Here is a 67,187-nt window from a genome sequence, read left to right on the forward strand (position 1 = left end):
GCCCGCCTAAAGCAGTGCTGACACAGACTGGTTTGGGTGACATAAAACTGCACACACCAAGGAGAAATGAATGCTTCCCTCCCTAGGGAGCAGCAGGGAAGGGTCCTCACACCGACGCAGGTCTCAGGTACGGGTGACAATCCTGCCACCATCACCCCTAATTTCACGTCCACACCTCTGGCAGTGGGTACAGCTGGGGTAGTGCCTGGCCAGGCACACCTGGCTCCGGCTGGGGAACACTTGCCACCTCAAGCGGATTTTTTTTTTAATGTTTTCACCTCAGGGGTGCCCTCACTTGAGGCTCGGCCTCTGTGGGCGCCCTGCAGCTTCCTTCTTCTCCGAGGTGCTGACCCTGGCCTCAGCAGCGGGAAGCAGCCACCTGCCGGGGCCCGCAGGGAAAACGGGACAGTGCCTGGGCCCGGCAGCAGCCACCCCCTCCGGCAAAACCTTCTCCGCACACCCGCCTTTGCAACGGGGCCCGTGTGGGTGGCGCCGCCATTTTGGGCCTCTGGGGGCCAAGGACCGTGCCCTCCCTCAGGCAGCAGCCGCGCCCCGCTCTCCCTCCTCGCCGGTGAGGCAGGAGAGGACAGGAACCGGCCCCGGGCGCGCGGCAGCACCCTCCGCCGCCGTGCGAGGCCTCCCGGCGGCGGCAGGCGGGGCAGGGGGCCGGCGCGGCGCGGCGCAGGCCCGGCGGCTGCAGGAAGGGGAGGGAAGCGGCCGCCGCCATCATGCGCGCGCCGGCGGGGCTGGTGCGGCTGCTGGCGGCGGGGGGGTGGGGGCGGCCGCCGCGCCGCTGCCTCGGCGCCATGGCCCGCTACGGCACGGAGCAGCGGGGGCGGCCCAGCTCTCCCGATTACCGCCTCTACTTTAGTAAGTAGCAGCCCCCCCCCCCGGGCTCGATGAACCTCTTCCTTCCCCGCCTGGCGGGGTGCAGGGTGGGCAGAGGCGGCGGCGCCCCGCTCCCGCCGAGGCCCCTCGGGGTGGCTGAGGTGTCGCCCCTGAGCCTCCCCCTCCAGTCGGGCAGCGTTTTGTGGAGAGTGAGAGGATTTCCGGCAGGCCCGCTGTTGGAGGGGACGCCGGGCCTGCTCAGTCCGCCGAAGGCCCCCGCAGGGTGGAGGGGTGCTGGGGGCGCCGGGGTGAAGCGCTGCTGTGGTGCGGTGTTGTGGCGGCCTGGGCGCCAAGGCCGCGGGGTGCTCAGCGACCCCAGGGAACGGCCTCGCCGTGGGAGCTTGGCCTCAGCTCTAGGGTGTAACGGCCCGGTGGGAGCAGGGCCTGTCCCCTGTGGCCAGGCCAGCCCTTCCTCCAGAAACGTAACGGGGCGGGGGCTGGCATCCGAAACGTGGGGCCGCAGCCCCGAGGGGCCTGGGGGGCCAGCAGCAGCGCGTGGCACCGGGAGGGCTCGGGCAGCGCTCCAGGGGGCTGCTCAGAACCCGGTGAGAGCTGGGGGTGTGCAGCCTCGGGATGACGCGTTTGAGTGACGGCGTCGCCTGTTCGTATGCCGCTTGTCTGGCAGCCCTTCTGTACGTTTTTGGTCTGTTGGCTTGCAGGCGCTTAATTCTGACGTCCGCTGGTGTGAGAGAAGTGGAGGCGGCCAGTACCCTGCCAGGGGTCCCTTGTGCTCTGTACCCAGGGGGCTGTCAGCCCAGGGGCTCCTCTAGAGAAGTCACTTTGGTTAGTGGGAATAAGCAGCCTAGCACTCAACTTTGTTTTATTTGGGAGGAGCATGTGGGAGGCTTCCAGGAGCTGGACAAACAACCGCCATGTACTCTTTGCAGAGGTGGTCAAAGTACAGTCCAAAGCTAAATGGAGTCCCTTGTCTGCTTTTCCCTTTACTGTGAATAGGGGTGCTAGCAGAGGAGAAGCTCCTTGAGATTTGTGTCAGCACCTTATATTGTTGTCGATGTTTCTGTTTTGATGCAGTACTTGACCTTTTAGTACGTTGAAAAGTTTCTGAGTATTTTGAGAAGCTTAAGCACCCACTCCGGTCAATTTTGTTTCTTTCTACAGTGGGAAAGGCTGAGGTGTAGATTGGGCCCCCATTAAGTTAATGTCAATTTCTACTGGTTTCAAGGCATGGTGTTTCATTGCTAGGGTCTAAGCAATTATCCGGTTATCTACTTATTCTCTTGGTCAGACTTTGGCTTATTGAGTTTGGGGGATTTTCTTTTTGTGGTCATTAGTTTATTAGAAATACAGCAAAATCACAAGGGCAGCATTGCTAGAAACCCAGATGGATTCACTGATCACTCATGGAAATGAGGTTCTGGGGTATTTTTTTCTCCATTAATGGTTATGTATTGCTGGGGAGGAGAAGAAAAGAGAATAAAAGGATCTTTTCATCTTTACATGGCTTGTATTGCCAGGTAGTCAGAAGAGAAGTGTGGTATTGAACACTAAAGCAGCAGTTTTGGTTCTAATGAATCCTTATCAAGCAATCAAATTCCTTGTGCTGTGCGTAGGTTATTTTTTAGTCCTTGAAATTAAACATAAGAAAAAGTTTAACTGGTGCATAATTGTGGCATATCATACATTTCTGTAATGCATAATAGTTAGCAGTACCATCATTTTATGGCATATCTTTAGATTTGTCATACCACATCTTTGTTTTATTTTTCAGAGAATGCAGATGGTAAATATATTTCCCCGTTTCATGACATTCCGCTGTTTGCTGGATCTAAAGAGGTATGTATTTATGCCTTGAAACACAATTGATTTCAAAATAACTGGGTTTTTTTGTATTCTTTAGGTAAAAATGCAGTTTTTAAAAGCATTTTTATTTTTAAGCAACTAACAGACAAATGCGTAGCACCAGAAAGGACCATTTTAACCCAGGCTGATTCCTTATGTAATACAGGCACAGTAACTTCACCAAATTTTCTTTGCTGAGTTCAGTAACTTGCAGTGAAACATAGTAACTACTGTGTAGACAAGCCTACCTGTCTCTCTTAAGTCTCCAAGTGATTGGAGGGAACTGTCACTGTGTCTTGTACTGCTCTATGTTTAAGGTTTGTGTTTATGTGCTCTTGAGTTCATTTTCTACTATTACTCTTTTTAAAGTGGCATTTTTCTACATCTGCAATTAAAAGTGTACGTTTCCTTGCAGTAGGAGATGTACAGCACGCGCCTTTGTAACTTGGGGTGTATTTCTTTAATTCCCAAAAGGAACATTATAATTGGAAGCCAACAATAATGCCCAAGAGGGAAGTGGTAATCACACCTTTGGAGAATTACAAGGCATGAGGTGCAGCTGAGCATTTTCACGTCTTGTTAGCCACACTCCCTGGAGTTTCATTATAGCAATAATGAAACGCCTGTTTTATGTGTTGCAGGTGGGAACTGCCAGTCTTTGGTTTAGACTTAGTTTTTCTTATTGTGGTATGGCTGTTACACAAACAGGTTGGGAGGGTTTCAGCCGTTTTCTTGATTTGTTGGTGGGTCTCTATGGATGATATGATTGGTGAGAAAGGTCGGCAGTTGTAACATGTTCGTACTGAGACTTCTGAACTAATGAACCAGTCTCTTGAATTATTTAAAAAGAGAGATAAAAATATGCATGAAACCTTTTTGATAGGCAGACCCTAAGCACGCTAGTCAATGGAAGAGGTAAGTCTCTTTCAGAAGGTCATTACTAAGATGCTCTGTTCAGTGGATGCTATTGCTGGAAAAGCAATGGGCATTTTCATCGCGTGTTCCCTGGGGGCCTTGCTGTCCCTGCATCTAGAGTTAAAGGTTTGGAGGGGTGGATTATAGTCTGTGATTTTTCTGTATATTAAATTATAGTACAGCGATGTCTGATCAGTGTGGAGAGGCTTTTGGTTTTGTGTGTGAGCAAGGAAGGAGCATTCCACAGGACATAGGGGCTTGAGGGGGTAGCGAGAAAGGGAGTCATTGTGAAGGTCTCTGTTAATTTTGCTTCCTTTGCAAGAGGATGACATAAGGACTTGTATGTTACGTTCTTTCCCTCACCTGATCAAAGCTTTATGGACTTTACTTTATGATGGATAACTTACTTTCCATGCTGTTTTGGTTTTTTTTTTTGGTTGGTTTGTATCTTATCTTCTTCAGCTGAACAGAAATATGACCGTGTTTTTAATCAGTTGAGAACAGACCTAAAAAGCTGCTTAAATTTTTTAGTAGCTGGGAGAAAGTGGATGTGTCCTTGTACGTATTTAACATCTGGAAGGTTATAATTTCACAATGAAACAGGACTGAGTACTTACTTTAAAATGTCATAGTTTAGGTCTTCAGTGCTCACAAAGGGATGTTTCAATTGCGTTGAAAACTACTGTCTGTATTTTTGTGAATACAGTGTTGCTTTCTAGTGTTCATTATACACTTTACTTCACTCTTTCCCTATAGGATAAAGAGATTCCTGCAAAAAGGTCAAAGACTACTGGAAGTGAGGTACTGCTAAACTTTTTTTAACTGTTTCCTCTATTCCAACAGTGCTTCGCTATTCTACAGAGTGAACTTGCTCTCACTGAGTACAGTTGACATATCTTCAAGTGCAAATTTTTTAGGAGGAGAAAGCTTAAAGGGACTTAATATTCTCCTCTTTGAATGGGCCAGAAATGTCAGCATTCTTTTTTTCATCAAGATGTTCTCAATGGCAAACACTTTTATACCACTCTTTGAAAGGTTCGTTATGGTTATTGCAGTGCAGATATGTTATCTTTTTTGCTATTGCATTCAGAAACGTGCAAAAACCCCTCAATTAATGAAATATTCATTATGATCTGACTGTGGGTAATCTTTGGTATATATACAAAACTTCAGAAATCCTAAGTATGTTATGGCAGAAATTAGACTTAGTATCTGCTTTTTAGAACTGAGGATATGTTGTTGTCTGTAGTCATTTGGGAAGTCTGAGGAGAGAAAAATCGCATCTGCTAATGGTTCAGCATTAACCAGCACTGAAGTTAAGCCTAACAGAAGCCAAAAAAAACCATGGAAGATCTGTTCAGGCTTTTTCTGTGAAATAAGATTTGTTTCTATAACTGTCTTTTCAAAAATGTAACATTTTTTGCAGTGCTTTCTCTGGTGTACGGGTACCTAAAAACTAGTGAAAGAAAAAAAATGAACCAAACTATGCTCTAAGGCCATGATGCATCTGCGTGAGTCCCAGTCTTTATCTTCTCAATAGCTGTTTGGCCAGTTGTATTGCAAAACTGTAACTACCCATCCGATGTGAAAGAAGTGTCCGGACTGTCTGGGTTCTCGTAGATTTGCAGCTAGTGCATGGTACACTGGTTCTTCTGCAGTACACCAGCCCCCGCACAGTCCTGTACTATGTATTTCCTCTCCCTTTGCGCTGTGATTCCTTCAAGCTGCAGTGCCTAAGCAACACTTTTTAGATTTCCCATTGCGTGGTGCCCATTTAAATACTTTTTAGTAGACGTAGAATCATGCCTGAAAGATGAATTGTTGAATCACAGAATAGTGGGGGTTGGAAGGAACCTCTGTGGGTCATCTAGTCCAACCCCCCTGCCGAAGCAGGGTCACCTACAGCAGGCTGCACAGGACCTTGTCCAGGTGGGTCTTGAATATCTCCAGAGAAGGAGACTCCACAACCTCACTGGGCAGCCTGTTCCAGTGCTCCGTCACCCTCAGAGGGAAGAAGTTCTTCCTCATGTTCAGATGGAACTTCCTGTGCTTCAGTTTGTGCCCATTGCCCCTTGTTCTGTCACTGGGCACCACTAAAAAGAGTTTGGCCCCATCCTCCTGACACCCACCCTTCAGATATTTATAAGCATTTATGAGGTCCCCTCTCAGCCTTCTCTTCTTCAGGCTGAACAAGCCCAGCTCCCTCAGCCTTTCCTCGTAGGAGAGATGCTCCAGTCCCCTTGCAGAGAGTAACAAATAACTGCCAGTAGCCTTTCTCAAAAGTAATTCTTGCAGCATGAATTCTTAATTACTGCTCTTGCTGGAAGTCAAGAACGTTTCTTGCCTGCTGCTGAATACTGTGATAGTACCTGCCAGTTGCAAAGATGCAAAACCTGGTTTATGTGGTGTCTAAAACTGTTCAAAACTGCATTTGTCTGTATAGTGGGAAGCATGATAGCTTGTAGAAAACCATGTTTCTAATACCCTTTTTCTGATCTCTGGATCAGGTTATGGAGCAGGGGGGAAAAAAATGCCAGTGAGACTGAGCAGATCTTGCTGCCTGGGTCAGTGGAGACTCCAGAGCTGCTTCATGCAACTCCTGTTATGAGAGAGCTCTGGGCCATGGTTTAATACAGCTACGGAAGATGAGCAAAGGCAAATGTACATTCCAGTCTTGTGGGCTTCTGATGCAAGTAAGCGAACAAACATGCAGGCTGTAGGCTTCCCAGACATGCTTGGTCTTTACTTAGATGTAAATCATTTAGAAAACCCTTTTTCATCATCATCATCTTTGGGAGTTGGGGAGAAGAGAGAAAACGGAGGGATCTTTGTGTTCAGGAAAGCAGTTTCTATTTACACTGGGTTGTTCAGCAGCTCTCCTCACCTTGGCCTGGTGAGAAATGCATCCCTGTGTGCTTGTATTTAGAGACAATGTAGCTTAATCAGGATATGAAGGGAAAATGAGGAATTTGATGCCATATACCAATTTCTGAAGACCTTTGAAGCAGTGTACTCCTTACTCGTGTCTTGGCGCACAAAGGCTAGTATTGATACCTGGTGTTCAGTTGATCCTTGTGCTGAATTTGGCCAGAATTCAAAGGTGGTAGTTCCTCTTGCCCTGGAAACACAGTGGCATCTTTAAAATGTGTGCTTTTAGGGTGGCAGTTATTTGTTACTCTCTGCAAGGGCAAGCCCTCTTGAGACTGTATGTTAAATTATGCTGAACTGTTGTTTATCAGATGGCAATTTGCCTACAGAAAATGATGATAATTCTACATGCGTCTCCTCAGTCTGTCTAATCTGCTTTAAATTGTTCTTGGCATTCCTGATGCCAGAAAAGAAGGTCTCAAAATTGAGGAGTTTCACTTTCAGTGTTCATGGGATAGGGGAATTCACGTTGTACAAGTTTCTCTTGGCTGTTTTGCAGTCTTGGCATGTAGTTCTAAAGGAAACTCTGGTGTTTCTGTATGAACTGTTCTCAGTAGTGCAGCCATTTCTTGCAATGCTTTAGACCTTCCCAAATCTCAAATAAATTTAGCTTTGCAGTCACTGTTGACAACTGATCTTTTTGCTTTTGCAGATGTTTTTTGACTGTTTGAAGACTAGAGAGAAGTTATTTTGAGGGAGAAACTATGCTGGAAGAAATCATATTACTCTTCAGTCTCAGAATTATTACCAGCTTGCAATCTGAACCTTTGCTTTGCCCTAAGCATTGCAAGCACTCAGAAACCACTCCTGCCCAAGTAAATCTCTGTGAAAGGTAGCGGAAGTTTCACATCTCTCTCCGGAAGAGTAGGTGTTCCCACTGTGGCTACAGTCAGAACTGTCGAAGGCTGATTGTTGAATATGGTCTTCCATGTCTAGCAGGAAGAAGGTTTGAAGAGGTCATAATTTTCTTTTGAAGACAAATGTGGCATGTTGCTTCCCTGCTGTACTGAAATGGTTTCTAGTCTACTAGTCATTGTATGTTTTTGGTAAAGTATTCACATGTCATCTGATTCAGAGGACCCAAGTGTTCCTGAATACACATTTTTATTTCAGATGTTGGCCTTGGTAAGGGATCTGTCCAACCATGTAGAGATTATAGTCCTCTAACTTGCAGACATCCACAACAGCATTTGAAAAAAACAAGACAGCTTTTGTTTTGTTGCATCCTGTGGGTTGCACAGTGCTGGAATGCCCTTGTGGACTTCAGTTAAATTCCTTCTGTCAAGTAAAAACTTCTGATAAATTAACTAGTCAGGTGAGATACAAGGGGTCATCAGAGCGGTCCTGCAGTCTGAACTGGTGATCTGATAGAGGGCCTCATACTTGGAGCAGTGTTCAAAACTGGTGTCAGAGTTGTCTTATGATAAAGAAGGTGTGCTTCATAAAAAAGGAAAAGCTGTCATCATTTCCCATGTAGTACAGCTACAAACTTCATACTGACTTTGTATTCTGTCTTAACTACAGCCTCTGTAACCTTCTTTGGTCATGTTAGATGTTTTTCCAGTATATGTAACCTGGGCTGTAGTATGTCCATTACGTGTGTTCAGGGATTTGTGTGTTCCAAATTTTAGATTACCAGCAGAGCTCTTGTCCTGATGATTGAACTTGCCCGGTCTTTTTCTGTGTGTCCAGTAGCTGTAAGCCTTGCTTTGGGTTCTTGTAGATTAACAAATACTGAGAACAGAAGTAATCTTCACTCAGTGGTCCAGTTAAAATCTACTGGAGTAGAGTTGGTTTACTGAGAAAGTTGCATCAGTGATTTGGTGAAGCTTAACTTCAAATAAATGGTTCCTTAAACTTGAGAAAGTCAGTGTTTCATTTTCATTTGTGTCATGGTTCTACACTGAGTAGTTTTGCAGGTGAATGTGTCCAGTAACTAGTGTATCGGAGAGTAAGTCTGACGCCACTTTTGGGATACCTGTGGGTAAAAACTTACATAGTGTTTATGATTCCCTTGTCACTATAACATGAGGGAAGTAGATTGTGAAGAGGCTGCAGGTACTCTGCATTTATGCTGGACACTGCATTCCTTTTTTGCTATGTGGCATGTTAATTTATATTGGAAAAGTTCCATTGACTTCTCATTTAGATGCAGTATATTTGGTCTCCAGATGTTGCTGGCATCTAGTTTGTTGTTTTCATTAGCAAATACCTTGTAGGAAGTGTAACACTGGGAGTGCTTATATCATGGGCAAGCATTTGATAAGCAAGCCCCTCTCCATTTATTTCTGCTGCATTTCATGACAGCCCTTCTTTTGCTTCTCCTTTTTTTCCCTTTTTTTGTTTTTCTTTTTTCCTTTTAAACATCATCCTTTGTTCACACTGCTGCTGGACTGCAGCTCATCTTTTTCGTTCTCGTTAGTCCTCAGGTGCATGCTGCCATGTTCAGTTGATGTCAGGTAAGAATCCCCGCAAGACTGCAAATGAGCAGACAGCAAAGAAATAGAAATGACAGCTGCTGTTTCTTCTCTCTGTCTTGTGAGCTCAGAGCTTCTCAGTGAGGAAGGGTCAGTAGCCCTCCAAATGCTGCCTCTAATGCTTTCAGACGGGTTTTTTTTGAACACTACTATAAAAATGACTAATTGTAAGCTTTAGCATATCACTTCTCCCTGTCATGCAAGGGTGATAGTGAGTGATGATGTTTGGCATTTTATGAAATTATACTGAGTTTCTGTTCCTCTCTTTATCTGTCTTGTTTTGTCACTTTCCTCGCTCTGCATATGTTGCTCCACTTCTGCTTCAAATTAGCTGAACCTTCAGAGTGGAGCATGAAGTACTGCGACCCTTGGGCAAAATCATACCTATTCCAAACCCTCCCCTCAAATGCACTAGCGAAGGAACTTGGGGAGCTGGGGAAAGGAAATCGTTGAACCAGAAAGGGAAAGTTAGGTAAGGAAAAATTATTTCGGAGAAGGGTGTGTGGGAGTCCAGGAGGATAGGTTGTAAAAATAATGCCAGAAATGTGCTAAATTTTTTTTTTTCCTTCCTGTGATATTCAGGTTTGTAATAACAAGCCCTGATCAAAATGAGTTATCTTCCATAAGAATCTGTACAGCCAGAGCTAGTGGTTATTTTTTGCCATCAGTCTTAGTGGAGAGAATGTTGACTCACAGTTCACCTAGGTACAACGATCTGTATTTTCATTGCTTTTCTCAACACTTGCTGTATGAATATATTAAAGTATATTTCTGTATTTTTTTATCTTTCTGTGGTTTTCTAGTTTCAAAAAAACAATACCTATTCCTATTCTCTGTGTGAGACAATTTTTGCTTGTCTCAGCAAAAATGATATCATGATACATTAAAGATGATGTTCAACTGAAATGGAATGCAGTAAGTTGCCAAGCTGTGTTAAAGAAAACACTCCAATTAAGCAAACACTTATTTACATCCTACCAGAGTTCCCATGTAATGTACTTAGCATGAAGTTCTTAAGAAATAAACGGTATCATTTAGACAGACTGTTTGTTCCTTCTGATGTCACTTTCTGCTGATTTTCATGTTTTGACTTCTCTGTGTTAAGCTCCTCAAGGTATAATAGAGCACAAGTACAAATGTTTGTCGTGTGTTCACATTAACCCAAAGTCAAACAAGCTACGTAATACCCTGGGTTGAAAGTCCCTCTGGGCTCTGTCAGGTCACTTTCCGCAGCGGATGGGTTCTGTCCCTTTTTTGGAATCGAGGAAACTGTTTCCTCCTCTTTGCGTGTGCACGCTCCAGGAAACCGTCCTTCTGAAGACGCTGTTAGCCAGCAGAGTTGGCATGAGGCTAGCCTGCAGGAACTCGTCCATCTGGCCTGTTGTACAGGCTGCTGTCGTGGAGTCCCTTCTACATTAGGCACCTGCAGAGTTGGATTAAATCTGGACTGCAGCAAGCAGCGATCTCATAGGCAGACCAGTTGACTGCTGTCAGACTAGGGCAGTTAAATGGTAATCTTTCAAAAGCAATAGTTTTTGTTTCATGAGAGATCTTTTTTCTTTTTCTGTCACTGGAAGGTGTGTTAAATGGGCTGTTGAAACAGTCTCATCATTGCTTGAGGGGGTAGAAGTGCTCACTTCAGGGTTTGGTGAGGTGGAATTTTTTTGTTTTACTGATACAAAATAAAGATAAAAATAGCAATTACCAGATGCATTCACCATCCAAAACTAACCACTGAATGGCATATGCAGATGGTAATCTATGAAGACAGGTGGTGTCTGACACTTGCATTTCTGTTTGCAGCTGAGGCAGGCATGGTTTTGCAGCAAGGGATGGGGGAGGACATTCGGGAGGTCAGAAGGAATAGATGCTTGGTGTGGGAAAATAAGAGTGGTGGGTATCTTCCTGGGTGACATTTAGGCAAGGAGGGAAACAAGATAGGCAAGAGGAGGAAAAAGACCCTAAAAAGCCAGAGGAGTATTATGTCTTCTCTCTTTCCATCTGTCAGATTTGCTAGTATGTGCTTTCCTTTCCAGACCAGTGAATCTTGTCTCATCACTGTGAAAATGTGATTGCCCTATAAATAAAACTTTTTATTTTTAAATGTAAGCGCTGCATGAAGTTATTAATCTCTTGTAAATGCTTGTGGCAGCTTAGCATTAGAGAAAGTACTTTCGGCGATATTTTTGCATATGAATTAATCTGTCAGGCTGTCACATTTAAGACTCTTCACAATTCACATTGGACTGATACCACAAATTACGAAGGCCTGGTCTTAGAGCTAAGTTAAATCCAAGTGATTTTTTTTGTTTTAAGAGCAGCATTGTATTAATTTCAGTCCAGTTGTTGTCCAGCCCAGAGAGTTGTTTTGGTGAAGACCTAGAATAACTTGTGACCAATTAACGCTCAAAACCAAGATTTACAGGCTGCTGAAGCCTTTGTATTAGACTTGGTCAGGAAAATATACAGTGGCATATACAAACAATGGAAATACAGGGTTGTGGCGGAGGGGAGGACAACGTGTATAATTCCAGGAGTAGTTTGTAAGTTTTCTGCCTGTAGCTACCAGTCAGAACAATTCTTTGACCTGCTTGGCAGTTCCCTAAGAGTTTCTTGTCAGCACTGGCTTTCATGCTATGCATTGCTTTTTTTTCCAAGTGCTTCCCAGATGGATGTGCAGACTTTATTTGGTTCTCTTCCAAACTTTCCCTTACCTGCTGCTGCATGTATGTTGCTTTGTTCTGTCTGCTTCCTTAATGTTGACATTTTTGAGCTGTCTTTCTGATTACTTCTCCGTTTCAAACATTCTTATATACATAAGGTGTACTTTATGAAATGGATCTGAATCACCTTTCTCTTTCCTGCTCCGCCACCCCCTTTTTTTTATTTGGCTATGATTGGGAAAAGTGATTCCATCTGACGTGCCAATGATTGCCGTATCGGCACAGTACCTATAGGTGGCGAATTTAATTTAAATTTGCTGGGAATTTGCTGTCAGGATTGTGCATAGCTTGTGATCTCAGGGGAGAAATGCTGAACAAGTGTTGGGATTTTCCTTTGCTTTCTTGCTTTACATGTTCCAGGTTTGTTTGGGAGGAGAAGATCATAGAACCATGGGAATTACTTTATTCGGACTGTGACATTGACCCTGGTAATGGTATTTGTTTGTTGCAGCTGCAGGATACAAGGAACAAAAAATACAAATATTTAATAGTTTTCTGAAGCCTTGATTGCAGTGTAGTTAGAGTCAGTGCAAGTCTTCAGTTGGTTTAACTTGATATTTTCTTCAAAAATGTATTTTTTCCTTCCTGAACCATTGGGATTTTCTCTGGCTATGAAGAGATGTCCCAGGCAGTGTGATATTTTGGGGTTATTTTAGTAATCTAGGAGAAAAGAGGTTGCTGGGTGGCTTGGTCCAGTAACCCATTTCGATTAGTACTCTAATCCTTCGTAGTGTTTAACTCTGACAGCTTCAGAAGAAAAAGAAACCTTACAGCGGTTACACAGAGAGTTCTTCTCTTTGGAAAATGTCACTTTAACCTCCTCAGTAAGAAGGGCATAGATTACTTATTTTCCATAGAATCATAGTGTCATTTAGTTTGGAAAAGATCTTTAAGATCATTTCATTAAGAATATTCACCCCATACCCCCTTTGTTAAAACAACTTTCGCTTTGTTTCTGTTAGGAAGAAGGCTAACACAAACATGAAGCATCTGTGTCCATGTCCTGCTTCTGCTATCACTTTTGGGTTAATTTGGCCTCACTTCAGCCAGATTTGACTGAGAATCATAAATGTCAGTGGTGGTTGCATTTGCATGGTTTTTAAAAAAATGAGGCAAAAGAGGAGGACCTGAAGAAAAAAAATCCTCAGAGGAAAAAAAAAAAAAGATTGTCCTTTCCAGTTCTTGAGGAAGGCTAACTCTGTCCTCATAGAAACGTCCAGTCCTCTTTGACTAGTAGACTAAACCACTGTCTTGGGGCAAACCATTCCATGGACTTTCTGAACATTTTGTGAGGAGTAATATTGATACAGGAATAGAAAACATCATGTGGATTTCCACTACTTGTAATTAGTTGCTCATATTCTCAAAGGGATGGAGTGGGGAAAGCATGAACCAAGGAGGCTGATCATCATTGTGCGGAACTAAATGAGTTGTACTTAACGTAAAAGCAGCTGGGATAGAGAGATGTTGCTGCTGAAAACAGAGGAGATAATTTGTCTTACTATAAAATACTAATTGCCAAGTGGATTTTGTTTTCAGTTCTGTCATTATTTTTTGTTTTAGGTCCTGTTTAATATGATTGTAGAAGTGCCTCGTTGGACAAATGCAAAAATGGAGGTAATTAAGAAAAATACCTTGAATATATAGGTATTTATGGAAGTTAGGACAATGCAATGGCTTCCAATAATCAGAGGTTAATAGAGTGTGAATTACTCTTTACATATAAAATTTTCTCGGTTAAAAAATTAATTTGAAGTTGTACATACAGACACTTTCCTTGCAATAATAAAAAGTGTGGAGGATCTAATTTTGTTTCCCTTCTGCAGGTGAGCACTGCTCTTGACAGCCCTCTGACTGCAGAGTGCAGCATATCTGCAACAGAGTCCTAAAGTATTGGGTTGCAGAACATTGTCCGGCATTTAGTCTTATCTTGCTTGATCATGGAGAATTCCACTCAGAGGATTTAATTCCTCTCACTTCTGCTGTATAGTGTGCTAGACCAAATCTTGACAAATGGAGTTGCAAATGAAAACGCACATTTCTTTGTGACGAAAAAAAGACTAAGGGACCTCACTTATTAACAGCATTTACTCCTGCAGGGAGATATTTTGAAAGTAGAGCCTGGTGGATTGTTCCTCTGCAGTTACAATATGGAAGCTGAGTAATGCTTCATCTGTAGTGTTCGTGAAACAACAGATCTCAACAGGTTATGTCTTATCTTCCTGAACATTTGTATTAATTTTAGGGATGCTTCCCAGATGTTAAGGAAGTTTGTGGTTGAGCTCTTAACTGTTTTGATCATTAAATATAACACCAAATAACCTCTCCAGCCTCTTATTTCAGAATTTTTTCTCCTTTTCCTGATGCTAGAAGATCATGTTTAACACCACAGTTGTTGTTCTGCAAGCAAGGTTACCTTGGATATTTACCTTGTATTTTAAGATGATAATTTATTGTGGAAGCTGAGTTCTCTTTTGCAGAATTTCCCATTGACAACACTGTTTGAAGTCTTTGCATAAAGCTCAGGTTGTTCTCCCTCCTCTTCTCCCAGCATGTTATATCAAGGGTAGAAGAGTTTGCAGTCCTGCTAGGTTCAGAAATCAGTGGGTTTAGAGTTTTCTGCCTTGATAGATGTAGTTCTCTAATCTAGAACTTTTAATATACTTGAAATTTCCTGCATTAATCGTTAAAGCACTTTGCTTGCCTTGCGATTATGTCTTGGCAGTCCAGACAGTGTTAAGGTGCTCATGTGGTGGAATGGAGACTGCAGGAGATTAAACCTTGCCTTAACATGAATGTTTCCCACTATTACATCCCCTGCACAAGATTTCCTGCTCATCAGTTGCTGTATTTCTGTAGTTCTTCCCTTGATTTTCCTGAAGGTGCTTTGTTTTGCATGAGGCTTTTGTCTGCTGTTGCCAGTTACTCCTCTTTGCTCTGGTTTACATCAAGAAAAAACATTGCTGAGCTCCACTTCTGTCAAAGTCCCTGGTGGCATATTCAAGGTCTTCACTGTTAAATTATGACTAGAAGCAGGTAGAATTAAGCGTGAAACCAGAAATGTGTGAACCTTGATCTCAGCTCTTGGGGAGGGTTTACTTGTGGAATAAGTGCATGCTACTGACAGTTTGTTGTGGTTCAGAAAGGAGGAATTCCTTTGGGATGGCTTTGGTGGTGGTGCTTTAGGTAAATTAGAAGTATGTTGCAAAATGAATATGGACTAAGATCTGTGTGCTTATGCGCGCAAGCTGTGTACCACCTGAGCCAGTGTGTGCTCATAGCCTGTAACAAATGGGATGCCATTCAGATGAGTGTAAGCAGGAGCCGAGCTAACATGGACTGGGTTGTGGTGGGGAGTGTCCAAAGGATGGTTACAGTGTATAGTAGGTAACTTGTGTGGCAGAGGGTTTGTATTTGAGGTTTTGGGGAGGATGATGGCAATGACAAGCTGTTCAGCTTTAATTGCGTCAGTCCTTCTGTGAGTGCTTCTTTGGGAATAAGAACGCCTTCTTCTAATGCTAGTTTAACTTGTAAATCCACGTGAAGTTGGCATTCGGTGACTCTGCAGAACTTGACCTTAATAAAAAACATTTGTATGCTGAGAGGGGAGGGGTCTGTGCAATAGGAGAGCAATGAACGGGATGAGAAGAAAATGAAACATTTCCCCTGTCTGAAGAACTTGTGCCACCATTTGTATGTCTGTTGAACTTGTACTATAAAGTGGAAGAGCATCTGACTTAAGTTCTTTTCCGTATTTATGTTTGACCATGACATTCTCCTTATAAATTTATGACTTTCTCTTCTACAATCATTTTTTTTCTTGCATACTTCACAACGTTATTTAAAACCTTAACAAGCTGCTTTTTGAACATGACCCTTGAGATTTAGAGTGAGGCTGTTGTACTTTTAATACTTCTCAAACCACGAGCACATGCTACCATATGGAGCTTTCTAACTGGTTGGGTACAGAATGAATTGCTTTCCGTTTTACCATTCTCTCTCTCTCTTTTTCATGATCTGCTTAGATTGCCACTGAGGAGCCGTTGAATCCCATTAAACAAGATATGAAGAAAGGCAAGCTTCGATATGTGGCAAATATCTTTCCTCACAAGGGTTATATATGGAATTATGGTGCCCTCCCACAGGTAACATTTTTGTTATAATGGTGAAAGTTTTCTGTCTTCTGTGTAAATTGCCTTGTAAATCTTGGGTACTGCCTGAATGCAAATCAGTTGCAAGGGGGATGTTTCTCTTTGATAGATTTGTAAATTAGGATGTTTTTTATGTTGAGCTTTATTGTGTCCATAAATTTTGATCAGAATTTGGGTGTGGGTATAAATATGTGTTGTGTTTCAGGAAGGAGTTAAATTATCAAGAAATCTCAAATCTTTAGTTGGTGTATCTGTACTGTAGTGGCAGAATTAAAATGTCATGGTCTGCCGTTCAAGAATACTTTGTCAAGTAGCCCTTTTCTGCTTAAACAGGGCATTTTTTTAAAAAACTAATTTAGGATTTTCATGCATTGCAGCATAAATTTTAATTTGGATTTCTTAATATCTTTAACAAAGAGGAACACCAGTGCTGTTCTTTTTTAGATGAAACCTTAGCTGCTTTAGTTAACTTCTCTCTGAACTGTGAGACTTTACTAATCATGACACATTCAGAACTTTAAGCCTTGAAAAAGCCCAAATAATGGCTGAAATTTTGAGCATAATGAAAAGTTTTAAACTCATTTCTGTGGATAACACATTAACACATTGGACTTAAGTTAGTACTGAAGAACACGATAGAGCTAGAAAAGAATAGTTTATTTTCTTTACACTTAACTGCATAAGCGATGAAAGTTTACTTCTACTTATGTGTTTGATCCCTGAAGAGGAGATACCAGGCAGGTGCTGGAGTATAGCAATGAAGTTCTTACCCAGTCAGCAGTCTTAGTATCTAGTCAGCAGTCTCAGTAGACAAAGTGTCCAAGTAGGTATAGCTGGGAACCAGCAATTCCATTTAATGTTTTGAAATTTGTGTGTGCCATAGTACTAAGCCAAAATTAAACATTTGAATGTTTTCCTGCACAAAGTGCATTACTTTGGACTGATGACTTTTTCCCCACGAGAAATGTTCAACTTCCCTTGTTACTTTGTGAGCGAGAGAGGACTGGAGATAATTGTCATTTTTATTTTCTGTAATGACTTAAAAATACCAGTTGGATCATTACACCTCCAATTGTTAAAGTCTAGATGATACTGCAGATTCCTACTAGCAGCTCTAACAAAGAAAATCCGATTCAGTGTCTCCATTATCACAAGAGGACTTTTCATCATGATCAGCAGTTGCCAGAAGTTCAGCCCTAGTATATGGCTTAAAGATATGTATTTGTGGCTGCTATTTTATGCTGTGAAACAGAAAAGAAAAAAAATGATGTTAGGACTATCGTTATTGTGGGAGTTGCTGTGTTGTCCAGAGAACAGTACCATTCCTAGCGAGCTTTTCTTCTAACCTACAGGTGGAGGAGTGCAGCTGAGCAGGAGAATAATATCGATATAATGCAGCTTGAAATAAAAAGCACTTTGGAAGAATATTGATAAAAAAAGTTTAAAGTTTAAATTCTCTCATTTCATTGAACTCAAAATTTTTACCAGGAAAACTTCTGAACTTTCGAATGAGTTACTCATTATTAGGCAGTAAGAGACAACACAAGTACTGGTCTGGTAATTTAGTGTAACTTCGCTATGATTCCTTGGTTCTACAGAGCTCAGAGCAGGGATTTGAACTAGCCTCCAGGAGAAGCTTCTTTGGTTTTAAACTGCTGGCTATTCTTTGGAATGTACACATCTCAAAATACCCAGAAATGTTTTGTACCTAAATCTAAAAACTTTAAAAAGCTAATTGGGTGCTGACAAATCCATACCTAGGAGCTTGCTTGTCTCAAAGCCTAGGTGTTTTTGAAAGCAACTTATGTTAGTGCTATGGTATTTAAATAATACAAGAAGAATGTGATTGTAGGATATTGTAGCTTAATCCCACAACCACAAGTAACCAGAAAAATACATATTCAGGGTCCTCTGGTGCCTTAATCACTGCAATTTGACTAAGTGTGTCTATTGAGTCACAGAAGCAGTTAATACTTTTGTTACTATGTCATCACTAATCCTCGTGTTACTTGTCCTGAATGTGAGGATGAGTTACTCAATGCCAGTCCATAGGCTGTTTGTTTGTTTTTTCTTATCCCATTGAGCAAGACTGTTCTCAGAAAGCTGATGTTTTTATTGCTGTTTTTATTAATCTTAGTAGTTCAGTGGTTAGATGAATTGTAATTGCAGGTCAGCTAGTAACTGATAATTCTCTTTCCTTTGACAGACCTGGGAAGATCCCAACCATACAGATAAAATTACAGGATGCTGTGGGGATAATGATCCTATTGATGTTTGTGAAATAGGTTCAAAGGTTTGTCTTTATCAGGATTAATTTAGTTTATCAAGGTTAATTTAATAATTTGGTAAGAACTTTTTGAAGGGAAGGGCAGATGGAAAACAAGTAAAGATGGTGATAGTCTCAGGGGATGACAAAAGTATGAATAGAGGATCTGAGGAGGAAATAGGTAAGGAAGTGGTAGATTTTTATAAAAGGAGAAAAAAAAGCAGAATTTGGTAAAGTCTGTGTACTAGATGAAAGGCAAAATAAGAGAACACCACCCTGAAGTTCTGTTGTCTGGACAGTGACTTTTGGGTGAGGGAGGAGGGGATTAAGGTTTTTGAGGACGGGTATGTTTTGTTTCTGTTTCCCCTGTTAGCAATACTGCGGATAGGAATAGGTTTCTGAAAGATGAGGAAGTAGGGCAGTGTCACACACATAAAATTGCAAGGTCAGACCTGCGGAGGAGGTAGGTTTGAGTTTTCTCCTGGATGCAAACATAAGTAGAGCCCTCTGCTCTAGAGGAGAAGATGGGAAACTGTTGCAGTTTTGCAGAGTTATGAGACATGGAGTCAGTGGATGAAAAAGATGTACAGCAAAAAAAAATGTTGGTGTAGGGGAAAAGTTTAGCTCACTGAAAGTAAATTCTACGTATGTGGAAGCAGCAAAGGAAGGAGCAATCCTCTGTAGTATCAAAGATGGGATTATGAAATGGATGAGTTTGGAAGAGGGATCTCTTAGGATATTTTACGTAAGGAGAAATTTAATTGGTGACCTCAGTGAAGGTGGCTTTAGTTGAGGAAAGGAACCTAAAGCTGAATTTCAAGGGTTCCAGAAAGAGCTATAAAGGGAATATTATCTGGTAGGCAGAAGGTTCCCAAGAAAATGCAAAAACAGGTTGTGCTGATATTTCTGGGGAAGGGTTGTGTGTTCATATGTGTATATTGGAGTCTAGAGGAAGGAACAGCAAGAGATGGATTAAGACCAGGAGTTGAGAAAGTAGAGAGTCAAGAGGCAGGAAGTATGAGATACTTTTGACTTGCAGTTTGGGGTGAAGATCAAGAAGGTGTGGGGGAAGTAGGGTAGAAGAGAAGGACAATTTTTCTAGCTTGTGTTGTGTGCTTAAATAAATGCTGACTGGAGAAATGAGGGTTGGATAGCAGTGGTGGGAGAAAGGTTAGTAATGTTAAATAGATGTGTACTGGGTTTACACATCTATCTTGCAATTTTGTTCACTGCTGGTCAAAAATGTAGTAGAACTATTGTCTATAAGGTAAAGAGAAATTCTGTGTAGTGTTTTCCACATCTTTGTGTGATTATGTTCTGTTTCAGATTCGTTCTTCTGGTGAGATTGTTCAGGTGAAGGTCTTGGGTGTTTTAGCTCTTCTTGATGAAGGAGAGACAGATTGGAAGATAATTGCTATCAGTGTGGATGACCCAGATGCTCAGAAAATCCATGGCAAGTATTTTAATCTTTCTTAATGCAAGTTACGTCAGCAACTTTCACAGCAGAATGGTACCTGAGTTGAGGCCACCCGGAACAAGAAGAGGCAGACTGAGGAAAGGGAAGACTTTTTGTTTGTTTGTTAGTTTTGTTTTTCTTGTTGTTTACATCAGGTGCTTTCTTCAAGGAGGGCATATGTGCTTTCACACTAAGCTTTTGGAAAGGTTCACTTGGATTTTCAAGAGGATCTGTCATGCAGAAAATCTTTTGACTTCTGAAACACAACTGCCTTAGAAAGTGACCTCTTAAAATTACAGGGTTATCTCCTGTGTGATAGTGCATGTTTACCCACTCAGATTATGTAGCACACTGCTGTTTTCCTTGTGTGTTCCTTTTATATTTGCAGGCATTGTGTTGCATTCTGAAAAGGGCTGTATGTTTCTAATGTTTTGTCACTTGTAACTGGGTTACTTCCATGGTTTGTTGGCTAGTGTGAATGATCAGGTTTCACCTTTTAGGTTGAAAACTTGCAAAGCAAACTGCTAGTGCAGCTCACCCTAATATCAGATTTGATGATGACTAGCTGTTCAGGGGAAAGTATCCTGTCCAGACTTGTTCTTCTCGTGACCATGCTTCTGGTATCCAAATGGAAGTAAAGTACTAAAATGTGCCTATGTGAATAGCATGAGGTGTAATTCTGCTTGCAGACTGTTCATTAAGAAGATGACATAGATGTGTTAAAACTGCAGGGAGTTAGGTTTTTACAGCACAGGTGTAAAGTGCAGCTTTTCTCTGGAGGTTCACTTCCTCAAATAGACTGTTACTGGGAATCATGAGGCTTGTCTAAAAGTTAGTGATTGTTACGAGACCACAAACCATATATACCATCAGGTATGTATGATTAGAGCCTGCTCTTTTTTGGTAGGGAGCACCAAGGCACTGAGTAGCCTTTCTGTAGGAATAGGACTATCCAGCAGCTATTTAAGTATTTATGTTTCTCAGCCATTGAGGCATTTTCCTGGTTGCTGGATGTAAAGTAAGTATATCACTGAACTGGCCCTTCATTTTCAGTTTTCTTGCAGGTTGCTTTCACATGGAGAATACTTGGCTTGTGGGGAAAGAAGGGGAGAAGAGGAAATGAGGAAAAGGAAACTCTTGGGTTGGTGCTGATTAAAATAATGGGCAGATGAATTACTACATGGTGTTTATGACTGTTTAACTACTTTGACAGTTAGAGATTAAGAAATTCAGCTTAAGGAAATAGTAAGTAATGGTTTGCTGTTAATGTTAGTAACAATTTAATCCTCTCTATAATGTGCAGTGAAATGCTATAGAAGTGTCAGTAGTTAAAAGACAAGTAATCAGCACTTTATTTCTATACACTGTTCTGTTTAACCCTTACCTTTTTTCCTTAATTTCTGAGAGAGTTTAATTGGAGAAGTGGGTGAGAATTCAGGAGTCCACTAAGCAGGGGTAAAACTGGGATGGTTTTAGCTACTTAACCCAGTGGCATAGTAGCTCTATCTGAAAGCTCTCTGTTTGTTGGGGTTTTTTTTGGTGGTTTTTTTTTTTTTTTTTTTTTTTGGGTAATGACTGCTATGTCAGCTGTGTTATAGCTTTAGGTTGTTTGGGAGGGGAGTAAGAGTTTTAGTCCTGTTTAAAAAAAAGAGAAAAAAAAAGGAGGGAAGGAGGAACCTTTGCCTATCGTTGATTCCTGTGTGCATCCTTTCTTACTAGAGAACAGATGCTAAACTTCAAGAAGAGAACTGTCTTCCTGAGATTCAAGGAAGTGCAGAAATACTTATCCAGTTTAATATGATTTCCCTTTGGGATTGGAGTTGCAGTCCAGGATTTACAAAAGAAAGAAAAAGGGGGGGAAAAAAAGCCCCCATCTGCTTTCACAAAACGTGAAAACATGACTAGCTTGCAGTATTTAACAGCAATCCTTCTTCAGTCTGAAAACAAACAAATCTGTTGGAGTAGGCAGTACAATATGTCCTTTCATACTTGGTTTTCCCCTTTCCCAAGGATGTTAATTATTTCAGTATAAAGGGATGGCAGCTACAGATAAAACTGGTATCTCCCTCAATAATTGACATGCTGCTGTGTTATGGTGGTGGCCTCCTAGGGGAAGATGAGGTTAAGTGTTGTCTTCTAAGTCTGTCCAGTCATTTTGTATCATTTGCTAAACGTTTCAAATTGGACTGAGAATCATCACATTTGCTTTCAGCTCAGTATGTGTACAGCCCCCAGTGAACATTTGGAAAAGATAATTCTGAGACACCAGAGTGGTGATTACTTGCAAACCCCATCCTGAGCCCGTGCAGTGTGTTAACTCCTCTTGCTGCTTTAAGGACACCGCAGGTACTCTATATTCTCCTTCTGGGATTGTGATCATTCTCATAAGTGCAATTGATTTTTCTGAGACTTCGCAGAACTTAAAACTGAGCAGTCCCAACTTGTGAGCAGTTCTCATTGTTTATTCATAGCGCTCCAGTGTACTGTGTCCTGCAGGCATTTATTGATAAATACTGGTTTAAATTGGAAACCCTGCCTAGAACTCGCTCTTTCACACAGAGCAATGAGAAACTCTATGGTGACAATACCCAAGAATGATAAGCAATGTTTAACACCTATTTAAGTGGGAACTGTGTCATCGGTGGAAATAGCAGGGGCTTAGTGTCTTTTTGGACTGACTTTGGAAGGTAATCTGTGTGAAATTGTAGCAGTTAATACTGGGTGGGCATGGGGACAATCTCAATCCAAATACAAGCTGCATGTCAGAGGCAGGTATCTGTATGAGAAAGTTTCTTTTAGACTGAAACTGGACATCTTCAGATTTACCTATTTCAGTAAGAACTGTCTTTCTGGCTACCCGAGAAATACTGTGCTGTCTTTCTGCACAGGCAGTTGCTAGGCAGATGGCCATTAGCGGACCAGCAAAGGAACTTCAGACCAAGCAAGTCTGGGAAAGGTCTTAAAAGCTCCCTGCGCACTGAAACACTAAATCCTGGTGGTGTAATATGCCTGGCTGCTTTTTTGTTGTTGTTGGGTTTTGTTTGTTTGTTTTGTTTTTGTAAAATACTAGCCAGGAGAAGCAGCAAATTCTTGGAATGGAAAGTGCTTGTTTGCTTATCTCATAATTTGGATTGAATTTAATATATTTGAATTCACATATATATCTGATGTGCTTTACAAGGTTGGGCTTGGAAAGGATCAGAGATGTTTTTGCGCTGTAATTTTATTTACATCTATATGGTATCTTCATGTTGGACAAGAGGTCTTGAGAATCGCTGGCAGTTGAAGCAGGAAATGTGTCTGAAACAGCTTATGAAAAGTCTCACTCTCAAAAGGTCATGTTACTTTCCCTGAGCAAATTGGATAAATGTAGGCTGGATGGCATTTTGGAGATGATTTACCGGCCTGGAATATTAGCAGCCCTTTTTTTGCTGTTGCTCACTGGAAAGGTGCATGGGTATATTCAACAGCAGTCGATGACGTCTACCAGCTTTGTTGTGCTACCATTTGCTGGGACGGGTATAGTTAACTGTGCTGTGTTGCCGTGCTTCTTTTCCAATGTGCAACTCAAGATTGGCTTTTTGAGTTAAGTGATCAAACCCTAAATGGCAAAAACAAAGCATATTGCATACTTTGTACTATATATTGTTATAGACCCTTGCATGTGAGTGTATTTATATGCAGAGGAGCAGCAGAGGCCCTGAAAACCTTTGTTGTGGATTTGTGTAAGCATTCAATGTAAAGAGATTAATTATCTGTACTCAAGCTCCCCTCCTACCCCCTCACACCATGCTGCACAAAATACACCAAATGCCTTTATATGGAATGTAGCTGCTGCTTCCTGTAAATGTTTATAAGATGTTATTAAAAACACATGTCCTCTCTTCCCACAGACCTTGTTTAGAAAGCTTGCTTCAAGCATGTTGTTTTAGCTTTGCTTGCAAGAAGCAGCATCTGTTGTACTAAAAATGGTAGTTTTGTACAAATGCTTTTGTTGCTCTGTTTTGTAAAGCCAGATAGAATTGGGATCTGCATTTGCATTGGCTCACTCCCTTGACAGAGAGCTAGCAGCAGTTTTTTGTGCCAGCCTGTGGAGACTTTCCTTATTGAGACTAAACTGCAACCCTTAATGTGATTAGACACTTCTTTTTAACCCTTGGTGCTTAACTTTGGTTCCCAGAAAAACAGTACCTATGGTGGTATGTAGGCAGTATAAAGAAATGACCACCTAGAGCACAGTGGGTACGTGCTGATAATGTACCTGCAGGAGCCTGACCTTTCTGCTCTGGCACTCTCAGCAGGGCTTGCTTGCAGAGATGAAACCACATTAGGCCAGGTACATGCCTGCTACTCCGTACTTGCTCAGCCCCTTGTGACGTCAGTGTGAGTGTAGAGCTGTAAGGGAAGGTAAGCAGGCAGGGTCTGAAAGAAGTGTCTAACAGTGTGTGTTGCAGAAAGGACATCTAACTATTTTTTTTGTCATAATATGCATATATTCTATAGATAGAAGTGCAGTAAATCACAGTAGTACTTATCGTAATCTTTACTGTTACCTTTCTTTGCTTACTCTTCTGTTTTCTGAGTATATTTTTCTCTTCCTCCTGATATCCCAAAGATGCTGTTTGGATTTCAAAGTGGAGGACAAACTATCTTTCAAGCTTTTCTATGGTGCCTGTTAATGAACTGAAGAGGTAGCGTCACTGTTGACTGATGCAGGGGCTGCTGTTTTCCTTATATTCTGTGCTATGTGCAGACTCCTCAGCAACAGGATTGATTGGGGGGGGGGGGGTTGTACTGTTGCACTTTTTCCTGCTGCTTGCCACTGACTCATGTTTTAATACAGATGTTTTGGCTGTTTGGTTTTTTTTTTCTTCAACCATTTAAACTTCATTTGGTGCCCAATAGCTGCCCTTCAGAATAAAGAATAGTGAAGTGAAGCATGGGGATGAAGGAGAATAACTTGCAAGTAACCAAGGAAATAAAAGCAACCACTGTCCCCCCTTTTAAGTCATCAAAACCAGAATATACAGTAGCCGTACTTTAGAGGCCATATAATGCTGTAGCTTGATTCTGTGTAGTCATTTTACCTTGGCAAAGGTAAAATTTTCCAATAAAGAGGGGGTGAAATTCAGAGAGATGATTCTATCCCTGAAGATGATCATCCCTTTCTAAAGGAGGTAGTGAAAGCCTGCCCTAAAGCCTATTCTAATATTCGAGTCCTTTAAAGAAATATAAACAAAGCCTGTAAATAAGGAACAACAGATGAGGAAAGGCCCGGGTGTCAGTTAGTAGACAATAAAGCGTTTTTGATTAACAGCTTTTATGGGAATAGGAGGCAAATGGTAACCAAGTAGGAAGAACGGAGAAGCAGCAGAAGTTAGAAGTTTGCTGGAACAGGAACCAGAAAAAGGAGCAGCAGTCTGAGAAAATATGCTTGAATTTAAATAATGTGTGGAGATGGAGACCTGGAGTTCATCGATTGCTGGGAGCCAAGGAAATTGCTGCGGCAGCCTGTTTAGCTTCACAGAGTTGTGGAGATACTGTCTCTGCAACAGGTATTAGAAAGTGTGAGTTCGGACCTCACAAGAGGAGATGATAAGGACTCAAGATGGGAGGAGGGATGTTCACTTGTTTGGAGAGAACAGGATGATACACTGGAGCCCTGGAACCGATTTGAATTGGAGCTGCGGTTTTATTAGTGCCCATAGGAAGCATCCTGCCTCCAGCCAAGACCCCAGCCTTTTCTAGATCATCCCTTCTTTGTTGGTTTCACCCACCCACCCCCCATACTGAAAGGCTTCTTGTACTCCTAAACATGTGTTCCAGCTAGAAGACCTGCCTCTAGCACAGCCTTATGTGCCCTTGCTTTTTTCTGGGATTCTGCCAGTGAAAGTCCCTAATCCTTTACAGGCAGATGGCCAGCAGCCAAGTTCAAAATGTGTTTTACTACGAGTCCGTAAACACGTAGCCCGATTAAGTGTGTGCAGAAGCATAAATTTGCATAGAGTTCTTTAAAGTTTTATGTTTTATTCTTTGGGTAGTGTATGATACAGTGGAATTTGGGGAGCGGCAGCTATCAGATGCCTATTGAACACTCAGCATATCTTCTCAGATAGATTTGGTCTCACAGTTCAGTCCACATGTCATCTCTCTTGGTGGTCTACAGAGAGTTGAATGGTCTGTAGCACAAGACTTTTTCCCTTCTCTTACTCTTCTCTTCAGAAATACTTGAATGTTCAGGTTCACAGACTAGATTTAAAAAGACAGGCACTTAAAGATGGAAAGCACGTGACTAGGTGCCATTCCTGTGGACTAAGCAACTATGAAAATCTGTTTATAGAACTGGATAGAAGAGTATCTGTCAGGAATCACTGCCAACCTGGAGATGTCAGTGAGTGAGATAGATCAATGGGAGAAGAGAATGAAGTAGCCCAGCAGTATGGAGAGAGAGCAAGAGATAGGATTAGATGCCAAGGAATCAGGAAGAGAGAAAGGACCAAGTGACTTGCAAAACACTAGAGAAGAGTAACACCGTGGAAGGTGGGCAGGGCAGAGTCAGGTTATAAAATATCTGGAAGACTGTATGCAAAGCACAGCAATAAAAAGTCAGCTCCCATCTACATCAGAAGTGACTGTAGGAGGGAAAGAGATGGAAAGAGAAGGATTACACCAGCTACAAAGGGTACTTGGCTTCTAGAAAGAACAAAATCCTTTATTGTATCAAAATCAATTAAAATGATATTGAAGGGTTTTCCATGTAAACCTATTGCCAGAGAGTTAATTTGCTGGGGGCTGATAAGGCGACCTCATTGCAAGTGACAGGAGTGATGATAGTCTCACAGGGCAACCCAGTAAAATCTGATGTGCACAGTAGAAGTAAACGTTTAAGATCATGAACTGAGTCTTTGCTAGAGCAGTATAGCCCTCGAGCAGAATTACTGTGTGACTGTTTAATTACTCTGTACCCAATGGGACGGTGTTAATCTCTGCCTTCCAAAGGTGTCGTTCAAATGGCACGTGTTCCTCTCTGTGTCCTGTTCCATTTTTGCATGGTAGGATGACAGAGGTAAAGGTAGAATTGGCTTACTGCTGCGAGCATGCAGATATCACGGGGTTACCGGCAGAGTTAGTGTTTAGCGCTCCTGGCATGTATGTGTCTTGTGTCTAATGGGTTGAATTTGGAAGTAAGGTGACAAAGGAATGCCTTTAATATAACTTTGAGAAGTCAAACCTGTATTTTTTTATTGAGATGCTGGTTTGAAAATCCATGTGTTTGAATTATTTTTGCTAGCTATTCTTTCATTATCAAAAAAATGCCTGTAGTCCCTGCAGTTGCTGGGGGGAAAAAACTACCTCACTGAATAATCTAGGTATTGCAAGAGGTACCTACTAAGGAGAAAGCCTATAAATATGGCATTTTCTTCCTCTATCACAAGTATGGTCCTTTTATTCATTGTGCCTTTGGGTCTTAATTAATGAAGGGCAGGAGGCAAGTGGTTTACCTGTTCAGTGTGGTTGTGAAATCACAAGAAATCAACTATGGGCAGCTAATGTAATAAAGTGAAGTTCCCAAATGACTGTGAAAGTGCTCAGTGAAATCAAATTGCTTGCAGATCCTTTATGAGACTTTAAAAAATGAACGTTACAAAAACTGAGTAAAAATGACCAGTACTCTACTTTTTTTGGTTTTTTTTTGAATCTACAGGTATTGATGATGTCAGGAAGCACAAACCAGGTTACCTCGAGGCTACGGTTGACTGGTTCCGATTATATAAAGTCCCTGATGGAAAACCAGAAAATCAGTTCGCTTTCAATGGAGAATTTAAAGACAAGGTGAAGATAATCCAAAATTAAAGATGCATCTTTCTATCATGTGGCCTTTTTATTAGATCCTAGAACTTTTGGAATTGCAAAGGAGGAGGTTTAACAAAAAGAAATTTTATACAAGGGATCTTTGGATAGGCTAGGAACAAGTAATGTTTGCTGCCTTCCATTTTATTCAGGGAAAGTGCTTAGGTTATTACAGGAAGTCTTCAGTCCTAATCCTGGTGAGGCTTACACACGCATCTGCATGTTTGTAGGTTATTTTCACAGCATTTTCATTCTCCCCGTCAGAGGAATGAACAGATTGTCTTTTCAGGTATTTTTTATGTCCTGATGACTGATAAATTTTCCTGACTTTTTTTAAGGCTGTACAGTTTAAGATAGATTATTTTTTCGTATTTGGTATTTGCTCAAGGTATACTTTTTCATGGTAATTCTGTGTACAAACATTTGAGCTATTTTTGGCTGCAGGCTTAAAATTTTATTTTCCCTTTTTTACAAAAAAATGAATGACATTTTAAACTATCTACAGTAAAAATGGCTGGTGTTTGAAAGGAGAGTGGACATCCTTTCAGCAGGGAATAGACCCTGCTGAAGAAAATACCTGGATTTTTTCAGAAGAAATTGTGTGTGATTTGAGTAAAAGTGCTTTGCAAATCATGTGTTGCACACTCTATAGACTATTTTTGTCAAAAGAATCACAGATTCTTAATGAATGGTGTCTGTATGTCAGCTAGCTCAGCTTTGCAGTGTGCTATGAAAGTTATCAACTGCCTTCTAACCAGCACAGGCAACTTCACATGCTTTGTCTGGGTAAAGAGGTGCCCTGACTCCCCTCTGCACTAAAACCGTTTTTTAAATCAATCAATTACAGAGTTATAAGGCTTCATAACCTGGTCTCTCCCCTGTTCTTCCAGGGACTGCTGTTAGAGACTTTCCTGGTCTGTAGAGCAGTGTCGCTCTGCAGCAACAGTATATCCCTGTAAGGCCTTTGGAGTTCAGGCTTGAGGCACTAAATGACCTGAGCTAGCTGTGTTGGAACACTTGAATAATTCTCAAGTATTTCTAGAGACCCAGGATGTGGCGAGGCGGCTGTGGATGTGCTCCAGCAGCTCTGGTGAAGTGCACAATGTTCCAGTGGCATTTTGCCAAGTCACTCCTTGTTAGGAAATGTGAATGTTCTGTTGGCAGCTTTTTGAAAGCCAGTCTAGATACCATCATCTGGACACCGAGGGCTTATTTTATTTTTTTGAAGCTTTTTTGTCCCCACCCACCCCCAATATTACTTCTGTTTTAAACAAAGAAAAACCGTTAAGCAGCTGACATGTTACCTTGTTGCAAATGCTTAAGTGTATGATTGGGCAATAAATGAAGTAAAGGCAAATTTTGCCACTAGAGGGGAAACCTTAACTCTGACCCTGATGTGCTCGTGTAACAGAGGAGTCATAGCTCACACACTTTGTCCCATTTAGGACCGAGATCAGCTTTCTACAGCTGTAGGTGTCTGTTTCGCATCTAGTGCTGATTTCTTGGTTTTTTTGTGCAGTCTCTTGTGTTTTCTGGATGCAGGCTGAGGAGAAAGTCCTGAATGTGTTGCCAGTCTATTTGACAGATAGTGAAGTTTGACGTTTGTTTCTTTTCATAAAAAGGGTGTTATATTTTCCAGATATTTAATGAGGCCTCAAAGGAGACCCGTTAAAATAACACATGAAATGGTATGTTTTAATAAACTAGTTCTGTGGCTTTTTTCTGTTTAATAACATTTTAAATCATAAAACTTTTCCTTGATGTGTACTAGGATTTTGCGGTTGAAATTATTAAATCCACCCATGAATACTGGAAAGCTTTGCTTCATAAAAAAGCTGATGGAGGTACTATTAATCGGTAAGTATCCAGTCACATCTTTTCCTCTTTGTATTGTGCTAGTACTGATGGCATTCAACATGTGGCAGCTGTGATAAACTGCTTAGATTCTGTTCTTTGAGGTGACAGCAATACTCGTGGTTTTGACTGATAATCACAGAATCACAGGATAGTAGGGGTTGGAAGGGACCTCTGTGGGTCATCTAGTCCAACCCTCCTGCCGAAGCAGGGTCACCTACAGCAAGCTGCACAGGACCTTGTCCAGGCGGGTCTTGAATATCTCCAGAGAAGGAGACTCCACAACCTCCCTGGGCAGCCTATTCCAGTGCTCCGTCACCCTCAGAGGGAAGAAATTCTTCCTCATGTTCAGACGGAACTTCCTGTGCCTCAGTTTGTGCCCATTGCCCCTTGTCCTGTCACTGGGCACCACTGAAAAGAGCTTGGCCCCATCCTCCTGACACCCACCCTTCAGATATTTGTAAGCATTTATAAGGTCCCCTCGCAGCCTTCTCTTCTTCAGGCTGAACAAGCCCAGTTCCCTCAACCTCTCCTCGTAGGGGAGATGCTCCAGTCCCCTCATCATCCTCGTAGCCCTCCGCTGGACTCTCTCCAGTAGCTCTTCATCTTTCTTGAACTGGGGAGCCCAGAACTGGACACAGTACTCTAGATGAGGCCTCACTAGGGCAGAATAGAGGGGAAGAACCTCCCTCGTCCTGCTGGCCACACTCTTCTTGATGCACCCCAGGATCCCATTGGCCTTCTTGGCAGCCAGGGCACACTGCTGGCTCATGGTTAACCTATCGTCCACCAGGACGCCCAGGTCCCTCTCCGCAGAGCTGCTCTCCAGCAGGTCCACCCCAAGCCTGTACTGGTGCATGAGGTTGTTCCTCCCCAGGTGCAGGACTCTGCACTTGCCCTTGTTGAACCTCATCAGGTTCCTCTCTGCCCAGCTTTCCAGCCTATCCAGGTCACGCTGAATGGCAGCACAGCCTTCTGGTGTATCTACCACACCTCCCAGTTTGGTGTCATCAGCAAACTTGCTGAGGGTGCATTCTAAAATTAATTGATAATTAATTGATAATAGACCATGATAGACTCATTGCACCTTGTATGATGATGATCTGCTGGTAAATGATTCCAAGATATATATGGATTATATAAAAGTGGCATAGATTATTTCAAATTTCGAGAAATGGCCCTAGAATGTTTCTTCGGGATCATTTTGGGAGAATTTCAGTATGCTGTGCAAATCCTCTTGTCACTGTTTATTTAATCCTTCAGTGCTGCAGTGCTTTGTTGCAAAATTCTTTTGCAGCTTAGCATTCCATGTTTTTTAGTTGTTTTCTGGAATGAGAACACCAAATTAATGTTCTTTACTAGCCTTTGGCCTAAACTAAAATGGACTTTACTAAGCTCTCCGTACTGGTTTGCTTTGGCAGTTCTGGCACCAGAGGCCCTGAAGAGCAGGCAGATATCTTTGCCTGGTACTTTCCAAGGGCTGTAAGTTACTGTTAGGTAAAAGAGAGGGCAAAGGCTGTGGGGTAAGCTGTGCTCAGATAGTCACTGTCGTCTTCTGCTTTACTGGGAAAATACGACTTTCTCTTGCTTGGAACTGCTTAAGGTCCAACCTTAACAGTTGGACAGGCTGGTAGTTCTACTTTAGCATGGCAAGAATACTGTAGGATAATTTTCAAATTTAGGTCTTGATCATTTCGTGGGCACTTTGAGCTTCACATTGACAAAATTTAAATTGCAGTCTGGCTTTGAAGAATTTAATGTCTTGCTGTTTACTGTGTAGGACCTTAAAAACTCATGACCAAACTCACTTTTGGTGTGAAAGGTTATACATTCATAGGGAAACATTTCTGCAAAGTATTTGGTCCCAGAGTTTGTTGGCTCTTTGGAAGCAGCACAGATTTCTGCTGGTGTATGTAAGAGCAGAATTTTGGCCTGTTTTTTCCTTCTTGTTAGATACTGCAGGCAGTTAGTGCAAACTAAGGGTGGCCTGCCATCCTTCAAGGCACAAGAGACAGAGCATCTGTGCTCGCCATCTAGGTGTTCTTCAACTCCCTCAGGACGTGCCAGTTTATCTCTACTGACTTTTGGGGGGATTTAGTGTCTTAACTGTGGTCTTCTGAACCGTACTCAAGTTAGCTATCAGAAGCACTGAGTGTGAGCACTGCTTGCATTAATATAAACTGTATAGCGTAAAAAACCCTTCAAACCCAAAGAAAGAAAGAACACCCCTACACACCCTTGTTCCCTTCCAGCATTACTGGCTACTTTGTGCTTTTGACTTCCTCATTTCTTGCAGATACATGTTTCTCAGCTCTGTATGTGAAGGTGGGTTTTTTCCATAGGTACTTAATTATATGTGTCTCTTTTCCACTGATTGATAAAACATATTTTAAATTTTATTTTTCAGCACAAACGTTCTGATGAGTGGCAGTCCATTTTGTTGCAGTGAGGGGGATGCCCGAGCAATTGTGCAGTCGGTAAGGATAGTAATTACTTTTTCCCTACCCTTTTTTTTAAAGTGATTAATAGGAAAAGAAGGTTCAGAGTTCCAAAACTGAAATAAAGTAGCAAAACTGAAATGGTCCTTAAATGAAAATTTACAGCATAAAGTAGAAGGAAGAGCACAAAGGATGTGAGGGAAATGTAAGCATTATAATATAAACCTTTCATTGCAGTGGTCCGATTGTGCTTGCTGGCAGGTTCATTGCTGTTCTGGTGGGGGTCTTTTGTTTTGTTTCTCTTTCTCCATCTGCAGTGCAGTTCCTTCTGATCTTGAATAGCAAGATGGACTGCTATTTGTATCTAACCTGCTGTCTTCTGTGTCTCCCCTGTTGCCATGAGTTACCACCCAGTGTTAGAACTCATTGACTAGCTGACTGTAGTCCCTAATCACTAAAGGGATCCTTTGTTTGTCTACTTGCATAATTAAATGTGTTGCTGTAAGAGAGGGGAATGCTTTTTAGAATGTTTCTTAAAGAATGCCTGTCATATTCTGAAAATTCACATAAAATCAAAACATACTGGTTTCCTGTTCAGGCGAGAAAAATGTCCCGCGGGTCTGATGCTTTCATGTGCAAATGCGAGTGGAGGAGAATTTCTCCCATTTTAAAATATGCTAGTTTGGATGCCAGAAATTAAGCAAAGTTACCAGAAATTACGTGGAGGAAAGTACCCCCAAGTATTACTGTTTTTTTTGTTTGTTTGTTTGTTTGTTTTTTTGACATATGCTGTGATTAAGCCTGTACTTATGACGACATGAGCATGGCAGGTATTTTGCACACGTACATGTCTGCCTGGGCAGCCAGTGTTTTGCCCCAGTAGTCACAGTAGTTATGCAAGTTCAGGTGTTAAAGGAGACACCATCCACTCTCTGTGCAGTTAACATTCCAACAGCATTTCCAGTAAAAACGTGGGTGGTGTTTTGTCACAAACAAATAAGACTGTCAGTTGCAAAAAAAGTTGATTAAATCATAAAGAAGTGTCAAACCTAACTGTTTTTCTTACTCAGGTCTCTTGTTTTCAGCACTTCTTTAAAAGTACCTTTATGGTTGCACTTGTGAATGTTGATTAATAGGACTGTAAGTTTTAAATTAAATAAAAACTCATTTTGGAATTTAAATATGTTTTTAGACATGTCAGTCACAGCTATAAGCAAATATTTACCTCCTCTGTACTTTCAAATTTCCAGTAACTTTGAGTGTCTAAATGCAATTGAAATTTCAAGTTCAAATGTATTTGGATTATGACAAACCTACAAAGGAATATTTCCTTTTGCATTCTGTGCTGTTTGTATTGTGAAGCATATAGAGTAAATAAATACCTCTTTAAATCAGCAGTATCCTTTATTTTGTCTCCTAATAACAAATCAAAATTTTTCCTGTTTTTTGGTGGGGGAGGTTAGTAAAAACAGTTCATATAGTAGGTACCTTGTATGTCTTTTTCATTGTGAGCGCTTGCCTTCTTATCAAATATTATCACTTTCTGGCTTTTTTGTGCCTCACATTATTTTCTTTAAGTGGTAGTGTTTTTGTGAAGTTATCATCACATACTTCTTTCCATCATTCTTTTTCAGTTCAGTCTAAGTCTTAATTGTGCCTTTGTAGGCTACTGTCTCTTGGTACTTTTCAGACAGGGAAGAGATGCAGTAATGTCTTAAATACTGTTCATACTGCATGCCATTTCCAATCTATGATAACTAAAAAAAGTAAAATGCTCTTGAAATATGAGTAGTGGACAGTCAAACTCTAAATATAACTAGGGAGGTTGACTTGCACGTTTTAAGCAGGTATCTTTTTGTCTAGTAAACTACACTGCCCACTTTGGTTGTCAGGCATTCATCTCTCAAACTGAAGTGAAAGTACGTGAATGTTGGCTGCAGAATTTTAATGGCTGTGGCAATTTTAAATGAAAATGCCAGTGTCTGTCTGAGGTTTGTTTTTTTTTGTTGTTTATGTGTTTTGGGATTTTAAATGAAAAGCAGATACATTTTATTCTAATTTATATCCATCTATTAACTTTTGGATAAAAAGAGAAGAATGAAAGCTGACACAGAGGTTTTGTGTACAGTGAGACACATATTTTGGCTACTGCAAAATTTCTGAGCTACGTGTGCAGTGAGAGCTGGTTACCTGCAATTCTGTTTCCTGGGTCAGACTCCAATTATGGAATTTTTGAGTGGGTTATAGTTGCCTTAAATCAGGTATATTGAGTTCTCAAAAAACCCTCCAAAAAAACGCAAAACCAATCAAACAAAAGACCAAAAGGCAACATTTAGTATTGTTATGAACCAATTTTTATGGTACGTGAGAGAACTATAACTGAGAACCAAATGGAAAACAAATCCTTACCAAATTGTGCACTAATCAGCATTTCATATAGATTTTGATTGGGTAGTTCTCAAGATATTCCTGTTGATTTCGGTAGGATTTATTGTGCTGTTATTTGACCTTTGATTATTTTACAGATGTGGGACTAGAATGGCTTCTCTGTGTTGGGGAATTTCTACTCCACTGAGTTAGTTTCTAGACGGTGGGCATGTGTAGAGGCATCTGTATTGGTGACAAACTAGAAATGATTCTGCAGCTGGTGAAGTTGCCATGTCCAGTCAATCCCAGAGAGACAGAAGATAATCTTTGTGTATGTGAACACATACTGAACATTTGAATCAGCCAAAATTACACCAGCCCCCTGCAACTACAAACCCAAATGAGTTTTAACACTTCATGGTGAAAATTTCTAGTGTTCTCTAGCCTCTGAAAATTGTTTCATCTCTTTCTCAGCTCTAGTGTTAGTATATGTTGAAAACTAAATTCAGGAGGAATAGAGCTTTGTAGCTGAATGTCTTAGTGCCAAGATGTACAGTTTGTTTCAGTCTTTTAAGTGTTGCCATATGTAAAATTGACCAGGACAGCCAAACCTCTGTTTAACATTAATTGCGAGAGCTGCTTGCTCACTTGCTCTGTGAAGAAGCTGCTGAGGACTTTTGAAGCTGGAAAATCTCCAAAACGATCTATGTATAGTTAGTAGAGCAGTGTTTCTCAGACTTGCATAGGTCTTCCCTTAGAATACTGGAAAGTGAACTAGGAAAGCTTTGCTAGATTAAGTCTCTTGATAAAATGCAGAACAGTGTCTTACAGGGGAAAATATTTGGCTTTTCCTGATAATTTAAAAAATCTCCAACAAAATATGAATCTGTATACTTACTAATGTGTTTCCAGTAATTCTCATCTAAGCAAGGAAGTCTGTTAACTGCCTTTCTCCCTGCATATTTTCTGTGATGACATTTCCATTTGGGACTGACTAGAAGCAGAATTTTCTGTTCAGTGGCCAGTTGTGAAACAAAAGATTGATGGGGGTTTTGCTTGGGGGTTTTGGGGGTTTTTGTTTTATTGTGGTTTTTGGTTTGTTTTTAAAATTATTTTGTTTGTTTTAAGCGGTCTTCCAAATGAAAGGGTTGTGGAGTGAAGAGGTTCCTGGTTCAGTGGGATGAGTTTTTGATGTGTTCCCGCTGGGGACGTCCTGAGTCTTATCTCAAACTGTCTGAGCAATTATCTCAAAACTGGCAGGCCTCTGCTTATACACGGTGACCACTGGTTCTCCTGCCTTGCAAGATAAAGCTTTGAATTTACTGTAAAGAGAGGAGATGGTCTGATGTTAAGGTCTGGTAGATGCTTTGCATAAGGTGCAAGAGCTCTCGATCCCCATGTGTAAGAAATCAGGTAAAGATGGCAAGAGACCAGCATGGATGAAGCAAGACCTGCTGGTCAAAATAAAGGGCAAGAAGGAAATGCACAGAGACTGGAAGCAGGGACAGCTATCTTGGAAAGAGTGTAGGGATGTTGCCTGGTTGTATAGGGATGGGGTCAGGAAGGCCAAGGCATAGCTGAACTTGGCAAGGGATGCTAGGAATAATAAGAAGGGCTTCCACAGGTATGTAAGCCAGAAAAGGAAGGTCAAAGAAAGTGATGAGCAAGAATGGCAAACTGGTGACAATGGCTGAGGAGAAGGCTGAGGTACTCAACAGCTTTTTTGCCTCCATCTTCACTGGTGACCTCTCTTCCCACACCTCTCAAATGGATGAACTGAAAGGCAGGGATTCAGGAGCTAAGTCCCTGTTGCTGTAAGAGAAGACCAGGTTCGTGACCACCTGAGGAACCACAACGTGCACAAGTCTTATGGGGCTTGATGAGATGTATCCCAGAGTCCTGAGGGAACTGGCCAATGTAGTTGCCAAGCCACTCTCTAGGATATTTGAAAAGTTACGGCAGTCAGATGAAGTCCCGGGTGACTAGAAAAAGGGAGACATTGTGCCCATTTTTAAAAAGGGTAGAAAGGAGGACCCTGGGAACTACTGACCTGTCAGCCTCACTTCTGTGCCTGGGAAGATCATGGAACAGATCCTGCTGGAAGCTATGCTAAGGCCCTTGGAGGACAGGGAGGTGATTCGAGACAGCCGGCATGGCTTTATCAAGGGCAGATCCTGCCTGACCCACCTAGTGGCCTTCTGTGATGGAGTGACTGCATCAGTGGACAAGAGAAGACCTATGGTTGTCCTCTGTCTGGACTTCTGTAAGGCCTTCGATACAGTCCCCCACAACATCCTTCTCTCTAAGTTGGTGAGATATGGATTTGACGGGTGGACTGCTCAGTGGATGAGGAATGGGTTGGATGCTTGCACGCAGAGGGTAGCAGTCGACAGCTCGATGTCTGGATGGAGATTGGTGAAAAGTGGTGTCCCTCAGGGGTCCATACTGGGACTGGTGCTGTTTAATAGCTTCATCAATGACATAGCGGGATTGAGTGCACCCTCTGCAAGTTTGCAGATGACACCAAGCTGAGTGGTGCAGTCGACATGCCTGAGGGATGGGCTGCCATCCAGAGGGACCTGGACAAGCTCAAGAAGTGGGCCCGTGTTTCAACAAGGCCATGTGCAGGGTCCTGTACCTGGGTCGGGGTGACTCCAAGTGTTAATACAGGCTGGGGGATGAAGGGATTGAGAGCAGCCTTGCCAAGAAGGACTTGGGGGTACTGGTGGATGAAAAGCTGGATGTGACCCGGCAACGTGTGCTCGCAGCCCACGCGGTCAACCGTATCCTGGGCTGCATCAAGAGAAGCGTGGCCAGCAGGTCGAGGGAGGTGATTCTGCCCCTCTACTCCGCTCTGGTGAGACCCCACCTGGAGTGCTGCGTCCAGCTCTGGAGCCCCCTGCACAAGAAGGACACGGAACTGTTGGAGCGGGTCCCAGAGGAGGGGCACAGAAATGATCGGAGGGCTGGAGCACCTCTCTTGTGAGGAAAGGCTAAGAGAGTTGGGCTTGTTGAGCCTGGAGAAGGCTGTGGGGAGACCGCCTTTCAGTACTTTGCAGCCTTTTCAATATGTAGAAGGGGCTTGTAAGAAAGATGGGGACAAACTTTTCATGAGGGGCTGTTGCCATAGGGCAAGGGGTAATGGTTTTGAGTTAAAAGAGGGTAGATTTAGACTGGATATAAGGAAGACGTCTTTTACAATGAGGGTGGTGAAATGGTGGAACAGGTTGGCCCATCCATGGAAACATTCAAGGTGAGGTTGGATGGGGCTTTGAGGAAACTGATCTAGTTGAAGATGTCCCTGCTTATTGCAGGGGGGCTGGACTAGATGACCTTTAAAGGTACCTTCCACTCCAAACTATTCTATGGTTCTAAGACCTGGATTACATTTGTTGTACTGGCACATCTTTCAGACCAGTCACGTGTGCAGGTAATTATCCTGGGTAAAGTGGGAAAAAGAATACTGTTTCTCCCTTCCTTCCTCACAGGCTTTGACCTGCCCTGTAGAGGATCGAGCCCTGTGCCTGCTTGGAGGCAGGGAGGCTCGTGAGGGAATTCCAAACCAATGCAGCTCAGTCTGAGCGCTGCACTGTGCCTGGCTGTGCGGCTTCTGGGTCAGTTTGCCTGCCTGCAGGACACTGCAAAGTTTTCATTCAGGTCTTCACGTGCCATGAAGTAGTGGTGGGAGGTTCCACCTGTTGGTGTGGAAGACATGGGTGATCACTGTGCAGCTTTGTTCTCCTGAAGCTTCAAACAACTCTAAACCCTGGCTTTCAGGCTGTTTCTTTTTTGCATGGTTCACCTAAGTGATTACTCCTGGGGTTGTCTGCTTGGGTAATCATAGTTGAGGTGGGCTTGTGTCATGGCAAAGGCCAACATCCACATGTTTTTTGCACTTTATTCATTTGTGCAAGTGAGTGTGGCAGGATTCTGTGTGCTGAGATGCTCTCTGCTTCTTTGCCATCAGTTATCAGTTGGAAATCTGTTTGTGAGGAGCTGATGGAAGGGCAGTCGAGAATTGTTGCTATGCAAGTCACTAGCGTCCTCAACGTGAGGCAGGTTGCTTCCAGCTGGTCTTAAAGCTGGCTTTAATTTTGGACTTTAAATAACAGGACAAGATATACTGTGTGATACTGTGAGTGAAAGTGGTGTATCGAGCTTTGAAATGGACCTGGTCTTACAGACACAAATTTTAAAACGATTTGTCACTTTCCACAGAACTGAATCCTACTCTTGTCAAAATGGGATTGTAGAAGAGTTTAATTACACATTCATTTAAAAATGTTTGCATATATGTAAATTGTGTGTGTATATATATATTCACATGCGTACTTTTATACTGAAACGTGTAATAGTGTAATTGGAAAGGCATTTTTAGTATGCAAACAGCAAATCCTCTTATCCTCAAAGAAAATACAGTAGGAAAATCTCCTTTACATTAGGTAAGATGTTAATCTGTCACTTACTGTTAGTGTGTTTATTTGTCATTCGTGAGCAACCAAGAAATTTGTGCAGTAGCTACAAGGGGGAAAAGACAAAGTCTGTAAGATAGGGCATTGTCCTGTGGGGGCAACAGAAAGTTCTGTTTTTATTACTCTCTCTTGACTTCAGCAGTAAAACAGCTTTGAGTTTGGGTGCTACCTATGAAACTAAACACTGATATGTTGGTTTGTTTTTTGTTTGTGTTTGTTTTGTTTAGGCACCAGTGCCTGTGAAAGGAGATTCTTTTTCCCTAGAAGGTACGTTTTTCCCAAATGCCATGTGATTTGTTTAATAATTTGCTTTAAAAATCGACATAGAAACTGCTGTGACAAAAAAAGGTGGTTTTGCGCACATGAGAATGGTAATAGTTTTATCCTGTCAGACTGTAATGCCTGTCCCCTGTTAAACAGAATATGGGCAGAAATTCATGGGTGGTTTGTGGGAGATTACTTGTGAGTATGAGAGAAAGTGTAGTTCACGTAAAAAGATAAGACTAAGTTTTTCTGTCACTGATCATGGAAGGCAAATGCTGACATTTATCCTTTTTGAATGGGAAAGGTTGCTTTGCGTTAGTTTTTGTCATTCCTCACAGTAGCTGACTAAGCAAATAAACAGCCCCTTTTTCTAAAAGTGACATAGCCATACTTAATTTTCAAGTGTAAATTCTAAAGAAAAAATTCCCTTTCACTGTTGACTGTTCAAGAAATAAGAATGCATCCTACATTTTTATTTTTGTTAACTACTTTAAAAAAAAAGATATTTTTCTACTGGCAGGAGCTATAGAGAAGACATGTGCTTTTTGAGATGGAGGGAGTTACAGAATCCCGAAGAGAAACATGAATTGAGTTCCAGATTGTTTGCAAAGTAACATCTGTGTAGTCCATGTCATGGGAAAGCAAGTTGCATTCCATTTGCCCTTATATGGCATGCCAATAAATAGCATTTATTTACTGAATTAATACATCTCAGACCTCTGACAGACAACCAGACATAATCTGCCTGATCTTTGATGTTTTCCAGGGATAGTCAGGTCAGTGTTGTAACTTGTTGCAGGATTCTTTCAGGCAGGCTGTTGAAGGGAACAGATACAATTGCGAGGCTGTGTTTGCCTCGGCTGGGGTTAGGGCTCACCCAGCAGTATTATTATGGGAGGGGAGACAGCCGAAAGGGCACAGTGTTGCTTTTCGAAGTGTTTGTGTCTGGCTAGTTGTATAGAACTAATGTAATTCTTAATGTGTATTTTTTTTTTTTTTTTAGTTGATTCCTGGCACTTTTTTCCCAAGTGATCGTCAGTGTTCTGAAGCTGCATCACCAAATCTTAAAGCCATCCCTTTTTTGAAGACAGGCAAAAGCACTAATTGTTGGGTTCCTGTTGAAACGACTTCCCAACTCTCATGTAAATAAACACTGATGTTATGAAATGAATGTTTCCTTTCTATGTCTGTCTTTGTGCAGGGTGGAGCAGAGGGAACAGGAGGACTTGTTTGCCTGTTTATTTCTGAATTTCAGAACTCCAGAGTTGCTCTTATCCACTCATGAAGTGTAGTATCAAATGAGATGGGAGATAAGTTGTCTTCAACCTTGTTCTCCAGATTTTGGAATAATCCAGCCATTGGGTGCATAGAAGACAGTGTTAATTTGTATTTTAGGGCTTGTCTGTCCACCCTGACTGTAATCCTTTTCAAGTAGACAATAATCTTTATGTAATGGGCTTAGCAGTTTACCTTGTGCTATAATATGCAACTGTGAACTGTTTCCTGAGTCACATTCACTTTTGTGCCTGGTTGTCTTTGCATGCTTCGTAGAGTTATGAGCAGAGCATATGTGCTTTAAAAAAAACAAATACAACTTAACTCCAAAGCCTAATTCAACTAGGAAGGGCTAATGCCATAACAGTTGAAGTAAGGATGCACATGTGCTCTCTGTACTACATCCTGTTTTGATAACTTGTGTGCTTCATCACACAGGAAGGACTTTCTTTATGGAAAGCTTACATTTTTAGATTTGTGTATGCCTGAAGGCTTTTGGTAGTTCCTCATTCAATGAGACAAGGTCAATAAAATACATAGAACTGAACTTTGTGCTTTCATGGTAAAAATATCTGCCCCTTTTTCTACTATGGGATTGTATCTGACCTGTCTGTGCCCACAGTGTTCAACAAAAACAAAACCAAAAAAAGCCAGCTGTTAAGTCGAAAGGGAGGAAATGATAACATAGACAGTTTTATCCAGCTTGTTACTGAGACCAAAGGTGAGCATTGTCTGCTTTGCTGATGACTGAAACAAAAGGTTAATATTACTGACACATGATGGAAGTGGAAGATAAAGAACTGGAAAAGTTAGGCTGTGGCTTGCCATAGAGAACTAACTTCTTTGGAAAGAAGAAGTTAGTAGTAAGAAAGCTTTTGCCTTTGGGAATGTTTCTTTGATTTAAGGAGATTATTTTCCTGGTTTAAAGACTTTCCTCTAGCGTATTATCCAGTGAGTGTATAAGCACCAGTCACTTGGGAAATCTCAGTGTGGGCCTCAGCACTTATGAGTAGATGGAGTTCTCCTGTCTGCATAGAGTTATGCATTGTTTTGTACACAGAGTTTAGGTGTGGTATGAAAAATGCAACGTAAACTTGAGATACTAACTTGAGAAGAAGCCTACAATGAGCACGACTTTCCCTTGGTCGAGGAGGACTGTGTGAGGGATCGCTTAAGCGATCTGGATGTCCACAAATCCATGGGCCCCGATGGAATGCACCCACGAGTGCTGAGGGAGCTGGTGGATGTCATTGCTGAGCCACTCTCCATCATCTTTGAGAGGTCCTGGAGGACAGGAGAGGTGCCCGAGGACTGGAGAAAGACCAATGTCACTCCAATCTTCAAAAAGGGCAAGAAGGAGGACCCAGGGAACTACAGGCCGGTCAGCCTCACCTCCATCCCGGGAAAGGTGATGGAGCAGCTTATCCTGGAGGCCATCATGAAGCAAGTGGAAGAAAAGAAGGTTATCAGGAGTAGTCAGCATGGATTCACCAAGGGGAAATCATGCCTGACCAATCTGATAGCTTTCTATGATGACATGACTGGCTGGGTATATGAAGGGAGAGCCGTGGATGTTGTCTACCTTGACTTCAGCAAGGCTTTCGACACAGTCTCCCATGATATCCTCCTGGGGAAGCTGAGGAAGTGTGGGCTGGATGAGTGGTCAGTGAAGTGGATAGAGAACTGGCTGAATGGCAGAACTCAGAGGGTTGTCATCAGCGGCGCTGAGTCTAGTTGGAGGCTGGTGACAAGTGGTGTCCCTCAGGGGTCAGTACTGGGCCCAGTCTTGTTTAACTTCTTCATCAACGACCTGGATGAAGAGTTAGAATGTACCCTCAGCAAGTTTGCTGACGACACCAAACTGGGAGGTGTGGTAGATACACCAGAAGGCTGTGCTGCCATTCAGCGTGACCTGGATAGGCTGGAGAGTTGGGCAGAGAGGAACCTGATGAGGTTCAACAAGGGCAAGTGCAGGGTCCTGCACCTGGGGAGGAACAACCTCATGCACCAGTACAGGCTTGGGGTGGACCTGCTGGAGAGCAGCTCTGCGGAGAGGGACCTGGGTGTCCTGGTGGACGACAGGTTAACCATGAGCCAGCAGTGTGCCCTGGCTGCCAAGAAAGCCAATGGGATCCTGGGGTGCATCAAGAAGAGTGTGGCCAGCAGGTCGAGGGAGGTTCTCCTTCCCCTCTACACTGCCCTGGTGAGGCCTCATCTGGAGTACTGTGTCCAGTTCTGGGCTCCCCAGTTCAAGAAGGATGAAGAGCTACTGGAGAGAGTCCAGCGGAGGGCTACGAGGATGATGAGGGGACTGGAGCATCTCCCCTACGAGGAGAGGTTGAGGGAACTGGGCTTGTTCAGCCTGAAGAAGAGAAGGCTTCGAGGGGACCTTATAAATGCCTACAAATATCTGAAGGGTGGGTGTCAGGAGGATGGGGCCAAGCTCTTTTCAGTGGTGCCCAGTGACAGGACAAGGGGCAATGGGCACAAACTGAGGCACAGGAAGTTCCGTCTGAACACGAGGAGGAACTTCTTCCCTCTGAGGGTGACGGAGCACTGGAACAGGCTGCCCAGGGAGGTTGTGGAGTCTCCTTCTCTGGAGATATTCAAGACCCGCCTGGACAAGGTCCTGTGCAGCCTGCTGTAGGTGACCCTGCTTCGGCGGGGGGGTTGGACTAGATGACCCACAGAGGTCCCTTCCAACCCCTACTATTCTGTGATTCTGTAATACTAAGGACTGCTTTTTTTTTTTTTTTTTTAGTCAAGAGATACGTTACATCAAACATACATTTACAGTACTGATTTTCCATACTTTATTTTTTACACTTTAGAATTCTAAGTACATGCAGCATTATACCTACAGATACAATAGTCTTTTGTTTTAAATAGAGTAAATGTTTCCCTAGTGTCTTGGGTTCATGTGCAGCCTCTCAGTATGAGATCACTCTGGCTGGAGGTGAGCTCTTGTGGAGTGGAGAACAGCTGCTGTATTTGCCCGTGTGGTGGTACATCTAGGAGGCTTACAGTTTTGTGAAGTGCTTAGGGACAGCTGGAGGATGAAGGGCACTGTGTAACATCAAATTATCTTCCCTATACGGTGGTCACTGCTGTCCTTTTTTTTTGGATTTTTTTTTTTTTTTAGACGTGGAATGAGAAGTTGTAGGCATATGAAAAAGAAATATTGATTACAAACATACCCATGCTGAACTATCCAGAGTAGGTCAGAAATTACTTCATTTTTACTTCAAATAATTTTAGTAGTGTTTTTTAATTTATAACTGTACTGATGGCATGTGGTTAGGAATTCAGCAGGAGAAATAAATTTCTAGAACAGATTGGAATTTGTGCAAGAAAATAGCAAATAGTTACTTGAGAAAGCTGAAAATTCAAGTGGTTAGGAATGCCCAGTACTATCATAAGGTTGAAAATGCTAAAATATTTCTTAAATGTAGAGTATGTAAACAGATGACCCCCTTGTCTTCAGGCTACTTTCAACATGTGTCTATGTACATTTTCTAAAAGTTTTTCCCCAGTGGGATAAAAAGATGTATGGTTACGTGCAGCCTTTCTACTAAAATGTACTGGATGCTACTGACGTGGATTTCAGAACTGAAGCATAATGAAATAGCCGTGGAGAGAATGTCTGCGAATAAGAGGATTAGGGGGATGGGACAGAGAAACTAGAATATTTTTTTCAGATCTCCAGAAAAACAAATTTTGCAATAAACACACTTTTTTGTTTTTTCTTTTTTTTCGCAGGCTAGGTCTTCTGTTTGTCTGTATTTATATGCCTACATTGTATTTAAAATTGGTTCTGTTGTAGTGGGAAGCTTACTGTAGCAGTGTCCACTTCTTGGTAGTTTTATGAAAAGAACTTTTTCATATCTGATATTAGTATCTCTCTGAAAGATGTCTTGAAGATAAATAAATACCTATCACCCCACTGCGACCCCCCTCCCTAAGAAATAAATCCATCTTAACCATATTTTCTGTGTTGAATATATAACACACATATGCATATATTTCTTTCGAGCATAGCTTTGCATCTTGATTTCCTCTTTTAGTCTGTTTTGGAGAGAAAGGAGAGGTTACTTCTCCCCCCCCCATTGTGATGGTGAGTGTTCTTTTTGCATATGTAAATCGTTAGCTGCTGCTCAAAATAGTACCTTTTACTGACAAGGGGTCCACACTTCAGTCGCCCCAGTCAAAAAGGGGGTTTAAATTTTACTTATGTGGAAATAACATTCATTATTCTTTAAAGTGTGAAAATAAAAGGATTGTGAAAATAGTATGCTATTGTCACTGTTAGGATGTTCTTTTCATGCTGTTAGTAACAACAGACATCCTCTGAAACCCCCCAAAAGAACAGAAAGTAATTCTGAAGTGTGTTTGGGAGAACTGTTCCTAGATGTTACGCAAGGAGAATGCCTTACTGTAACTTGCCTGTGGTTGCCACTGGTATTAACACTTGAGAGCTGTGGAATGAAGCAATCCTAAACTGACCGAAGTATTCTTTCGTGCTTCTCTCTGCTTTTACTGGGATTGAATCTTTTTAATGGGTTGTAGTTCAATTTTAATCCAGTTAAAAGGCAAACTCAACATTAAGTCAGTAGGGTGCAAATATTTTTTTTTTTTCTGCCCTTGCTGTAAAGCTTAAGGTGATTTCTTTACCAGGCTTGATAACCTGGGTTCCACCCCTTGAGGACAAGAAATCTGGGATTTAGAGAACAAAGATGTGACAAGTTAGCTGGAAGAGAACAGAAAGAATGGAAGACCTAGGAGGTTCAGGCAGAGAAAAGTAATGAATAGAACATTAAATAGGAGTGAAATGCTTTAAAACCATATTGCAGCAATACGTAACTACGCTGATTTTGTGCAACTGGAGAGGTCACTAGGATGCATTTGCCAAGGCAGAAGAACATTTGCCTATCACACGGAAGCTGGACTTACACCCCCTAAGTGCCTGGAAGTAGTACTTTAATCTTTGGTCTCCTGAGCGTGAGGGAAACAATGGAAAGCAGCAATTGTATTTATTGCTACGTTGGCTTTCTGGGAGTCTTTTGGGTTGTGCAGAGCTGGGCTGGGTGCTCCACAGTGTTGACTGAGTGGTCCAGACGCAGTCTTTGGTTCCTCGCAGCTGGGTGCTGGATGTAGGCACTGCTCTGTTCCCAAATCGACAGGTGGGGTCTAGAGGGTAGACCAAGAAAAGCCAAGCTCGCTGCAGTGGATTGTAACTTTGTGATTATTTGTCAGCTTTGGCTAATTAATTAATTGCTAATTATTGTGGCAGAAGCTTTTAAGTGTTCTGGGGCTATGGGCAGATTTCAGATTCTGCTGCATGTCTTCTTTCATTCTTGACCTGGTGAGATTGATCCAGTTGTAACTTATCACTGATTCAGTATGCTAAGTCAGAAGTAAGATTTTTGTCAATGATTTGGTCTACTGTAAGGGTCAAAAAAGGGTAGCCTTTTCTAAGGGGAAATGCAGAAGCCAAAAAGAATTGCGCTATTCTGTGCATGAAGAATATATCTTATGTTCCAGAACACTGCTGCCCGTTAGCTTTTTCCCTTAGAACATCCTCAGAAAGGTCCTAGATTCTCCACAGATGTCACCAAGTTAAATACTATCTTTTTTGTTTATTACCTTTGGAAGAGTAATACTTGCATTACCCAGGTGTTACACCACATATGCAAATTTATGTGTTCGGTGGTTTTCTTCTGTGTATGCATTAATACTTGCCTGGAAATTAAGGTGTTTTTTTTCAAACTGAAGATCTGGTTTTGTGTGCAGTCTTCAGTGCTGATAGATCACTGGGTGGTCCTGTAAGCTCTTTCGGGGTGAAGACCAAGTGTAGTCACTGAAACAGCTGGGCTTTGTGGCTGTTAGTAGCTTTATGCTCATTTATTAGTGCGTATATCAGAACAGGGGTATTGGAATGTTAGGAAACTGGTTTGTCTACTCCGTGTATCTGACTGCTGTCTGCTGCTATTATGCCAGCTACAGGTTTGGCATTTTTCTTAAGCATTTTGTATTTCACATTTTAAATATGCTGAAGAGTAAACTTCTACCTAGTGTCAAGAGCCCTAGGTCAAAATACAAAGAATTAACATAAATTTTCCTTTTCCATAGTGTACCTTGTGGGCTTGGGCAGACCGCGTGCTCTTTATGCTACCTGTAAAATGGGTCGAAAGGTTTCTTCTGTGAGTGATCTGATTTCTACCAAACAGAGACCTGACACTTCCCCAGCACAGAGAGGGGAACTCCTTCCACTGTCTAGGAGAGCGTAGGGTACCTTCAGCTTTGTTTACCGTGAGAGGGTTAGCTATAGCAGCAGGCTTTCTGAGGGACTAGACTGAGGATGCAGGCTTTACTGCTCAGACCGATCTGCCCAAGGGTTGCCTGATGGCGTAATTATCTGAAGACTGAAAAGAGCATCAAGGTGGTGAAAGTTCAAGGTGTAAATTGGCATCTTTGTCCTTGTGAGTTCTGCAGGAGGCTAGGCTCAATTCCTAAGCAGGTCTTTAAGTCCCCCGATGGCCTATGCATGGAGTTTCTGGAGTGCAGAAAAGCCCATTTCAAAGTGTAACTCGTGACCACCTGGGAGCTCTGAGCATTTGAACTCTAAATCATAGGAGGCCTGGGAACACAGCTGGTTTAAGAGTCAAAGTGAAAACATCCTGCTGGTTCCTGCTGTACAATAAAAAAGCATGTCTAGCTGAGCGTCATTTGGCAGCCTGCTCTCCCTGGAGACCTGGGATGAGAGGGAAGGTGCAGTCAGGTGAGGACAAAATTCCTGACAGCTGTTCACTGAAATTTACTTCTTGCCTCGTTATTGCCTTGCTTTAACTGGATTATTTATTCCTTGTATGTGGTAATTTGGGAATCAAGAATTTAGGAATTCCTAGGCCTTTACTTGGGGAATTTTCTGACTTGGACAAACCACATAAATCTCTCTCTGTGCCTATAAGTAGGGACAGTATCCGTTTAGGTTACAGTAATGTTGTGGGCATTGGTTGCTTAAAAACTGTAAACATCAGGGAAACATTATGACTAACAGATATCTCTCTGACCCTATGGGCTGGCAGCACAAAGCTGTTCAGACAAGAGGAGTTTTGGAATCTGTCAAAGTTCCTATAGCTCTGTGTGTGTGGAAGAGCAACCCTGCGAGAGAGGAGGAGTCGGGGTGAGAGCAGGGCTGCTGAGCGAGGGTCGTTGTGAAGTGCGTATGAAAAGAAAGCTACAGCTTGTTGTGCAACTAACTTGGAGAACAAGAAGAGAATGAGGGGAAGGGAAATGGCATCTCCTATCCAAATACGAGAAGAGATTTGAGGTTCATGTTTCTGTGGACCAGAAGTGTCATCAGAACATCTCTGTTACCTATAACTCATTACAGGTGTAATGATTCCCTGATTATGATAACCTGCTTTGTAAACGTAGCTCTCTGATTCGCATAACTCTTTATTTTGAGCTGGAATGGTTTGTGGGACCTCCAATTGAAATGCAAATTAGCCCTAGATGTCTTTTCAATTCACACTTCTTGGAAGAAGTGACACAATTCTCGAAAACGCCATAATGATGTTTCTGTGACGTGCAAGCTCTTCATTATACACATAGTATAGCTAATCTGAATCATACCAACATGCTTATGGTCTGCCTGAAAGTGTAATGTAGGCAAGTTGCACAGCGTGTGAAATTTTTCACTGAATGTGTGATCTGGTGATCTCATATAAAAACAAAAGTTATTTTTCCAGAGAAGGGAGAAATATGGGGGCGGGGGGAGGGAAGGGACCAAGCAAACTGTAGCAGTTAATGAACATAGGCACACCAGCTCTTAAAACTTTGGGATATTTTTTGCTTTTAACTTAAAAGCCCAATCCCTATCTAAATACAGGTTTATTAAAACAAGTGTAGCAAAAATTGTTTCTTTATCATGATTAGTTGCATAGTGAATAGCAGCAGCTGACTCATTTCCAGTTCTGTTCTGTAATAATTGTTTTTTGCTTTCTGAATGTTCAAATTGTAAATTTTCCTATTTAAAAACACCTATTTTCAAGTTCTTAACTTTGAAACAGTGTTGCACTGAAGTCTTCTCACCCATCAAATGATACAAAGTATCCATAAAAATGAAATGCTCATTCTGTGTAGCAGTTAGGAAGCTTTTTTTTCTGATTTTAAAGAGGGTGTTTTTCAGAATATGAATAACAAAAAAACCTCTTATTTTGCAGCCCTAACGATTTTCTTCATGCATTAGAATTTGTTGTAGTCATGGTCAGAGAGCACTGTAGTAGGCACATCGAAATGTACGTAGCACCTCAAAGAGCTAACAGTCTAAGTAGAAAAGACAGGCAAGAGATAGGAGAAGACTTCAATGCTATTCCTGTTCTGCTGTTGAGAGAACTTGAGGAGCAATGAGCATTGGTGGGTTACTGGGGGACGGTGGCTGGTATGTTGAGGTGAACTCTACAGAGACTTGCTCTGACCCTTCAACCTCTGTACTGCTATATCGCGGTGTTATTGTTTGACAAACAGTTCTATATTGTACGGAGCGATAATGGCTGTTTGTAACACAAAACAGCCATGTAAGCAGGATTAAGGTTTAAGTGATAAATTTAGCATACCCTAAATAGCAAAAATGTAGGATATTGGGACGTTAGATCCATGCTGTTGTATCTTAAGGTCTCGGTGGTCTACATACCGCATGTTGCTGAGGCCCAGCAAAGGAAGCCTTGTATTTATGAAGGAGGTGAAAGTAAACGAGGTGTGACTCATCTTGAGGACGTGCTTTTCCCTGGACTAAAACCTATCTATCGTGTCCTTTTGCCAGTTGAATCCTAGAGCTTCCATGTACACATGGAGGACACCAGCCAACACGTATTTCTCTAATGTGCAACTGAATTGTGAAGAGTTTCAGCCTTCCAGGAGCTGGGCTAGCATCGCTTGACTTGTTTCCACAAACCCTTTGCGCTGGCACTTGGAGATTACTGACCTACATGATGTTACTGTGAAACACTTTCGCAGCATTGACAGAGAACTGTCACCTGACAGCTGGTGCCAGGGGTAGGAGGTTAAAATCCTTTATTACGTGAAGAAACTTCTGCATCTAATGCAGAGCTACTGAGGGCTCGTCTGTCTGCTTACTTCCAATCTTGTCACATTGATGAAAGCGTAAACTAGAGGCAATTCCTTTGGCAGAGTGACTGAAAGTATTTGTGTAGCCATTTAAGTTGAACTATTCATACAGTCCCAGTAGCTAACTATATGAATAGTTTTCCATTAATACGAAATTCTGGTGTAGGACTCCGTGTGTTTGGCTTTTTATTCAAGCTGATGATGTTTGTTTCAGTATAAGAGTGTGTTAGGCACGGTGGAAAAATCCAGAATGAGCATCCTAAGGAGGACGCACCCGGTACCGAGGTGAGCGCGTCTGCCTCTCGGGTGTGAAGCCAGCCACATGTAACCTACTTCAGGGCAGGGAGACCACGTCCCCGTATGCGGTGCAGTGCCTCCTCGTGCTTATCTGAAGTCTGCTTCTGCACTGAGAGCAAAGGTGGGCTCATGTTTGATCAGCTTTTAGCCTACCCCTTGTTTTTCCCCTGTCTCATTCCTGTAGCAGGTGAGTGTGTAAGGGGAAAAAAAAAAATCCCAAACCACAACAACCCACCAAAAAAAAAACCAACCAAATCCCCAAACCAAACCATAGCAGAACGAGATGCGAGCTGCTCTTGTCTGTCTTACTCCGAAGCTTTTTACATCTGAAAATGATCACACTACTTCAGAAACCAGGAGTTTTCCAACGGTGATAAACCAGATTCCAGTCTGCTTGCCTGAACTGGAGATTACTGCTGGCAGAAACTCGGCAAGAACAAGCCGAGTTTTCGACCCTTATAGTCGAGACCAGAACTGTGTTACACAGTGACTCGCTTTTATGACTGTCCAAAGGCTGTCCTGACAAACCTGTTCCCTCTCCAAGGCTTGAGCCCCTTCAGCAGGTTCTGTGCTCGCTGTTGTCTGTAGAAACCCTGTGAGTGTGGATGGCTGTCACTGAGAAGAAGGGAGTGCATCCATGCGGCTTTTGACTTTACTGAGACCTTGCCGCTTGCTGCTCCTCTTCTGCCATGCCACGGGGAGCTGTGAACGGAAGCCTGGCAGGGCAAAAGTTGGTTTAAGAGAAGCAGAAATATAGGTAAAAATAGTAAGTGTACAATTCTCAAAAATATATTGCTGAGAAGGAGAAATTAAAAGAGGGAAAGATAGCTGTAGACCCTTGGGTTTTTGCAGCTTGCTGCTGAGAAGATCTTCATGAGCCTGCACAGACAAGTGGCTCCAAGAACTGGAGGCACAGCTGAGGCAGACACAGGAGGAACGAGCATCCTGCACCCCCTTCATCACCATTGAGAAACATCTCCTTCCAAGAACTGCACTCATACCAGCACAGCAGGAACAGAGATCCTGCCATGGTGAGGCCCCATCCCACCAGCAGGATACACCTGGCAGTGTCACAAAGGTGCCAAGAGATGGAAAAGCATTATTAAAAGCACATGGCCTCAAGTTGCATCGGGAGAGGTTTAGATTGGATATTAGGAAAAATTTCATTACTGAAAGAGTTGTGAAGCGTTGAAACAGGCTGGCCAGGAAAGTGGTGTCACTGTCCATGGAGGTGTCAAAAACCATGTAGATGTGGCACTTGAGCACATGGTTTTGAAGGCATCGTGGTGTTGGGTTGACGTTTGGACTTGATGATCTTAGAGGTCTTTTCCAACCTTAATGATTCTATGATTCTATGATACGCTCAAATGCTAACATGTTTAATGCCAGCAGCAGAATATTTACATTAAAGGACATGGAGCCAAGTTAACTTCAATTGCAACTTTATTAACTGGATTACAGTATTATCAGCAAAAACCAGCTGTGATAATCAATAGAATGATCTCTTACTTTTTTCCCTCTTTAATTTAACAGGCTCAGGCAGATCTGCCCTTGTTGGAAGCTGGGCTCTAATTACTATCTTAAGCCCTCGTGCAGCAGGGTAGAGGGGGTTCCAAGAGGCATTCTGCTTGGACCTGAAACCCTTGAGAGGGAGGGATAGGAAGGTAAGCATATCCAGGATTTTATTCCATACTCCCTCCCTCTTGTCAGGGGACTAGAACATGTTACCTGCTTTCTTTTGACAATGCACAATTTAGCTATATTAAACTAACCAGTGGTTCTGGAACAGAGATTTTACAGGTAAGACTGAGGCAGTTGAGTGGATTGTCCCCGAAAGGCTGTGGATGCAAAATATCTAGCTGTAGCAAATGCCTCATGAGATTTCCACCTCTCAGATTAGCCTTGCAAAGATTTACAATTATGATTGTATAACTAAACCAAGGGCATTTTGATAGAAATGGCTAACGGAGGGATAACCAGACTGAACAAGTCAGCAGATCTGAGGAAGTGTTAACTCTGAGCAGGGCGTGGCATGGACAGTTAGTGATGGACGTCTCTTCTGCTCTGCTGCAGCCAGGGGAAATGGTCTGTTCATAGACGTCATCAGAACTGGGACTGTAACAAAATCTCTGTGCTGGGTTTTAAACAGTAATGAACAGGTTGTTGCCGAGGGGAGTCACAGTTAGTGGTAGGATGATGTGACGGTGAAGCTCAGAGTTTGAATAAGCATTCAGCCTTCAAAAAAAACCAAACCAACCAAAACCCCTAGCAACAACCTCAAACCCTGGATGTTCATCATGCCAGTTTGGAAAGAGGATGAGAAAAGTCTTTATTGTTACAGTTCCCCTTTCCATCTGAAAAACAGAACCATCTGAGGAGCACAGAAAGGAGAAGTTCAACGACACTTTTATGGTTTGTTTGTTGGCAAACACTATGCCATTTTTTTCTTTCTTTTTTTGTTTTCTTCTTTCTTTTCTTTCTCTCTCCTTTGTCCTTCCAGAGTTGTTAATTCTAGTTAGGCCCATTCCAGATAATCTTGAAGAGGGCTGGCAGTGAGTTAGCATCATAGTATGATCCAGCCACAAGTGACTTCTGCAGAAGATGGACCTTCGGCATCCCATGTATATTTTGTGTGCAGTATGGCCACCCTCAGAGGAGCTCTGCCTTTTTGTTGAGATAAGAAGGCAGCAGAAGGGGCGCACAGTGGAGAATGAAAAGCTGAGAAAGTTACACAGAGGAAAAATTGATCTCCCACATGAGATTAGGTAGCAATAGAGCTGTAGACAGCTTTCTGCTTGCTGAGCTGATGTTTCTGAAGCCGGGGGTGGTGGGTGTTCAGGCAAGGTGGGGGCTTTTGCACTCATTTTTGGAGAGCACAGATTTGTAGGAGTGTTGGAACTAGAGTTGTCTGGGCGCTGAAGGTGAGAGGAGGTGATACACACCGTGGAGACGATATATATGAAAACTAGAGAGAGATTAGGGTTCCGAGATGACTGTGGAGATGAAAGAAATAAGTGGATTTTTTTGAGGAATCTGTTTTCCCACCTTGTGTGTTAGTGCTCTAATTTTATGTTTGTGAGCAGGAGCAAGTGGAAGAAGCCCCTCTTTCCCGTGTTTGTTTCTCAGTGCCCATCAGCTTGTCTGTATCTCTCAGCCAAACCCTGTGACACACACTTTGACAACAGCAGCTTGTTTCTCATTGTGAGTATACGGTCAGACTGTGGTGATGCTTAGAAAGGGATTATACAGATGGTAGCCTCAACTTCCCCAGTTATTTTAGGCCCCAACCACTTCTGAAAGGAGGGTGAGTTTAGGGGGAACAGTTGGTTCATTCACTTCTTAAAGCTATCGAGCTTTCAAGCCATCTTATGTTATTTTCCTAGTTATGGTGTCTTCTCAAGAAAAGGTTCCATACGATGCAGGCACTGACCCAAGAAGGAAAACAGTAGTTGGAAATGTCAGGAGGAACCGAAGGAGTACTTCCATGTTTGCAGAAACTTTAACATTTGGTCATTCAATTACCATGGTTTTCCAAATTTTTTTTAAGTGTTTTTTTTCCCCCTGTATTCAGTCACTTGGTCCAATTCCTTGTAATGAGTTAGAACAGACAATGTTTTTTTCATTAATGTGATCGCACGTGGAAGTTGGTTGGAAAGCATAGTTCAGTGGTGCAGGCAAATGAATAGCAGCTCAAACTTTAAGAAAATACGTCTGGGGGGAGGGAGCTGCATAAAGATTAAGTTAAAATGAAAACGTTATCCAAAACAAACAGCGGGCTTAAGTCTGAGTTAATTTTTCCTCTTGAAGTAGCTGGAAAATTGTCTCTTGCATTCCAGATCCCAAATTTAAAGTGCAGTCATGCTTTGTGAAACTGAAGACGTATTACAGATGTTGATTTCTATATGTGATTTAGTGGTTATAGCAAGTGGCAGATTTATGGCATCAGGGCTTTCAAGTTTTATTGCAGACCGAGTCATTTGGTGACCTTTGGGTGACTCTTGGTTAAACCAGCTACGTGCGGAGCTTGGTCCTGAGCAGCGAGGAGCAGCTGCAGCTCCCCTGGCCCCCCCGAGCCTGGCCACGGCACAGGCAGAGGGCAGGGGCTGCCCCGTAATGCCCAGTGCCCCGCACTTCTGCCCGCCATCGGCACGGGTAGCCCAGCTGCCGCCGTCCCCACCGGGCCCCTTCCTTCCCTTCCCTGCACTTCCCTGCCCGGCAGAAGGGGCCAAGGGAGTAACCACAGAGCTTCTCACCCTTTGCAAGGATGGGGAAGGGGAAGCGGTGCAGCATGTTGGCTCAAGGGGCTGCTTTCCTGGAAGCGTGCTGCTTCCTATGGAGGTGTCTGTGGAGATGGGAGCTGCTCTTGTTTCTTTTTCTCTCCCCCCCAATGCAAGACTTCTGGTTGAATGCCCCAAAGTTTGCTTTCTTGATGTTGAAATGAGTTTGTGACAAATGTTTCAATACCCTGAATGGAAAAATGCCGTTTGAACCTCTGGAAGACATACAGAGGTAAGGCAAGAGAAAAGGTAAGGTGAGGAGCATAGAATCATAGACTGGTAAGGGTTGGAAGGGACCTTAAAGATCATCTGATTCCAACCCCCCTGCCATGAACAGGGACATTTTCCACTAGACCAGGTTGCTCAGAGCTCCATCCAACCTGGCCTTGAACACTTCCAGGGATGGGGCATTCACAGCTTCTCTGGGCAACCTGTTCCAGTGTTTCACCACCCTCATGGTGAAGAATTTCTTCCTAATATCTAACCTAAGTCTGCCCTGTTTTAGTTTACAGCCATTCCCCCTTGTCCTATCACTACACACCCTTGTGAAAAGTCCCTCTCCATCCTTCCTGTAGGCCCCCTTCAGGTACTGGAAGGCTGCTATAAGGTCACCCAGAAGCCTTCTCTTCTCCAGGCTGAACAGCCCCGACTCTCTTAGCCTGTCCTCGTAGGAGAGGTGTTCCAGCCCTCTGATCATCTTTGTGCCCCTCCTCTGGACCTGCTCGAACACATCCATGTCCTTCTTATGTTGGGGGCTCCAGAGCTGGACGCAGTACTCCACATGGGGGTCTACAAGGGCTACAAGGATGGTGAGGGGACTGGAGCAGCTCCACTACGAGGAGAGGTTGAGGGAACTGGGCTTGTTCAGCCTGAAGAAGAGAAGGCTGCGAGGGGACCTAATAAATGCCTACAAATATCTGAAGGGTGGGTGTCAGGAGGATGGGGCCAAGCTCTTTTCAGTGGTGCCCAGTGACAGGACAAGGGGTAATGGGCACAAACTGAGGCACAGGAAGTTCCGTCTGAACATGAGGAGGAACTTCTTCTCTCTGAGGGTGACGGAGCACTGGAACAGGCTGCCCAGGGAGGTTGTGGAGTCTCCTTCTCTGGAGATATTCAAGACCCGCCTGGACAAGGTCCTGTGCAGCCTGCTGTAGGTGACCCTGCTTCGGCGGGGGGGTTGGACTAGATGATCCCCAGAGGTCCCTTCCAACCCCTACTATTCTGTGATTCTGTGATTCTGTGATTCTGTCTCACGAGAGCGGAGTAAAGGGGCAGAATCCCCTCCCTCGACCTGCTGGCCACACTTCTCTTGATGCAGCCCAGGTTACAAGCACTGACAGCTTCATCCGGATTAGCGCCCGAGTTAGTGCCGCACGGCCATAAGGTGACTGAGCACATTACCCCCATCCTCACTAAGTAGTCTGTTGGTTACTTCAGAAGGACAAGTCAGGGAATAGGAAGGCAGAGAGACTGCTGGGACCCACTGTCGTGTGGCACAGGAGTGTCTCTGGTGCTGTGCTTCATGCTGGGACATGTCAAAATAGTGGACAGTGAAATACCTTTGTGCAGAGAGCCTGATTCTGTGAAAACCCTGGTTTAGAGGGCAAAGCAGTGCAAAGAATTCTTGTGCAGCTGAGTAAATGTTCAAAGATTGCTGATTTCCACCTTTAGCTTCGGCTTTTTTTTGTACAAGGAGATGTGGTGGCAGGTCTGGGGCTGCTGGCAGGCGCAGGAAGAAGTGTTCAGCTGCATAGGCAGTATTTACTGTCCCCATTTCATTCAGACAATCAGCTGTGGGCGAGTCTGGTTTTAGTGTATATCTGTTCAAACTAGCTTTGCACATCGTGCATGGTGTGCATAGCATAGCTTGGGAAGTCCTGACCTAGTTGAAGGGAAGCCAGTACTATTCTGGGGCTCATTAAGAAGAGTGTGGCCAGGAGGTCGAGGGAAGTTCTCCTCCCCCCCTATTCTGCCCTAGTGAGGCCCCATCTGGAGTACTGTGTCCAGTTGTGGGCTCCCCAGTTCAAGAAAGATGAGGAACTGCTGGAGAGATCCAGCGGAGGGCTACAAAGATGGTCAGGGGACTGGAGCATCTGTCCTACGAAGAGAGGCTGAGGGAACTGGGCTTGTTTAGCCTGAAGAAGAGAAGGCTGAGAGGGGACCTTATAAATGCCTATAAACATCTGAAGGGTGGGTGTCAGGAGGATGGGGCCAGACTCTTTTCAGTGGTGCCCAGCGACAGGACAAGGGGCAATGGGCACAAACTGAAGCACAGGAAGTTCCGTCTGAACATGAGGAAGAACTTCTTCCCTCTGAGGGTGACGGAGCACTGGAACAGTCTGCCCAGGGAGGTTGTGGAGTCTCCTTCTCTGGAGATATTCAAGACCCGCCTGGACAAGGTCCTGTGCAGCCTGCTGTAGGTGACCCTGCTTCGGCAGGGGGGTTGGACTAGATGATCCCCAGAGGTCCCTTCCAGTCCCTACCATTCTGGGATTCTGTGAATTACTGCTCTGAGCCTGTTTGAAGCTACAGCGCCATAAGTGAGTGCTGCTTCTAAAAGAATTGTTACCAGTAAGGTGCAGCAAGCCAGCGGTGTGATTGCTGATCTGATTCTTAGCAGAACTGCTGAATCAGACCTGCTATTTGCATTCTCTGAACTTAGTCCAACACTAAATGTAAAAATCAGGTAGAGGAGGGAAAAGTAGACAGGGAGGTGGCTAATTTAGTGCTGTTGCTGTCATCCTTTGGCTTCATGGAACACATCAGAAAAGGATGGGAGAGGCACATGTGGCTAGATGTGGTGATGGAGCAACTGCTGGAGAAAGTGTGTGAATCTGGATCTGAAAGCTGTGGAGTCATTGGGACACCAGCTTCTCTTCCCGTAATTACAAGGAGAGAGGAAACTGGAATGAGGGGTCAGACCTGGCTAAAGGCGAGTCTGCCTTCTACGAGGTAAAGGGTGTCCTCAATGGATGATGAGACTGGGCCAGCAGTAGGGCAGGATGCTAACCCACCACGTCAGGGGTGGCCATGGCTGCTTCTGTGGGGGCACAGGAGAAGTGAGAGGCTCTATCACAGAATCACAGAATGGTAGGGGTTGGAAGGGACCTCTGTGGGTCATCTAGTCTAACCCTCCTGCCAAAGCAGGGTTGCCTACAGCAGGCTACGCAGGACCTTGTCCAGATGGGCCTTGAATATCTCCAGAGGAGACTCCACAACCTCCCTGGGCATCCTGTTCCAGGGCTCCGTCACCCTCAGAGGGAAGAAGTTCTTCCTCATGTTCACATGGAACTTCCTCTGCTTCAGTTTGTGCCCATTGCCCCAAGGCTGTACAGATGCATGGAGTTGTTCCTCCCCAGGTGCAGGACCCTGCACTTGCCCTTGTTGAACCTCATCAGGTTCCTCTCTGCCCAACTCTCCAGCCTGTCCAGGTCACGCTGAATGGCAGCACAGCCTTCTGGTGTATCCACCACTCCTCCCAGTTTGGTGTCATCAGCAAACTTGCGGAGGGTACATTCTAACTCTTCATCCAGGTCATTGATGAAGAAGTTAAACAAGACTGGGCCCAGTACTGACCCCTGGGGGACACCACTAGTTAGCGGCCTCCAACTAGACTCAGAGCCGCTGATGACAACCCTCTGAGTTCTGCCATTCAGCCAGTTCTCTATCCACTTCACCGACCACTCATCCAGCCTACACTACCTGAGCTTCCCTAGGAGGATGTTATGGGAGACCGTGTCAAAAGCCTTGCTGAAGTCTAGGTAGACAACATCCACGGCTCTCCCTTCATATACCCAGCCAGTCATGCCATCATAGAAAGCTATCAGATTGGTCAGGCATGATTTCCCCTTGGTGAATCCATGCTGACTACTCCTGAGAACCTTCTTTTCCTCCACTTGCTTGATGATGGCCTCCAGGATAAGCTGCTCCATCACCTTTCCCGGGATGGAGGTGAGGCTGACTGGCTTGTACTTCCCTGGGTCCTCCTTCTTGCCCTTTTTGAAGATTGGAGTGACATTGGCCTTTCTCCAGTCCTCGGGCACCTCTCCTGTCCTCCAGGACCTCTCAAAGATGATGGAGAGTGGCTCAGCAATGACATCCGCCAGCTCCCTCAGCACTCGTGGGTGCATTCCGTCGGGGCCCATGGATTTGTGGACATCCAGATCACTTAAGCGATCCCTCACACAGTCCTCCTCGACCAAGGGAAAGTCATCCTCTTTGTAGGCTTCTTCTCTTACCTCCGTGGCCTGGGATTCCTGAGGGCCAGTCTTAGCACTGAAGACTGAAGCAAAGAAGGCATTCAGTAGCTCTGCCTTCTCCGCATCCTCCGTCACCAGGACACCCGCCTCATTCAGCAGCGGCCCCACGTTGTCCCTAGCCTTCCTTTTGCTGCTGATGTAGTTGAAGAAGCCCTTCTTGTTGTTTTTGACATCCCTTGCCAGCTTCAATTCCAGGTGGGCCTTGGCCTTCCTCGTCGCATCCCTGCACGCTCTGACCACATTCCACACACTCTTTGCTACTGGCTACGTAATACTGCTCTGCCATTCTGGAAATGCTCCAAGGCTTCAGAACCTCGTGCTGAATGCATTTAAAACAGTCTCAGTTACGTCACAAGGCTGTTATGACATGCCTACACTGCTATTTTTCATGAAAGACTGCTACGTTTTGGTAAAAGAGGAGTCGGATTATATAAATATGAGAGATCGCAAACAAGTTGGTTGTGAGCTCTGCAGTTTTTTCTTCTTTATTGAAAAAAACCGCACACTACACCAACACCCCAAAAAACAATAAACCCTGAAAACAAAGGTTATTTTTTTTCATTGGGGAATTTTGAAATGTTAAAACTAAGCAGCTGTGTTTTTTCAGCTGTTGCAGGTATTAAACAACAGCAAGAAAATCCTCCGCTATGACCTGTCACAGAAAATAATCCTTGCTTGATCATGGTGAACAGCTGGGTTCATTGCTTCTCCTGCAGTAGTAATCCTCAACTTCTCAACTAGTTACCTGCACAAAGGCTCTTCAAAATTGTAAGCTAACAGTATAAAAAAAATGAAATAATGAAATTGCAGGTGTTTAAGTGCATCCTTGGGATTCATAAATTATGGGAGCTAGAGGCAATTGCTGTTAGGAATGAATTAGGTGTTTGGTAGTGACCTACTTTCAAGATATTTTTCCTTTTTTAAAAATGCTAAATGCTTTTGACCTTTCTCCCTGTTGCAATGCAAGTGACCGCCTAATAACACCACTTCAATTCTGTTGCTTTTTTGTGATAATAAATAACATCTACTTTTCAGTGGTGATACTTCAATTATGCAAATCAAATTCTCACTAACAGCTCTTTTCCAGACCCCATAAGTCTGCAGTGTAATTTGTTCTTTAGTAAAGAGGTCAGGGGAAATGCAACAACAACAAGGGTGGGCAGCCACATCTCGGATCCTCCGTTTAACTACATGTATGCTGTGTAATCACTTCAAAAAAAAACAAATGCCAGAAAGCCTGAAAAACTGGTGGTCGGTAGAAATGTTAAGAAATGGAAATAATGATTGGAATTGCTGTGTTTTGTGTTGTTACTGTCAATAAAGGGGTTGCTGCCAATTTATTTCACTTCACAGATATCAGTGGAACCAATCCTGAAAAATCTTACTCTGAGAATATCCTGTAGGCTTCCTTTACTTGGAGACCAACATGTTTATTTCTGTCTTGAATCTGTCTATTGTTTAGATTAAAATCTGCTTTGCATGGTCAACATAGTTGAAAGTGAGCAGATTGCCTTCTGCTCCTGTGTTATCAACACAAGAATAATTGCAATCACAAATAAAAGGGCAGGAAATAACATGCATTACTTGAAGAATAACACACAACTTTCATGTTCACAGATTTTTAAGCTGAACATTTCCTTTCCTTTCCTTTCTCTTGCTCCTGCTTTCAAATCAAAACAGAACCCTACCCCTGAAAAGCAACAAAAACTCAGGAAGAAGCAAATCAGCCCAAAAGCTGAGGAGCAGGCAGCTGTGTTCTTTAATTGCTGGGACAAATAAAAATAGACTTTTGCTGTGTCATTTCTAGAATCGTATTTGAGATTGGTACTGTGATTAAAGTGTTGCTGCGTTACAGAAAAAAAAGCACAGGGACATACTGAGGCAGAGTTGCCAGACCCAGCCAGATCAGAAACCCAGTGCGCTGCAGATGTGTTTAATTTCCATATGTAGCAATACAAAGTAATTCCTGGATGGTGTCTATACTCTCAGATGTACAGCAGCCAAGGCCATTTCAGCTGGCTGATTGCACACGATGGAAGTCTGGAAGATAACATGTGGAGAAGGGGAGTCATGAGGAGGGGACTTGGAAGGAGAGTAGTGCTTTGCATATATGGAGAGTAGTGTGATAGCCATAACCAAAAAAGGTGCGTTTAGAAGTTCTCCATGCCATGCTTGTCCCTTCTCTTTATCATGATTTTGACATTGTAAATTTTTCTAAAGCAAGATAGGGTGTAAGCGCATGAGACACCTTGAAGAATCAGTAGGTGAATACCAGTCTTTGAAGATAAGCACAGTCTGTCTCGGAGGACTTGTTGATTATCCGAACAGCAATTTGATCTTCTGCTCCGTTGGTTCAGTGATTTGACACACTGGGTTGGCATTGTTATTCAGGATGTTCTAAGTAAACCAGTATGAGCTGGTTTATCCTGTTTAGAGTGTAAGCTAGTTCTCCCATTCCATCAACTGACTCTAAGAAGTTCATTACAGTGAATGCTTTCATTACTTGTCGCTGAACTCTTACCTACAATCGCGAACAAAACAGCTATGGCCTCTGTCTTTGACATGAGGTTTTCAGACTTTTCTTAAGATAAGACAGGGGATGCTGCCTTGCCTTGCTTTGGAGAGCTGTTCCCCATTCCCCAGCTGTTCCAAAGAGGAAAGGAAATCTTTTTTTTAAACAAGGATGCTGGTATCTGAAGAACCTTTGCTATATCAGTGTTTCTCAGACTATGATCCTGGATTGCTGGTCAGCCAGAAGACATGGAATGTTATCCCAGGGAGGATGGAAAGTAAAAAGCTCAAACTGTACCATGTGTGTGCTCTCAAGTGTGTCAGCAAATCAGAAAAGTGGGAGGAAATGGGCAAATAAAAGCAGCAGACATACAGAGTTTTAGTCTCATTTCTTGTTGGGAAAATTTAATAAGTAACAGGGCAACAAGTGTGACCTCGGATATTTTTTGTTTAATTTCCTGAAGGGGCAGTTAGTCCTTTGATTTATTTATTTCTTGGTTGTTGGGAAGCATTGCACTTGGGCTCTCTTCTGGTGGTCTGATTACCATAGACAAGGGATGCCATCTCTCCTGTCTCTGATCTGGAGCATTGGTGTCGCAGGCACTGGTCTGCAGGAAGAACTAGTACGGCTCCCGTTGCAGCCAGCCTGTGATCATAGAATCATCTAAACTTGGAAGCTATTTGATCCTAGTTTTTCACACTTCAATCCTCAGGCACGGACGGTCCTGCTGTTGCCGTTCTCCAAAACACCTCCCTCTTCTTCAGGGCTCGGTGGCGTGGGACATGCATCTCGCCTGAGCCATAGGCAGGCTGCTCTCCCTGCAGCGCTCGATTCGGGCAGCTTTCAGAGCAGGCTTTGTGCGCAATGGCTCACATCTCCAGTGCTCACATCTCCAGTTTCTGAGGCAGTTCAGCCCTTGCGATACTGAACGCATGGATCTGAGTCCCAGCAAGTAGACAGGGAACGATGTTTGATTCCCACATCCTGAATGAGTGCTCTAACCGCCAAGGGAGGGCGAGGACACTGCTGCTTCCTCTGGCCACGCTGTGTAGGAGAGATGTTGCCCTTCCTCATCAGAACAAAGCAGTAGTCAGGGCAGAGCTGAAAGCGCTGAACTGCAGGTGAAAAGAAGGGCCTCCTGGTGCCCTGTGTGGAGAGCCTGAGCCCCCAGAAGAGGTGGGTTTGAGGAGCTTCTCTCTCCTCGGTGCTCCCTGGTGCTGGGTGAACCAGTGTATCGCGCAGTGATCTGTTGGGTGTGGATCGCGCTCCGAAGCATCAGGCCCTTTGCTGCACATTGCATGGGGAGCCTACTTGCTGACATCACAACTGTTTCTTCTGCTGCAAAATCTAAAGGCCGAAATAGTTACGTGCTTTTGTGTAGCACTGCTGTGCCCAAAACCTAGGACCACATAGTTTGTTCCTTAGGGGGCATTAACACCACAGTACTCTCAAAGGGTACTATGTGCTTGTGCTGAGAAAAATTAGCACTTGGTACTAGTTTATTCCCAAACCCTCCTCCCAGCCATCTGCATATTAAACGTACAACAACCCCCCCCCCCCCCCCCCCGGCTCCATAACTGCACAATTTTGACAGTTGAAACAGAATTAGAGGAGCTAACATCAAGCCAGAGCCTGTGTCCCACCTGCACTGCAGGCTGCTGTCAGAGCACCTGTCAGTCATGATTTGCATCTGCGCGAGGGTTTCTTTCCTGAAAAAAAGCAAACCAAAAAGCAGGCTTCCTTCCAGCCTGCTACCCTGATAAAGCTTATCAGTTACAGCAACAGCGAAGGCATAGCGAGCACAGCTTATAAGGCTTGCGTCACTTTGCTCTTAGAAGTGTAGATGACACAGCACTGAAAATCAGTTCCTTGTATCTCGTTCCAATGTTGCTGGTTGTGGGACATCTACCAGCAGTTACAAAAAAAGTCCAACTGTAGCATATGCAAAGCCCACACTGGTGTTTCTGTGGACCTAACAATCAATTTCTCAGTATCCCTCTTGTATGCAAAATACATAATAAAATATATGTACAAGAAAAAAAAACAGTCCAGTTTCTCTAGAAAGCTGTAAGCTGCCTGGGGTGGTCTCACACCCGGAGCCCTGGTTACCTACACGTTACTATAATGGGAGAATGGATGACATCTTTCTCTTGAATAAGCAGCATGATTAGCAGGGAAACAAGAGAAAAGCACCTTTGCAAATGGCTGGTACAATGCATCGGCGCTTTCAAAGGCTGGTCTGGACCTTCAGTGTTTACTCTGGTAGCCCTGAACTTTCAGCCCATTTACAACTGGTAGCCCTGAGCTCTGAAGTTTCATTGTGTTGTATCCATTGCTTTGGATGGGTGCTGCCTTTCTTGCTAAGCTAAGCCCAAGCAATAAGGCAATTATCATTTCAAGATAATAATGTCTTTAGTTAAATAAACCCAAGACTCTGCCATTTTTTAAATGTAGCTCTAACCCATTTGTTGCAAATTATGGCTTTCTGTGTTTGCACTGCTGTGACTGTGCTGGTTCCTGATGTGGGCTCATTAATAGATTATTTCCTTGTTAGCTGTAGGTAAAGCTTTGACCTAGAGCTGATTAGGGAAAAGAACTTCTGTATCTATTATCTTTTCTCTCTCATAATTAGTATAATTATGCTTCTGTGCCCTAGACAGAAATCTCAGACAGTCTGCCATGGAGCCACAGAAACCGTCTGGGCTGCGGGAATGGGAGTTTGCGGTTGAGCAAGGGGTGGCCGGGTTCTGTAGCATCAGGGAAGAGCTGAATTACAGCATTACACGGCAAGTAACCAAACCAGCGGAGAGAGAGTTCCCTTCCTCCCCACCCAGTTAAATCCAATTAACTGGGAGGAATGCAAAAAGCAGGTTCTGTCACCTCCACTGTTTTTAAGATAAATTGGCATGCCTACGAGATGGAATCATTTAAGGACACAGTATTTCAATTTATAGGTGGAAATCCCAGGCAGTGTTGAGGAGGAAAGCATTCAAGTGAAAGTGCTTGGGTTTTGACACACTGCTACAGCTCTGTAGTAATGTGTCCACCTGTTGACTTGGGCTGGTTGGGAGCGTTGAGAGCCATGCAGGGCAGCTGTGGCTGGGATGGAGACAGCACTGGGGTGGGGGCTGCTTTCCACAGGTGTAGGTAGGGCTTCCCTGCCCAGGGTGCACTGGTTGGCCACTGAGCAAAGCCCAGCTGTCTCCCAACTTGGGTTACAAAGAAAAAGCAAAGCAGGGCAGGACTCTTTTGAAGGTAGATCTTAGCAGTCTTCAGGGGGAACCAAGTTAAGAAGGTGAGTTCAGTTTAGTACCCTTGGTTTTCATAAAGCTTCAAAGTTTTTTGAATGCAACGCTCTGTTCCTGAGACCTCAAGTCAGCCTAGTTAGAGTTAAGACTCTCTTTAAAAAGTGTGTGGCTAAACTACTGGTGTGTCTGGAAAGCACTGAGCAGCTTAACTGGTGACAAATCTTGAAGCTTAAGCTTAAAGGACTTGAAGTGTATGTTGGAGGACACTAACAGCTGTCTTTTTGTTGCCTCTTTCCCTTCCCACCCTGTTTGCACCTTGGAGTATGTGTTGCTTTTCCTTGTAGTGCAAGTGAAGGGAGAGGATCTAACAGGGCTGTTGCTCTTTACAGCCATCTTGGATATCATTGCTGTGGTTCTAGGGAAGTGTAATTCCCCTCATAAAATGGCAGCTGTACCTAGGCACTTCCCAGCAGGGCTGAGAAGCAAAGCTTCCTAGAAGGAGAAAGGAGATTATTGTAGTAGGAAATTGTGAGGGTCCAGCAAGTGCAATTTCTTCCTTGGGCTCAGGACTTGGAGATCCCACCTTGTGCCTTGCAGTGGAGTTCTCCAGTGAGGTGGGAGTGAGTTGTTGTTCAGCGGGAGCAGCCTTCATCCATCCTTTTGAATTAATCTTGCAGCCTGACAGAGTTGCGGTCTGAGTGCCTGTATCTGAAGTGGAGAGGGAGGCTCTAGTGTTTCATGCTCTTCTCCATATAATGATAAATGCAGGAGTGGACCTTGGAAAAGAGGAGTAAGCTCAGGCCCTGGGATACCATTAGCTTAAGTGTTAGGATGCTTTCTTGAGAACCAAGAATGATAAATTTGGATGACCTTCCAGAAAGAGAGGGGCTTTAATGCCTACTCTACCACATCTCAGCTAAATGCCAAACTAGTTGTGGTCTGGAGGAAAGGACTCCTGCTCTAAGAGTAGGGCTGGAGGTGCTTATTTTTAATCCGGGGGGTGTGCATCATGAACCAATGATGCAGCTTCCTCATAAACCCTTAGAGGCCTTGGGCAGGCTGGAGGAGCTTCTGCTAGGGATCCTGGGCTGTGCCACTTGTCTACCCCTGCATCTCCTCTTCCGGTACCTGGTTGTCCCTGGGCTTTGGGTAAGCTCAGCGGTTGTATTAACCGGTCCCAAGTTCCACTCAAGGCCTGGCAATCAGTTAAATCCTGCAACACTGCCTCTGGAGCTGCTCAGGTCCCTGTTTGGGCTGAATTCCTTGCCATTAGCCATCAGCCCTGCCAAGAAAGAAATCGCTGAAAGATGTGAAAATTCTTTGTGTAGTAGAGTACCTGGCAACTGACAGGGGATAGTTGGTCCTTTTTTTTGTTAGTTTGTTTGCTTGTTTTCAGTATATAACACCTAAAAAAAAAAAAAAGGCACAAATGGCAAAAGCCCTCTGGGTTGCGTGGCTGCATCCTGGGGTGTAACTATCCATGCTCTTTCTGTGCTCTTCATGTAATACAACAGCCTGGGAGAGCGTAGGGTGTCTGTGCTCCTGTGTCCCTGGCTCCCTGCCTGGAGGTGTTCCACTAGCAAACCCCAAGACAAGCCATGATGTGGGCTGTGTCGTGCTGTATGGTTTGATGGGGCAGAGCAGTGAGTGTGAGGCTGTGGCTGAGGCTCTTGGGACATGCTGTGAGAAAGCAAAAGGTTGGTGTGCATCGGTGGGAACGGCACGGGAGTTTTGTGGTGTGTGGAGGAGTCCGCTCGTGGGCCGAGCCATTTTCAGGCTGTGATTTCAGGCTGCTCTTTGTAGCTAGTGATTGTCTGAATTTTTAACACAGCATTGATGGAGCTGTTGTGTTAGTGTAACAATTAACACGTTGTGGAAGAAAATATGCGGTTGAGCACAAGAGCTTGTATGTCTAAACTAGCTTAGTGGCCTGGGGCCCAAGAAAAGAGGTAAAAGCTCTTGTCAAGAGGAATGATACCGTTTAGTCCCGAGTTACCAAGAGAAACTTGAGACAGTAAGCAGAGGAGAAACTGCCCGCATCTGGAAGTGTTTCAGGCTTCAGCTAGGTCTTCACTAATTTTAAGAGACTGAGTTCCAGCTAAGAAGTGTGAATTGGTTTATTAACTGGCTGTGACAGACCTTTCTCTCTGTTTACTTATGTTTCTAACGATTTCTGGGTGTTACTGCAAGAAATCATAGCTTATGCTTTCTTCCTGTGGAGCTCACAAGCATTCGCTTTGCAGCGTGAAACCTCTCCCTTCAGCCGAGAAGGAGCAAACCGCGTTAGAAGCGCAGATATTCGAACTGAGACTCGGCTCCCAGCTGTGCTGGGGGAGGCTTAGGAGGGGCTAATTAGCAACGGGTGACAAGGCCCACGTTTCAGTGGGGACGAAGCCCAGTGTGAGCAAGGCTGGCACAGAGCAGGTGGAGGAACTGGGTGATCTTCACGTGTTTAGACAACTTACTGACAGTTTACCAAATAAACTTGCATGCTGACTGTATCCAGAATGAGTCAGGTCATTTTACAAGATGTCTATTTTGGTTACAGAAGCGTATGTGTTTTCTTCCTGTGAAAGATACAGAAAAAGAGTGAGGCTGCCTTTCTTCTAACGTGTGTGGAAGTTCTGGCATTGACTCCTGGAGTTTCCTTACCTCCTGTTTGCTTGTTACCTTGAAGTGTATTACTTTTTTCTAGACTTTCTGAATATAATTTCTTTTTATTAGTGATCCAGTCATCGTACCATCTTCCAGCCTAAGGGAATTACCCCCAACTCCTTTCTTCCTCTCTCGCTTTCAAGGTGCCTTAAAATCAAATGTAAAACCCCACAGTCTGGGTGTGGCTCCCATATGAGAGCACTTGAAGTGATTGCGTTGATGTGTTGTTCACTGACTTTCCTTTGAAAGTATCCAAAGTTGAGGGGCTTTCATCTTCATACTTTTGTGCTTCTGTTCAAGTGAAAGAGATTAAAGAGTCAAAATGCATACCAATGAATTTTGACTTCTACATAGCAGCTTGGTTTAGATCCCATTCCTTGCCACTCTGTGAGAAAAGCCTTTCTATTAATTTCCTTACAGGTTACTATTCTCTTTATAATGTTGGCTTCTATAGGTATGGTAAACTGGTTATTGATTTGCTAAGAAGGGAGGTAGAGAGGATTTAAAAAAAAAGAGAGGTGGAGAATAGAGAGAGACCATAGGTATTATTTCTGTTTTTCTGGAAACCCTTTGAGTCACAAGCACCAAGAGCTGTGTTTCGGTGGCCGCAGAACCTGGTAGGATGTTCTCTTCCACAGTCGTGTGTGAGCTCCTGTCAATGGCAGAAGTTTTTTTTGTTCATTTT

The 67,187-nt window shown here is 43.3% G+C and overlaps 1 protein-coding gene across 2 annotated transcripts; it reads left to right on the plus strand.

The window, feature by feature from the left end:
• The first annotated feature begins 713 nt into the window (after positions 1–713).
• On the plus strand, positions 714–40,021 carry PPA2 (inorganic pyrophosphatase 2). 2 transcript variants are annotated; one of them, XM_075421400.1, is made up of 12 exons: positions 714–870; positions 2,618–2,682; positions 4,360–4,404; positions 13,295–13,348; positions 15,757–15,876; positions 18,089–18,175; positions 19,475–19,601; positions 27,310–27,437; positions 29,227–29,312; positions 31,717–31,786; positions 38,814–38,853; positions 39,854–40,021. In XM_075421400.1, the coding sequence occupies exons 1-12, from the start codon at positions 729–731 to the stop codon at positions 39,880–39,882; spliced, it is 993 nt and encodes a 330-aa protein (XP_075277515.1). In that variant the 5' UTR covers positions 714–728; the 3' UTR covers positions 39,883–40,021. The 2 variants fall into 2 exon arrangements, with proteins under 2 accessions (XP_075277515.1, XP_075277514.1); XM_075421399.1 differs by lacking the exon at positions 4,360–4,404 and having other exon boundaries at positions 743–870.
• The last annotated feature ends 27,166 nt before the right edge of the window (positions 40,022–67,187 follow it).

The sequence above is a fragment of the Opisthocomus hoazin genome, chromosome 5, assembly GCF_030867145.1.
Source record: "Opisthocomus hoazin isolate bOpiHoa1 chromosome 5, bOpiHoa1.hap1, whole genome shotgun sequence".
NCBI lineage: Eukaryota > Metazoa > Chordata > Aves > Opisthocomiformes > Opisthocomidae > Opisthocomus > Opisthocomus hoazin.

Bases quoted from the DNA above. Each gene is read 5' to 3' on its own strand.
- PPA2 (XM_075421400.1), top strand. From the start codon at position 729: ATGCGCGCGCCGGCGGGGCTGGTGCGGCTGCTGGCGGCGGGGGGGTGG. The intron at 19,602-27,309 runs GCAAGTATTTTA...TTGAATCTACAG, and splicing joins AGATGCTCAGAAAATCCATG to GTATTGATGATGTCAGGAAG. The intron at 31,787-38,813 runs GTAAGGATAGTA...TGTTTTGTTTAG, and splicing joins CCCGAGCAATTGTGCAGTCG to GCACCAGTGCCTGTGAAAGG.